The following is a 72,089-nucleotide window of genomic DNA, read 5'->3' as shown; positions in this document are numbered from 1 at the left end:
TATTGCTACCAGGTTGGTTAGCCCAATCTATATGTCGATTAAGGCCCCCCCTGATAACTGCTGTACCTTTATTTCTTGTTTCATGCTGTCCCCAACCTCACTGCTACTGTTTGGTGGTCTGTACACAACTCCCACCAGCGTTTTCTACCCTTTGATATTCCACAGCTCTACCCATACAGATTCCACATCATCCAAGCTAAAGTCCTTCCTTACTATCGTGTTAATTTCCTCTTTAACCAACAACGCTACCCCACTTCCTTTTCCTTTCTGTCTATCCTTCCTGAATGTTGAATACCCCTGGAAGTTGAGTTCGCAGCCTTGGTCACCCTGGAGTCATGTTTCCATAATCCCAATTATATCATATTTGTTAATAGTTGCCTGCACAGTTAATTCGTCCACCTTATTACGAATACTCCTCGCATTGATGCACAGAACTTTCAGGCTTGTCTTTTTAACACACTTTGTCCCTTTAGAATTTTGCTGTAATGTGGCCTTTTTTGATTTTTGCCTTGGGTGTCTCTGCCCTCCACTTTCACTTTTCTTCTTTCTATCTTTTGCTTTTGCCCACATTTTACTTCCCTCTGTCTCCCTGCATAGTTTCCTATCCCCCTGTCATATTAGTTCAACCCCTCTCCAAAAGCATGAGCAAACACTCCCCCTAGAACATTGGTTCCGGTCCTGCCCAGGTGCAGACCTTCCGGTTTGTACTGGTCCCACCTCCCCCAGAACCGGTTGCAATGTCCTAGGAATTTGAATCCCTTCCTCCTGTACCACTCCTCAAGCCACGTATTCATCTTAGCTATCCTGCCATTCCTACTCTGACTTGCACTGGTAGCAATCCTGAGATTACTACCTTTGAGGTCCTACTTTTTAGTTTAACTCCTAGCTCACTAAATACAGCTCATCCCATTGTTTACCTATGTCTTTGGTACCTATATGCACCACGACAACTGGCTGTTCACCCTCCCCCTCCAGAATTCCCTGCACTGTGTGCCAGTCCTGATCACAGTGTCTGAGGCAGAGATGTCCTCAGCGATTTCCCTCCAAATCCACTTGAAAATTGATGACCGTTGTCTAGATCCACCCCTACGATGCAACTCCTGCCACCTTCTCTCCACAGCCCCCACTAGAGTTTCATTAGCCTTGTGGCTGAATCACCCGGCATGCTGTCTGGAATTGTCTTCCTCCATCATCAAAATCCAAATGTAAAATGACTGATTCAGCCGCGGGTGTACTGCGCATGCACATGGCTGCAGTCTGGATTCGCGTTTGCGACTGTACAACTGACCAGAAGCTCAGGAAGGAAAAAAGAAAATAAATTTGCACATGCGCAGAACGGACTTTTTTTTAGCACCAGAACTTTCGGCTCCACGCACAAATTGTGTGGTGCAACTCAGGAGTTAGCGCTAACGCTACTCATGAACTTTCATTTGGCGAATGTTGCTTACTCTGGTGCTAACGTTAACCCGGCACTAAATTTTTGAATCTGCCGCTAATTGCGCCCGGAAATGGGTGAAAACGCAACAAGCTGAATATCCAGCCCCATGATTCTAACATATCTGCACATTAGCAGATTGTACACTGGGATGGACATGCTCAATGAGTTTTGTATGTAAACCTGCAATTACAATGTCTAACCACCAGAGTGCTTATCCCCTGGAGTCCCAAGGGATCCCACAATTCCTTGGGAGCACCTGTATATAAGGAGGCCTCACAGACTGGAGAGGCACTCTGAGATCTGTAATAAAGGACTTCGGTCACACCTTACTTTGAGCTTGCAGTATCTAGTCTGACTCTTTATTCAAGACATAACACCATGAGTTTATGAAACAGGTGCATCGCCCTCATTCAGTGAACTCAAGGATGTTGGGGAGGGTGCGAAGGGTTAAACATTTGCTTTGTGCAGCCTGACAACCAGCAGTCTCGTCTCTGAGTCAGAAAGTCGTGGGTTCAAGTCCCACTTGAGCCCAGAATCCAGGCTGAAGCTTCAATGCAATACTGAGGGAGCGGTGCACTGCCAGAGGTGCCGTCTTTTGGATCAAACCTTAAACTGCCCTTCCAGGTGGACGTAAAAGATCCCACGGCAGTATTTAGAAGAAGAGCAGGAAAGTTTTTTTTATATAGAAGGAAAGACCTTGCACTTTCCACAAACTCAAGATGTCCCAAACTGTTTCAAAGCCTTTGAAGTACTGATAAATTCCTGTTACTGTCATAGTGCAGGGAATACAGACACAAACCTGCGCACAGCAAGCTCCCACTAACAACAATGAGATAAATGACCAAGTTATCTGTTTCAGGTGCTGGTCGAGGAGTATATATTGCTGTGGGATCTCTGTGGGCTGACATTACCCCATTCGTTAACGTCCCTGGCTGACGGAAAACAGCGGCTGGGGCTCGTTGCGGAATGGCCGCCGATTTTTCGTGGAATATCCGCCAGTCGTGCAATTGCCCTCAAGCGTTTTTCCGGTGATGACCATTATCGACCCCGCTTCCCCCACACCTGCCCCGCTGCTGCCGAAGCCTCCGAAGTGCATCATCAGAGCGCGCAATGCCGATGTCCTGCCCCGGAAGCAAAATTCACCTACAAATGTCTTCCGGCTGCCGGCCGGTGCTGCCGACAGCTTTTTTTGTCGGTGCACTGTGCATAAAATGGTGGTATGGCTGCCATTAAAGGGGAGGGTGCACAGCCGCGGCCATCATCTTATTTCTTTTGTGTCGGGCAACCTCCAGGTCGGGCCAACAATTATGGCCCTGGGTTTGGTTGGGCCGCCAACAGCGGCTGGGCCGCTAACCCGGCCCAAACCTTTCCTGGTGGCCCGGTGGACCGAACTATAACAATCGCAGAGTTCGTAGTGGCCCGCCCCTTTAAGTGAAGGGGAGAGACGTGGTGATGCGCCAGCGCGATGATGTCACTAGCCCGGCGCTGATGACTGACAGCGGCGGACACTGCGTCCCGTCCTGTTCCGCCCCCACTCCCGCCCACATTATGACCGACTTCCGCCCCGCTCGAAAAAAAATGATAAAGAACCAAATCACACCAAAAATGGTAGGCCCGTTTCCGGCAGGGCAAGAATTTTGTCCCCACTTGTGTCCAGCTCAGAAGGCAGCTGGGGCCTGGGTTTAATGTCTGCGGCAGTGCAGCACTTTCCCAGTGCTGCACTGAAGTGGCAGCCCTGTTTATGGGCTTCAGGTCCCAGTGCGGAGTGGGGCCTGTCCTCACAACCCTCAGACCCAAAGGCGAGAGAACTACAGAGGCAGAAACAAAGAGAACGAGCTGATTCAGTGTTCACTTCCGCGCGTCGGAAAGCACATCGCGTGAAAATCACGGACTGCGTCCGGGCATTTCCCTGGGAAACATTCTCTCTCCCCGAGTGTGGATCGCTCCCCACAGGTTGTACACTGCAGCCTGAAGCTGTCTGCTTTTACCGCTCTACTTAGCTAATTCAAATATGTATTAATATCATTTATCATTTAAATGTCACTCTTTTTAAGGACATAAAAAAATAACTGCTCGAGTCTCGTACCAAAAAGATGTCATGAAGCAGAAACCAACCAGCTGATTCAGAAATGTGCAATGCATTGCGCACTTGTGTCAGCGTAAAAACACTGCAGGTAAGCACTTGCTGAAATCACTTTACTGATTCCTTCAGTTAAATTTTACAGAGACCGCTATAAGGTCACGTGTTAACCTACTCAACGCTAGTGAATTAAGATAGCAAGAAAGAACTTGCATTTCTATAGCGCCTTTCACGACCACAGGCCCTCTCAAAAGAAAATACTGTTGGAGTGCAGTCACTGTTGTAATGTAGGAAACGCGGCAGTCTATTTGTGCACAGCAAGCTCCCACAAACAGCAATGTATAATGACCAGATAATCTGTTTTAGTGATGTTGATTGATCGGCCAGGACAATTGGGGATAACTCCCCTGCTCTTCTTCCGAATAGCAGCATGGGATCTGTTACATCCACCTGAGAGGGCAGAGGGGGCCTCGGTTTAACGTCTCATCTGAAAAGGAGAAGAGTCAGCCTGGATTTTGTGCTCACATCTCTTGGTGGGCCTTGAACCCACAACCTTCTGACTTGGAAGAGGAAGCGTGCCACCTACTGAGGAACAGCTGACACAAAGGAGGAGCAGGCATGCTTCTTTGCGAGGCCTCGTGGACCTCCCCACGCCCGTCCTTGCTGCTCCCGCTTCATGCCCGCTTTGGCAGCCAAAGTGCTTGCCCAGCATTGAGGTTATGGTGAGGAGGCCCACCCCCTGTCGGTACATGGCCTCCTAATGCTCCCGACCCGATGACCCACTCCCACCCTCCGGTCCTGACTTCAGTCCTGCCGGTTTCGGGCAGGAGACTGTCCTGGAATATTGAAGTGAGGCCCGGATGTTAAAATGTTCCACGTCTCATCCTGAGCTCCCTTTGGGAGGTTTCCCTCCTGCCCCACAACCCACCCTGCTGTCCCCAATGCACCCCCTCCCCATTTAAATTCAACCCCATAACCTTTGCTACTAATTACAAAATGCAGGATTCTGAATGCATTATATTCTGCCACGATGGGTCGAATGGCCTCTTTCTGTGCCGTAAATATCTATTGGTAGGTGGAAGGTTTAGAGGAGATTTGAGGGGGGGGACTTCTTTACACAGAGGGTTGAGGGGTCCAGAACACACTGCCTGGAAGAATGGTGGATGCAGAAACACTTACCACTTTTAAGAGATGGTTGTATGGGCACTTTAGGACCGAGATGAGGAGAAACTTCTTCACTCAGAATTGTGACCTGTGGAATTCTCTACCACAGAAAGCTGTTGAGGCCAGTTCGTTAGATATATTCAAAAGGGAGTTAGATGTGGCCTGTATGGCTAAAGGGATCAAGGGGTATGGAGAGAAAGCAGGAATGGAGTACTGAAGTTGCATGATCAGCCATGATCACATTGAATCGTGGTGCAGGCTCGAAGGGCCGAATGGCCTATTCCTGCACCTATTTTCTATGTTTCTATGTTTCTATAGTGCCGTAACCTGCAGAATTATGGACCTAGAGCTGGTAATTGGGATTAGACTGGATAACCTCTTGTTGGTCGGCACAGATATAATGATAAGTACTGCAGGAAATCGAATACGACCAGGGTGATCTCCTGGATTAATTTTGATCGCCTGGATGGGTGGGAGAGGAATTTTCCCAGATTTTTTTCTCTCTAATTTGGCCTGGGTTTTTATCTGGTTTTTGCCTCTCCCAGGAGATCACATGGGTTCGGTTGGGGTGGAGTGTACAATGTTTCAGTGTAAGGGGTGTTGCAGTTGTGTGGGGCGGACTGGTTGGGCCGGGTGCTCTTTACCTTTCCGTCCTTGTTCATAGTTCATAGATTTATATTTAACCTTCAGGGCTGCTGACCGAGGGCCGTGCGGCTCTTTGTCGGCCTGCGCTGTAAATTTCTATGTTTCTATGATTCTATGTCCTTATCTACTGATACAACTACCCTTTAATGACCAGCAGATCTGCACACCAAAGTCAATCTGCTCTCTAACTCCATTCAAAATTCACGGTATCTAAATAGAAAATGCTGGAAATACTCAGCGGGTCAGGCAGCATCTGTGGAGAGAGAAACAGAGTTAACGCTTCAGGTCGATGAACTCTTATTAGAACTGCCAAAAGTTAGAGATGGAACAAGTTTTAAGCAAGTATAAAGGCAGAGAAAGGTGTGAAACGGGGAAAAAAACAAAAGAGAAGGTCTGTGCTAGGGTGGGAGGCAGGAGAGCTTAAATGATAATGCATCAGGAGATTTCTCTTTTCAACTGTGGATTGTAGCAAAGTTTTTGGAAAAAAAAACAGTGGTCTAAAGTTTAGCTGAAGCTGCTGCCAAAGAATGTCAGACTCCTGAGAGCGCAGGCCCACATTTGTGAATGCGGTCTGGAGATCGAAAGTGTTGAGAGTTGGAAATTGAAGTTTGGATTAAAAAACAGGAAGATTGGATTAAAAGAGGCTGCTAGACAATTGGAGCCACCTAGCCATTCACATGTGACGTTCTGATAGAAACATAGAAAATAGAAGGCCATTCAGCCCTTCGAACTTGCACCACCATTCAATATGATCATGGCTGATCATGCAACTTCAGTACCCTATTCCTGCCTTCTCTCCATACCCTTTGATCCCTTTAGCCATAAGGGTCACATTTAACTCCCTTTAGCTCCCTCTAACGAGCTGGCCTGAACAACTTTCTGTGGTAGAAAATTCCACAGGTTCACAATTCTCTGAGTGAAGAGGTTTCTCCTCATCTCGATCCTAAATGGCTTACCCCTTATCCTTAGACTGTGACCCCTGGTTCTGGACTTCCCCAACATCGGGAACATTCTTCCTGCATCTAACCTGTCCAATCCCATCAGAATTTTATATGTTTCTATGAGATCCCCTCTCATTCTTCTAAACTCCAGTGAACATAAGCCTAGTCGTTCCAATCTTTCTTTATACGTCAGTCCTGCCATCCCGAGAATCAGTCTGGTGAACCTTCTCTGCACTACCTCAATAGCAAGAATGTCCTTCCTCAGATTAGGAGACCAAAACTGTACATCAAAACTGTTCATCTGGATGTTTACAGTACTTTATGGTGGGAGTCGATTTATAGCAGTGAGGCTTGACTTTGGGATAATGAGTAGCTACTCATTGTCTGTATATCTGTATTTGAGTGTACCTTGTTACTATTTGATGGCATCATCTGTATGTTAAATGATGATAAGTATTTGAGTGTACATTGTTACTACGTGAGTAATAGTGATTTATGACATTGTCTGTATTTGAGTACCTTGTTACTATTTGTTGACATGTGTATGTTAAATAATCCGGTTTGTGCAAAATAATTCAGAAAGCAGTTAGCCGTGATTGTCTAAATGCAAAGAAATAAGAGTTCAAAGGCATTTTAGGTATAAAGGGATGGAACTGGCTTTTGTCACACACACTCACACACACAGACACCAGTGACACTGGAATCTCGAAACGTGTGTCACTTCTTGGAGAGCTGCCTTTGCAACAGAGAGTTGACTTGTGAAGTATACTTGGTTTGTTTAGTATGAATGTTTAAATAAAAGACCCGATCCTGCCTTTGCTACAACTGAGTGTGTGCGTAATTCGACGTTTAAAACAACGAAGTGAAAAGCGCAAGACAGCCGTTATAACACCGGTGACACAGAAAGGAATCTATTTTGAACCAGGACTATTCAGCAGGCACCTCCCAAACCCACAACCTCTACCACCTCATCATCATCATAGGCAGTCCCTTGAATCGAGGATGACTTGCTTCCATGCCAAAAAGTTTACAGGTGCTTCAATGAAGGACCTAATATTCCAGATCCCGAACTACATGTTGAAGGGTGGAAGATGCCTGTGCGTGGATTTTTTTAACGTGTGGTGGCCGTTGCACACCAGCCACTACATGGGCTTGACAGAGCTAGGTCTTGATCCAGTGGCAAGGCTTGACCAAGATGACTGGAGACCAGCTCTGCTGCACGGATCTAGTGCACACACATATCGCAGTGTGGCTGGCCCATGCTGCCCCTGGGCCATCGCCTCTTCTGGATCCCGAACTCACGACTCTACAGGATACCGATCATATCTCTTTACAATCTCTCGCCGCTCCTTCGCTCCGACCGCGCCGCTCCTGCTGTACCTGCCCACGCTCCAATCATTGACCTGGATCTTGGTAACATCCAATCCAGTCACTCTTTTGGCTGCTGTCGTTCTCCTGACACAGCACGTGCTGCTCCTTGGAGTGATATGCCGCCATGCTTCTCATCATCATAGGCAGTCCCTCGGAATTGAGGAAGACTTGCTTCCATTCCTGAAGTGAGTTCTATGGTGGCTGAACAGTGCAAGGGAGTTAGATATGGCCTTTACGGCCAAAGGAATCAAAGGGTATGGAGAGAAAGCAGGAAAGGGATACTGAGGTTGAATGATCAGCCATGATCTTATTGAATGGCGGTGAAGGCTCGGGGGGCCAAATGGCCTGCTCCTGCACCTAATTTCTATGTTTCTATGTTTCAATACAAGAGCCACAGATAAGAGTCACAGGTGGGACAGACATTGGTCGAGGGAAGGGGTGGGTGGGACTGGTTTGCCGCATGCTCATTCCGCTGCCTGCACTTGACCTCTTCACACTCTCGGCATTGAGATTCGAAGAGCTCAATGCCCTCCCGGATGCACTTTCTCCACATAGGGCGGTCTTCGGCCAGGGACTCCCAGGTGTCAGTGGTGATGTCGCACTTTATCAGGGAGGCTTTGAGGGTGTCCTTCTAACGTTTGCACTACCCACCTTTGGCACCTTTGCCGTGAAGGAGTTCTGCATAAAGCATTTGCTTAGGGAGTCTCGTGTCTGATATGCGAACTATGTGGCCTGCCCAACGAAGCTGATTGAGTGTGGTCAGTGCTTCAATGCTGGGGATGTTAGCCTGGACGAAGACACTGATGTTGGTGAGACTGTCCTCCCAGGGGATTTGCAGGATCTTGCGGCGACATCATTGGTGATATTTCTCCAGCTAGAGGGACAAGGGCAGCAGGCGCATGGGAACACCACCATCTCCATGTTCCCCTCCAAGTCACACACCATCCTGACTTGGAAATATATCGGTCATTCCTTCATTGTCACTGGGTCAAAATCCTGGAACTCCCTCCCTAACAGCACTGTGGGAGCTCCTTCACCACACGGATTGCAGCAGTTCAAGAAGGCGGCTCACCACCACCTTCTCAATGGCAACAAGGGGATGGGCAGTGATCCTGAGAATGAATGAAAAAAATACTGCAGCAGAATACTGAAGTACCTTTCTAAAGAAGCTTGACGGTAGGCTATGCTTGAAGCGCAGAGGCTGACAAAGAAATAAGGAACTCCAAAGGTGAAGCTGATTTCAAAGCTCTGGTGGGAATGCTTGAAAGCAATTACACCAACTGTAATTGTAGGAGTCTTGACTGATTGTGGCCACCATAGTTGTTGTGATTTTTTTCCTGCCACTGGGCATTTTACGATTGGACAGAGACAGACAAAGAGAAAGACAGAGGAGAGAGTGAGAGAGACACAACCAACAAGCAGCATGGTCTGCCTCCATTTTAGCTAGAACAATCTGTAACTTTTGTTAATTAGAATGGAATCTTCTGTAGTAGCAAACCTTCCGAGAAGTACAGTTATGTAAGTAACTTCTCCTCATCCAATTGCTCTGTAATTGTTGTATTGTATTTTTGATGTACAGTAAGAGATAAGTAACTTCTCTTTGTTGCTGTTTTATTCGATTATTACTGTTGTATTACAAGAATTCTAGATCTGTCTTTTTTTCTTTATCAACAGTTTCATGCTGAATTTATTAAAGGATTTGGATTCTGAAGCTCTAACCTTTAGCCATATTTCTTGGTGTAGTGTTGAAGCTAGCTGGAGAATCAGAGTTATCGTTTGCCGTACGCTACACTCTGACAGAACCCAGTGCACCAACTCATTCTGTGTTGGCCAACAAGAGCTACTTAGCCTCTGGCATTATTGCAGCACCTAACAATGGTGAAAATCACATGCATGGACCTGTTGTATTGAGAAGGCAAACAGGGCTTTAGACTTGAAAGCAACTCACCACTTAATAAATTCAATGATAGAACATTAGAAATAAAGTTGATGACCTTCACAACCTCAAGGTGGAGAAGAATTACCGCCGAAGTTGAAGGGAGACCCCAGATCAAACAGTCATCAGCAACAACAACTTGTATTTATATGGAGCCTTTAAAGTAGTAAAACATCCCAAGGCGCTTCACAAGTGTGTTATAAAACTAAATTTGACTCCGAGTCACATAAGGAGATGTTAGGAGAGGTGACCAAAAGCTTGGTCAAAGAGATAGGTATTAAGGAACTTCTTAAAGGAGGAGAGAGAAATAGAGAGTCGGAGAGGTTTAAGGAAGGAGTTCCAGAGCTTGGGGCCCAGGCAGCTGAAGGCACCAATGGTGGGGCGATTCTAGTCAGGGATGCTCAAGAAGCCAGAATTGGAGAAGCGCAGTGATCTCGGAGGGGTGTAGGACTGAAGGAGATTACAGAGATGGGGGCGGGTGGGGTGGGTGAGGCCATGGAGGGATTTGAAAACAAGAATGAGAATTTTAAAATTGAGGCATTGCTTAACCGGAAGCCAATGTAGGTCAGCGAGCACAGGGGGTGATGGATAAGCGGGACTTGGTGTGAGTTAGGACACGGGGCAGCAGAGTTTTGAATGAGTTCAAGTTTACAGAGGGTGGAAGATGGGAGAGCAGAGGTAATAAAGGCATAGAGTGTTCAACCTTTGTGTTCTTTGCTCGTTCATCACCTGTTTTGTTTTAATAAACTCTGCCCCTTCTAAAGTCGCCAAACAGAAATAACATAAGGAGAAAGGAAAGCACTTGCAGTTACATAGCACCTTTTAGCGTGATGTCTCAGAGCACTTTACAGGCAAATGAAACAATTTTTTTGAAGTGCAGTCATTATTGCCATGTGGGAAACGCGACAGCCAATGTACACACAGGAAGATCCCACAAACCATGGGATAAATGACCAGACAATCTGCTGCAGGTGTTGGTTGAAGGACAGACAAGGGTGACCATAGTTGTCTCCAGTTACAATAGCCGGGAAGCAATTGATCGGACGTGTTGGCTTAGACCTAGCATTTTGAACTTCGGAGAAATAAATGTGGATGTTGCTGATTAATTAGCGCCGAGGCTTGCTGTGGCAGGGCTTTCGACAGTTGCTGCTTGACATGAAAGGTGAAATGCTCTCCGTTCCATCACAAACTGGCATTGTGCAGCTGATGTCAGGCATACACTGCAGGTCCTCTCTTTTGAACTGATCGCAAAGCTCAGGCTGTCTCTGCTTATTAAACTTGAATCGCCGCACGCATTAGGTGACAGACCGGTTAATGAAGCAATACATCTGTAAGTCCTGAAGGGTCTATCGTTCTGATACAGTTCCGCATGTACCACAAAGAATTAGTAGAATCAGCCAAAAAAATGTCTCTGCTCGACAGCTGTTCGGTAATCTGCCTGATCAGTTAATATGCAGAACACTAACGAGTTTAAAACCACCTCTTGGTCAAAACTCGCGTCAAAAAATGCTTCATGTACAGTGATGCAGGTTTCAGCTTAAATGATATTATCGAACCATAGAATGATACAATACAAAGTGAGGCCATTCGACCCATCGAGCCTGTGCCGGCTCTTTGAAAAAGCGATCCAATTAGTCCCACTCCCCCCACCTCCATCTCCGCCCCACCCCCCCCACCCACCGCTGCCCACTCCTTCCCCATAGCCCTGCAGCTATTTCCCCTTCAAGTAGTTATCGAATGTTACTATTGAATCTGCTCCTACCGCCCTTTCAGGCAGTGCATTCCAGATCACAACAACTCGCTGTGTAAAAAGCTTCTCCTCATTGCGCCCCTCCCTCCCCCCCACTCCAAGTGATTCTTTTGCCAATGACCTTAAATCGGTGTTCTCTGATTACTGACCCTTCTGCCAGAAAAACACTTCCACATGCGGAGAAAGATACGGGTGCAGACTTCATTGGCTGAACGACCAGTTAATCAATTTTTGAATGGTGTGGGTTAAGAGATAAATGATGGTCAGGACAGACCCCTGCCCTTCTTTGCACAGTGCCACGGAATCTTTTATTCCCATCTCATTGGCCAGACAGGCTCTTGGTGTAACATTGCATTTTTGACAGCACACCTCTGACAACATTGTCCTCTCTTACAACTGCACTGATGTATCATGGAGGTCAACACTCTCAGTGCAGTACTGAGGGAGTGCTGTACTGTTGGATGCGTCATCTTTTGGATGCGATGTTCAAATGAGACTGCGTCTGCTCTCTCAGGTGGATGTAAAATATCCCACTGCACTATTTCAAAGAAGTGCAGGGGAGTTCATCCCTGAATCAACATCACCAGATGTTCTGGTCATCATCACTTTGCTGTTTGTGGAATCTTGGTGTGCTCAAATTGCCTGCCGTGTTTCCTACATTTCAGCAGTAACCACTCTTCAAAAAGTACTGAATTAGCTCTAAAGTGGTTTGGGTTATCCTGAGGTTGTGAAAGCTGATATATAAATGTACCTGCCTGGATGAGTGCAGCTCCAACAACACTCAAGAAGCGTGACACCATCCAGGACAAAGAAATCCGCTTGATTGGCACCCCATCCACCACCTCCAACATTCACTCCCTCCACCACCGGCAAGATACACTGCAGCAACTCGCCAAGGCTTCTTTGGCAGCACCTCCTAAACTCGCGACCTCTACCGCCTAGAAGGACAAAGGCAGCAGGCGCATGGGAACACCATCACCTCCACGTTCTCCTCCAAGTCACAAACCATCCTGATTTGGAAATATATCGGCCGTTCCTTCATCGTCGCTGGGTCAAAATCCTGGAACTCCCTCCCAAACAGCACTGTGGGAGCACCTTCACCACACGGACTGCAGCGGTTCAAGAAGGCGGCTCACCACCATCTTCTCAAGGGCAATAAATGCCGGCCTTGCCAGCAATGCCCACATCCCATGAATGAATTTTTTTTTAAGTTCTTTCTCTCTTTCATTTTATCTGCCAAGTTTTTGCCGATGGGCAGGGTTTATATCAACCTTTTGCTCTTGACTCCCCATATGCAACGTGATAGAAGATTGATTAGGATAATGTATAATTATAATAGTACTCATAGAATCATAGAATTTACAGCACGGTAGGAGGCCATTTCAACCCATCATGTCCTCACCGTCCGATCAAGAGCTATCCAGCCTAATCCTACTTTCCAGCTCTTGATCCGTAGCCCTGTAGGTTACGGCATTTTAAGTGCACGTCCAAAATGTTTTTAAATGTCAAAATATAGTACAATATATAACCCAGCACCAAACAGCTTAGAATAGAGTGGGAGGGCATTTTAAGATGTGTTTGAATGTAGTCCCAGATAACAACATAAGAACGTAAGAAATAGGAGCAGGAGTAGGCCATACGACACCTCGAGCCTGCTCCGCCATTTAATATCATGGCTGATCTGATCATGGACTCAGCTCCACTTCCCCACCCGCTCCCCATAACCCTTATCCCCTTATCGGTTAAGAAACTGTTTATCTCTGTCTTAAATTTATTCAATGACCCAGCTTCCACATGGATAAGTAAAAATTCAAACAACTGAACAATGACTCAATGCCCATGGCCATTTCATTTTTCATGGGAAATGTCTGTTGAATTTTGATAGTGAACCACCTATATGTGGGGCTGTGATTCATCTCGGCTTGTAGATTTCTTCCTTATCTCACAGAATGTCTCACCCAGATTTATAACTGCTCCACGGCGCCCATTGTCCTGGCCCAACACCGAGAGAGATGCCACTTCAATCCATCACTGAAACATAGTCGATTCGCTGACTTTGTCAGATCAGACTTTAAGACTTGGGAAGGACAATCTGAAGATTGCCCAATCCCCAAATGGAAATCGGCTCGGAGATCAAATCAGTTTTTCCTCAGCTTAAAACTCAAATCACCTTGGTACAGGTTAAGCTGACAATACTAAATAAACGCTCACAAACAATGAATCCACACTAAGACTGCAACTTGACATTGGAATGCATACAATAGAATAACTTTGTGCAGAAAAATGTTTCTTCTGAATCTCTCAGGTCCACACTGCAAGACATTTCTATCAGCCAAAGATCAGGTTGTGAGGATCGGGCACTGATCTGACAATATAATGGAACACCACATTTGCTTTGAAAGAAAGACAGACTTGCATTTATATAGCGCCTTTCACGACCACCAGATGCTTTACAGTCAATGAAGTACTTTTGGAGTGTAGTCACTGTTGTAATGTGGGAACCGCGGCAGCCAATTTGTGCAAAGCAAGCCCTCACAAACAGCAATGTAATAATGACCAGATAATCTGTTTCTGTGATGTTGATTGAGGGATAAATATTGGGCCAGGACACTGGGGAGAACTCCCCTGCTCTTCTTCGATATAGTGCCATGGGATCTTTTACGTCCACTTGAGAGGGTAGTCGGGGTCTCGGTTTAACGTCTCATCCAAAAGACAGCACCTCCAACAGTGCAGCACTCCCTCAGCACTGCACTGGGTTCGTCAGCCTGGATTTTCTGCTCAAGTTCCTGGAGTAGGACTTGAACCCACAACCTTCTGACTCAGAGGCGAGGGTGCTACCCACTTTAAAAAAAATGTATTTAATCTATTCAACATTAAAAACATTTACAACATTGTGATCATTCCATTGTGTCATATAGATCCTTTCCGCCCCTCTGCACAGCCTTTCCTCCAGCACGTATTAACATCAAAACCTCAAGTTTAATTTGTCTCCCGTAACATATATTAATCTATTTTACTTTAAAAATTGATCATTATCAAACCTTCCGAACTCTTTCTAGGATATCTTCATCCCAAAAGGTTTCTTGCAGACACAACAGGTCCATGCCTTTAAAACACTGCAACAACTGTTGCAATTTCTTCTCCCCCCTCAGTCCGTTCACATTAATCGAGACCGATGTAATCATGGCTCCTAATAAAGGAAGTGTGCCTGATAATCCCACCATCATTTAATCTCCGGACATTCCCTCCTCTCATGTTCCTTCCCAACTTTTCGGGCAGCTGTTGTTTTCTCCTGCAGCCACCGGCTCTTTTTCACGTTTTGTTTGAACCTTCCCTGCAGTTTCAGCCTCTTCCTTACATTAGGTTTAAGCTGCGGAGTTGCCCCTTCTCCCTCCTTCTGCCCATTACTAACCTTTCCCTTTCAACATGATGCCCCCCACCCCCCCAATTCCATGTCTCCATCCCCCTCTGACTCCTCACTCTCGAGTTCTTCTGTAATCTCCCGTCCCTGTTCCCCATCAGATACAGAATCTCCCTTAGAGAGTCCTCCTGCTAACATGGTTTCTCCAACAGTGTCACTCACTTCGGCCTCACCTCCACCGCTGTCCCTTGCTCCCTGTTTCTTCTCTCTCTGGGACAATGGCGCGTCTCCACCCATCTTGCTCCCTTTCAGCGTATTTGTCTCCCCATTCCCATCCTGCTGCCCCTGTAAGACTCCTGCCTCTTGCACCCTCTCCTTCTCTTGCCCCCGCTTGCTCCCCAAGATGTCCGACTCCCGTTTTTCTTTGGAGTACTTACACTTACCCCGCACCCCGCTTCCGCCTCCGTTCCTCCCACGGACACCCAATTCTTTAGGAAGAGGTGAGCTGTATTATGGTTTGACTATGCCCTTGACCCATGCTGACCCTCGCTGGCATTGTCCTTTTCCACCATACTTGGTGTGTTTTCCACCATCTCCATCCTGTTCTCTGCTCCGCAATTTTCTACCTCTTCTTGCGCTCTTTCCTCATTCCATTCAGCGGCTGTGTCCTCCGCCTGCTCCGGCCACTCCACTCACACCTCCTGTTCCTTCTCCCATCTCCTCGTCACTCAAGGGGCTTCCTTCTGCCTCATACTCACAGCGGGTGGGGCTTTTGTGACACACCCCACAGCTCTCTGCCTTGCAGTTCCGAGCAATATGTCCAGATTCGCCGCAGTTATAACAGTACAGGTCTGGGCAGCTTCTTACTAAATGATCATGTCCAAGTCAGTAATAGCAAACCTTCACCTGGTTATCATGCACAACCCAGAAGTACTTCACTCCTTCCATTGTCTCGAATCTCATGCTGTAGGGCAATGACTTCACCCCCTCTGGGAACCGCACCTTTACATCATGGGTTCCATCGGCTACCCACATTCCAGGATAATATCTCCCCTTTATTACTGAGCAAAGTTTAATGTCCCACAACGCCAACTTTTTTATCAGCACATCAACCGGCAGGTTTAAGAATGAGCCATCACCTCTTCAGAATAGAGCAAAGATACATCTAAGAACTTATCACCAACCTTCAAACTCAGTAAAAGTCTTTCCACCTCCTCTCGACCACTGACCGTCACCTTGAACCCAACATTCGGCTTTGGTCAGCAGGCAGAGCAACTTCCCTCACCGCAGTCCTCATGTACCGCCTGGATAATATCCCAAGCTCGCATCTCCTTATCCTGGCACTGAACCACCACAGTGTTTTCTTTACCAAACCTCCTGGGGTCCCGGCCCAAATCTTTGAGCCTTTTATTACCCCATCCCCCAACATTTTCTCCCCGGGTTAAATTCACATTGGGTGCATTGTCCTGTGAGGGGCCCGGCATTCTGGGCCCCTCAACAGCCACCTGGCTAATGTTTATGGCCCAAATCTGGCAGTAATCAGCAGCACCTGCTCACTCCTAGTCCCTCCCACCAGGAGAGTGCTGCCCCCTGAGCCACGGCTGACACAGATTGATGTTTGGAAACATCGTTGAATGGGAACACGCAATTAAAGGATATTGTAAAGGGCTCTTTTGTTGGAATCTGGACCGGATCCTACTTTCAGTCACCTGCAAACCTGTTTTTAATCTTTAAAATGTATCAAAGGAATATAGAAGCAGGAGGAAGCCATTCAGCTCTTCAAGCCTGTTCCATCATTCAATCAGATCATGGCTGATCTGCAGCACAACTCCATGTACCCAAATCCATCGATACCTTTACCCAAACAAATCTATCTATCTCAGTCTTGAAAATTTCCATTGAGTATCCTTTCATCTTGGCAGAGTGAGTTCATGAAGATGGCTCCTCTCTCTGTACTGTTTACTTTGGCTCTTGAAATACCAACAGTGGTGATAAGGGCAAACTCCCTTACCCAGGGAGCAATTGGAATGATCAAGACAAATTGGCCTTGCAGGCAGATAATGCCCGCTCCACACGGACACTTCCCACAACACCAGATTCAGTGACATCCTTTGTTCCAGCAGAAAATGATTTGCGAAAAGATCAGTTCAATCTCTGTTTTAAATCTGCTCCAAATGAAAATATAAATGCCTTCCCTTTACACAGCCCAAAGAGGATCTGAAATATCATGACGCATTCAAAGCCCAAACGTTCTCGCCCACTGTGAGATCTGATTCTGCTTTGCGAACACGTAAATCATGTTGCTCCCAGGAATACCTTGTTTCTTTCTTGTAGGACAAAGCCGAGCCTATTTCAAATAAATATTGTCTGCAAAGCAAATGAAATCTGATCACCATCCTTAGAGATTTGGACCATCTCTTCTCCAAACCAAGCAGTGGAACACAACAAAAGCAATTTGTTAAACAATGATCAACACAACATTTCTTTCATAGACTCAGCTCGATAGGAATAATATGAGCCTGAAGGAGACTGACAGGAGCCAAATGCTACTCCCTTAGTTTCCCCGGTACTGCATCCACATTTATCAAGATTATAATAGTTGTCTTCAGGCAATGTAATTGCCTCCAAGGAAATAGTAGCAGATAGTCTCACGATTCTCCCTGATGGATCAATAAACAGTTGGTTTTGGCCAGCAAATCATTCTAATATGTTTGGGAAAGAAGGAAAAGATTTGCATTTCTGCAGCACTTTTCAAGGCCGTGTGACGTCCCAAGGTGCCTTACAGCCAATGAAGTACTTTTGAGTTGCAGTCACTGTTGTAATAGAAACATAGAAACATAGAAAATAGGTGCAAGAGTAGGCCATTCGGCCCTTCGAGCCTGCACCACCATTCAATAAGATCATGGCTGATCACCCACCCCAGCAACCCCCCCCCCCCACGCCCCCTCCACACCCCCCGACCCCCCCAGCCGCAAGGACCACATCCAACTCCCTCCTGAACACATCCAATGAACTGAAATCAACAACTCTCCGTGGCAGGGAACCCCACAGGCCAACAACTCCCCGAATGAAGAAGTCTCTCCCCATCCCTGCCCCAAATAGCCCACCCCCCATCCCAAGACTGTGCCTCCCCCCCCCACCCCCCCACCCTCCCCCGCCGGCTCCGGACCCACCCAACACCGGGAACACTTCCCCCGCACCCAACCCGCCCCGCTCCGTCCCGTCAGAATCCTTCCTAAATGCCGAACACCCCCGGATGTTGAGCCCCGGCCACCCGGGAGCCATGCCCGCGTGACGTCAACCAAGGTAGGAAACGCGGCAGCCAATTTGTGCACAGCCAGCTCCCACATACAGCAATGTGATAGGCATAGAAACATAGAAATCTACAGTGCAGAAGGAGGCCATTTCGGCCCATCGTGTCCTCATAAAGATACATTATAGAAATTAAGCTGATAGAAAGGTTTGTGAAAAAAATATTTGTTTGCCAATTTTTAAAAAAAGATTTAATTATTGTTTAAAATAAAATTACCTGAGTGGGCAGGATTTTTGTCAGAAATGTGTATGTTTACATTTGTTTTAAAACTCTTACACTGGTGAAATTGGGCTATATGCCTGCTTTTACCAGGCGCAAGAAATTTAAGGACATTCGCAGGGTAAGAGTAGGTCTAATACCGCAATCTCTGCCGTGGGCATGTCCTTCTCCCCGAGATGCGTGCCATCTGTCAAGCCAGAAATTTGATAAATCGGAAAAGCCGGCGCATGCGCAATCTGCGCCGAAAACCGGCTTTTGCGATGCCTTCCCGGGTCCGTACTCACTCCGTACGGAACCGGGGAGGCTGGAATTTCAGGATCATTAATGAGAATTTGAGTCACATACAATTTAACCATTCTTCGGAAGTAATTTTAACCAAAGCCTCCTGGTGGGAGCCTGACATGATCAGGCCGTCTGCCCGATACACGCTGCTCAATTTTACTTTTCATTTATGTCAATGGAAAGTACAAATGGGTGGTGTGTAAAATTGGCTCCCCAAAGGCTCTCTAACACTTACAAGACACAAGTGTGATGGAATACTTTACACTTGCCTGGATGAGTGCATCTCCAACAACATTCAAGAAGTTGGACAACATTAGTACAAAGCAGCCCGCTTGATTGGCATCCCATCCACCACCTTCAACATTCACTCCCTCCACCACCAGCGCACCGTGGCTGCAGTGTGTATCATCTACAAGATGCACTGCAGCAACTCGCCAAGGCTTCTTTGGCAGCACCTCCCAAACCAGCGACCTCCACCTCCTAGAAGGACAAAGGCAGCAGGCGCATGTGAACACCACCACCTCCAAGTTCCCCTCCAAGTCACACACCATCCTGACTTGGAAATATATCGTCGTTCCTTCATCGTCGCTGGGTCAAAATCCTGGAACTCCCTCCCTCGCAGCATTGTGGGAGTACCTTCACCACACGGACTGCAGCCGTTCAAGAAGGTGGCTCATCACTACCTTCTCCAGGGCAATTAGTGACGGGCAATAAATGCCGGTCTTTGCCAGTGATGCCCACATCCTGAGAATGAATTTTTTTTTAAATGTATGAAGTGCTTTGAGAGACTCTGAGAGTTATGATTGAACAGTACATTAATCCAGCCACTTTCTTTCTGTTGTACAGCTACTGAAACTCACCTCCAAAATTTTTTCTATTGCATTCTTAGTTATGTTCCAGAACAGTGAACTAAACATGTGCCTCATTATAAGATGCAGAATATTAAATTGGTGTGCAACGAAGATGGAGTTTACAAACCAAATATTTTCTTTCTTTCACACTAAATATTTTGATAGTTTGAATCAATCATAGGCAATTAACTTCATCCTCTAAACTCTAATGCAAATGGCTTGCAAAATTGCCAGATGGGTGTACGCTATGCATCAGAAGTTAAATTGAAACAAATTATCTCTCGCTTTAATCATGAAACATTTTGGAGCAGGAATTGCTTGATTTTGGGCCCCAATTTGCTGGCACGAGGCTCACCTGAAATTGGTCTCACCTCAATAATGTGAGCTGTTGTATGGCTTGAAAACTTCACTTTTGAAAATCAGTAAAAACTTTCAAAAGAAAACTTCTGTATAAAGCGTCCAGTGTAAGGCTCAAGAAATCGAACTCTGTGATTAACTTTTTTAAACATTCTGTATAAAATGCTTAATGTAAAACATGAAAGCTGTAAATACTGATTTCCTGTAATCTGTAAGAACTCCTGGAGACTCCTGTTCAAAATGCTTAATGTTAATCTATTCTAAATGATGAGAAAGCCCTATCGAGAAACCCCAACACAATAGAAACAATACTGACTGTAAGAAATCTTTTGTAGAACTGTAAACACCGATACTGAGTATGTAAGAATTATAATGAGACACAATGAGGTCCATGATAGCGAAGCCTATAAACAATAGACCAGTTTTCCAAAGTGCTGAATGCATGATCGTCGATGGATCAAAGGAAGGATGCGATGATGTGGCAGGTAGCCAGAGAAAGAACAACTGAGAAAAGGCAAGGACATAAGCTCATAGACCATGAACAGCAGCCCACAGTAGTCAGTGAGGGGTGGCCTGGTCATTCATCAGAAGTTGTGCTCCATGAACCCGTCAAACCACCGGGTCAATGGTGAGTGCGCAGGAAAATTGAGGCAGAGACTCAGCAAAGACCAGTGGGAATACAATGGCCATCAAGGAAGGGTGACCCTGTCAGTCATCAGAAGACATGCATCATGACACGTCAGCGGACCACTGGGACGATCGTGAGCACGCAGGGAACTGAGGAACAGGTAACTCTAACGTAGCTTAATAGCTCAAGGGACAGACTGATAGGTGTAACGTTGATAACAGGTTGATCAGTACTCAGTAAAGACTGCCACGCACAGTGGAAACTATATTATTGGTGTCCTGTCATTATTTTCCAGTGTCGAACTCTGAGAAGTAGCTGGTAGTGTTAACTAATTGTTTTTGCCCACTACAAATTAATCCGGGATGAAACCATCGTCTTACACTGTATGCACTGGTCATGCCTCTAGAATTAGCTCGACCGTTGCCTAAGTATCAATTTCTGGCTGCTTGCCTTACATAGAATTACATAGAATGTACAGTACAGAAATAGGCCATTTGGCTCAACTGGTCCGTGCTGATGTACATGCTCCATCCGAGCCTCCCGCACTCTACTTCTTGTAACCCTATCGTCATATCCTTCGATCCTTTCTCCATCATGTGTTTATCCAGCTTCCCCTTAAATGCGTCTATGCTATTCACCTCAAATATTCACTGTGGCAGTGAGTTCCACATTCTAATTGCTCTCTGGGAATATAAGTTTTTCCTGAATTCCTTATTGGATTTATTCGTGACTATCTTATACTTATGACCCACTAGTTTGGGACTCCCCCACAACTGCAAACGTTTTATCTACGTTTACCCTATCAAACCCCTTTGTAATTTTAAAGGACTTCTGGTTCCCATGTTAGCTGACATTGTTAACGGTTCTCTCTCCTCAGGTACTGTCCCCCTCTCCCTCAAATCTGCAATCATCACCCCTCGCCTCAAAAAACCAACCATCGACCTCTCCGTCCTTCCAAACTACCGCCCCATCTCCAACCTTCCTTTCCTCTCCAAAGTCCTTGAACGTGTTGTTGCGTCTGATATCCGTACTCATCTTTCACACAATTTCACACAATTTCGCCCCTCCCCATCTCTGTAATCTCCTCCAGCCCCACACCCCCCCGAGATCTCTGTGCTCCTCAAATTCTGTCCTCTTGAGCATCCCTGATTATAATCGCTCCACCTTTGATGACCATGTCTTCTATTGCCTGGGCCCCAATTTCTGGAACTCCCTCCCTAAACCACTCCACCTCTCTACGTCTCTTTCCTCCTTCAAAAGACTCATTAAACCATACCTCTTTGACTTATATAAGAACATAAGAATTAGGAACAGGAGTAGGCCATCTAGCCCCTCGAGCCTGCTCTGCCATTCAACAAGATCATGGCTGATCTGGCCATGGACTCAGCTCCACTTACCCGCCCGCTCCCCATAACCTTTAATTCCCTTATTGGTTAAAAATCTATCTATCTGTGATTTGAATACATTCAATGAGCTAGCCTCAACTGCTTGCTTGGGCAGAGAATTCCACAGATTCACAACCCTCTGGGAGAAGAAATTCCTTCTCAATTCGGTTTTAAATTGGCTCCCCCGTATTTTGAGGCTGTGCCCCCTAGTTCTAGTCTCCCCTACCAGTGGAAACAACCTCTCTGCCTCTATCTTGTCGATCCCTTTCATTATTTTAAATGTTTCTATAAGATCATTCCTCATCCTTCTGAACTCCAAAGAGTAAAGACCCAGTCTACTCATCTATCATCATAAAGTAACCCCCTCATCTCCGGAATCAGCCTAGTGAATCGTCTCTGTGCCCCCTCCAAGGCTTGTATATTCTTCCTTAAGTAAGGTGAACAAAACTGCACGCAGTACTCCAGGTGTGGCCTCATCAATACTCTGTACAGTTGTAGCAGGACCTCCCTGCTTTTGTACTCCATCCCTCTTGCAATGAAGGCCAACATTGCATTCGACTTCCTGATTACCTGCTGCACCTGCAAACTAACTTTTTGAGATTCATGCACAAGGACCCCCAGGTCCCTCTGCACCGCATCATGTTGTAATTTCTCCCCATTCAAATAATATTCCCTTTTACTGTTTTTTTTTCCAAGGTGGATGATCTCACACTTTCCGACATTGTATTCCATCTGCCAAACCTTAGCCCATTCGCTTAACCTATCTAAATCTCTTTGCAGCCTCTCTGTGTCCTCTACACAACCCGCTTTCCCACTAATCTTTGTGTCATCTGCAAATTTTGTTACACTACACTCTGTCCCCTCTTCCAGGTCATCTATGTATATTGTAAATAGTTGTGGTCCCAGCACCGATCCCTGTGGCACACCACTAACCACCGATTTCCAACCCGAAAAGGACCCATTTATCCCAACTCTCTGCTTTCTGTTAGCCAGCCAATTCTCGATCCATGTTAATACATTTCCTCTGACTCCGCGTACCTTTATCTTCTGCAGTAACCTTTTGTGTGGCACCTTATCGAATGCCTTTTGGAAATCTAAATACACCACAGCCATCGGTACACCTCTATCCACCATGCTCGTTATATCCTCAAAGAATTCCAGTAAATTAGTTAAACATGATTTGCCCTTCATGAATCCATGTTGCGTCTGCTTGATTGCACTATTCCTATCTAGATGTCCCGTTATTTCTTCCTTAATGATAGCTTCAAGTATTTTCCCAATACAGATGTTAAATTAACTGGCCTGTAGTTACCTGTCTTTTGTCTGCCCCCTTTTTTAAACAGAGGCGTTACATTAGCTGCTTTCCAATCCGCTGGTACCTCCCCAGAATCCAGAGAATTTTGGTAGATTATAACGAATGCATCTGCTATAACTTCCGCCATCTCTTTTAATACCCTGGGATGCATTTCATCAGGACCAGGGGACTTATCTACCTTGAGTCCCATTAGCCTGTCCAGCACTACCCCCCTAGTGGCAGTGATTATCTCAAGGTCCTCCCTTCCCACATTCCCATGACCAGCAATTTTTGGCATGGGTTTTGTGTCTTCCACTGTGAAAACTGAAGCAAAATAATTGTTTAAGGTCTCAGCCATTTCCACATTTCCTATTATTAAATCCCCCTTCTCATCTTCTAAGGGACCAACCTTTACTTTAGTCACTCTTTTCCGTTTTATATATCGGTAAAAGCTTTTACTATCTGTTTTTATGTTTTTCGCAAGTTTACTTTCATAATCTATCTTTACTTTCTTTATTGCTTTCTTAGTCATTCTTTGCTGTCGGTTAAAATTTTCCCAATCTTCGATTTTCCCACTAACCTTGGCCACCTTGGTTTTTAATTTGATACTCTCCTTTATTTCATTGGTTATCCATGGCTGGTTATCCCTTCTCTTACCACCCTTCTTTTTCACTGGAATATATTTTTGTTGAGCACTATGAAAGAGTTCCTTAAAAGTCCTCCACTGTTCCTCAATTGTGCCACCGTTTAGTCTGTGTTCCCAGTCTACTTTAGCCAACTCTGCCCTCATCCCACTGTAGTCCCCTTTGTTTAAGCATAGTATGCTCGTTTGAGACACTACTTCCTCACCCTCAATCTGTATTACAAATTCAACCATACTGTGATCACTCATTCCAAGAGGATCTTTTACTAGGAGATCGTTTATTATTCCTGTCTCATTATACTGGACCAGATCTAAGATAGCTTGCTCCCTTGTAGGTTCTGTAACATACTGTTCTAAGAAACAATCCCGTATGCATTCTATGAATTCCTCCTCCGGGCTACCCGTGCGATTTGATTTGACCAATCGATATGTAGGTTAAAATCTCCCATGATTACTGCCATTCCTTTTTCACATGCCTCCATTATTCCCTTGATTATTGTCCACCCCACTATGAAGTTATTATTTGGGGGCCTATAAACTACGCCCACCAGTGACTTTTTCCCCTTACTATCTCTAATCTCCACCCACAATGATTCAACATTTTGTTCAATAGAGCCAATACCATCTCTCATAACTGCCCTGATATCAGCCTTTATTCACAGAGCTACCCCATCTCCTTTCCCTTCTTGTCTATCTTCTGAATTGTCAGATACCCCTATATATTTAATTCCCAGTCTTGACCACCCTGCAACCACGTTTCTGTAATGGCCACCAAATCATACCCATTTGTAATGATTTGTGCCGTCAACTCATTTACTTTATTTTGAATGCTGTGTGCGTTTAGGTAGAGTGTTTTAATACTAGTTTTAAACTATGATTTTTAGTTTTGACCCCTCATACATATTGCCCCTTCCTATCACCTTGTGGTTTACACTTACTTTATGTGGCTCGGTGTCAATTTTTTTTCTCATAATACACCTGTGAATAGCCTTACATTAAAATTGCTATATAAATACAAGTTGTTGTTGTTGTTGTAGGTCACCTCAATCTTCTTCTTTTGAGAGAAAAGAGCCCCGGCCTGTTCAGTCTTTGCTGATAGCTGTGACATCTCAGTTCCAGTAACATCCTTGTAAAATACAACTGCAATCACTATATAACCATAGGTACAACGTCTTAAATCCGGTGACCTCGGGACTTAGACCGTGCCGGTTTTTGGGGTTTTCCGGATTTCAGAACGGTGGCGTGGGTCAGGTTGGGTCGGTCCGGGTCGAGGATCATTCGGCAACGCTTGGCTAGGCTCGGACCAATCGCACGCCGTGTAAAACATAGCGGTGAAGCCGATAACTAGTCCGACTGGCCGGTTTTTGTACGATAACTCCGGATTTTATTTTACTGATTGTCAAATGGGATTTTCTGAAAAATGTCCGGTTTTCGGACAGCCAGATTTGAGATGTTGTACCTGTATAACTAGATGATTAAAAACATGATGCAAAATACAATTATACCTCACAAAAAACACGCCACTTCCAATTCAGAGGCAAGAGTGTGACATGACCAGGTCTGGTAGTGTAGTGGTAATGATACTCGTAATCTGCAGGCCTGGGCTAATGATCCTGCAAACAGGAGTTTGAATTCCACCCTGGGCTGTTGTGAATTTGAATTCTATTTTAAGATTGAGTAGATTGGGATTATATTCTCTGGAGTTTGGAAGAAGGAGAGGTGATCTCATTGAAAAGTATAAAATTCTGAGAGGGCTTGACAGGGTAGATGCAGGGTGGATATTTCCCTGGCTGGGGAGTCTCGAACTAAGGGGTCACAGTCTAAGGATATTTAGGACTGAGATGAGGAGAAAGCTCTTCAGTCAGAGGGTGGTGAATCTTTGGAATTTTCTACCCCAGAGGGCTGTGAATGCTGGTCATTGAATATATTTGGAGATCGACAGGTTCTTGGATTATAATGGAGTCAAGGATTATGGGAAGCGGGCGGGGAAGTGGTGTTGAGGCCAGGATCAGATCAGCCATGGTCTTATTGAATAGCGGAGCAGGCTCGAGGGGCCATATGGCCTACTGCTCCTATTTCTTATGTTCTTTTTTATTGTGAGTTGATCAGTATAATCATCAGGGATAACTACCCTGCTCTTCTTTGAATAGTGCTATGGAATTTTTTATGTCTACATGAGAGAGCAGACGGGTTTAACGCCTCATCCAAAAGATGGCAGCTCCGAAAGTGCAGCGCTCCCTCAATACTAGCCTGGGAGTGTCAGCTTGGATTATGTGCTCAAGGCTCTGGAGTGGGACGATGAACCCACAACATTCTGACTCAGAGTTGGGAGTGCTGCTACTGAACAGTATTATTAGTACACACAGAGGTTGAACTCCAGGACATAGTCGATGTATTTACTGAGGCGTACGAAAGCATGGGCCTTACGCTAAACATCAGTGAGACAAAGGTCCTCCACCAGCCTGTCCTCGCTGCACAGCACTGGCCCCCAGTCATCAAGATCCATGGCGCGGCCCTCGACAACGTGGACCACTTCCGTTATCTCTGGAGCCTCCTATCAACAAGAGCAGGCATTGAAGACGAGATCCAACACTGCCCCCAGTGCGCCAGTGCAGCCTTCGGCCGCCTGAGGAAAAGACTGTTTGAAGACCAGGCCCTCAAAACTGTTACCAAGCTCATGGCTGTAGTAATAGCCCTCCTGTATGACTCAGAAACATGGGCCATGTACAGCAGACACCTCAAGTCGCTGGAGAAATACCATCAACGATGTCGCCGCAAGATCCTACAAACCCCCTGGGAGGACAGACATACCAATGTTAGCGTCCTCATCCAGGCCAACATCCCCAGCATTGAAGCACTGACCACACTTGATCAGCTCCGCTGGGCAGGCCACCTTGTCTGCATGCCAGACACGAGACTCCCAAAGCAAGTGCTCTACTCGGTACTCCTTCACGGCAAACGAGCCAAAGGTGGGCAGCGGAAACATTACAAGGACACCCTCAAAGCCTTCCTGATAAAGTGCAACATCCCCACTGACTCCTGGGAATTCCTGGCCAAAGACCAGTCCACCCTAAGTGGAGGAAGTGCACCCGGGAGGGCGCTGAGCTCCTCAAGTCTCGTCGCCGAGAGCATGCAGAAAACAAGCACAGGCAACGGAAAGAGTGTGCGGCAAATTTGTCCCAGCCCCCCTTACCCTCAACGACTGTCTGTCCCACCTGTGACAGGGACTGTGGCTCTCGTATTGGGCTGTTCAGTCACCTAAGGATTCATTTTTAGAGTGAAAGCAAGTCTTCCTCAATTCCGAGGGACTGCCTATGATGATGATCATTAGTATATGCCTCTTGGAAACTAGAATCGCACCAGTTACAACTAACAGCGCCTTATCCCAGTGTGATGGGCGTCTGCTGTTCATTTTCTCCTTCACGCTTCAGAAACAACAGCTGCTGACACCTCATCTCTAAAAACAATGGAGCAACAGGATATTCCTCAATGGTAAATAGGTGAAAAGAACTTACGCGGGCAAATTTTTTCTTCCAGCAACTAGGGGCGAGTGTCTGGTGACACTATTTAAAACCATTTAAAACCAACCGACACCATTTAAAAAAACAGATTATCTGGGTCATTATCACATTGCTGTTTGTGGGAGCCTGCTGTACGCAAATTGCCTGCAGCGTTTCCTACATTACAAAAGTGCCTACACTTCAAAAGTACTTCATTGGCTGTAAAGTGCTTTGGGATGTCCTAAGTTCAAGAAAGGCGCTATATAAATGCAATATAAGAAATTTATTTCACACTGGTGTCAGGACTGGTACAAAAAGGATCTGGTGATCTGAATAAACAATCTGTTCCGTCAATTGTTGCACCCCCAGAAAGGCCTCCTCCTGTGTGGTATGACCTGTATGATTCTAACAGATCTGCGCATTAGCAGATTGCACAGTGGAGTGGACATGTTCAATGAGTTTATGAAACAGGTGCATCGTCCTCATTCAGTGAGTGCAGGAATGCTGGGAAGGGTGCGAAAGGTGAAACATTTGGTAAATATTTCCCAGGTCACCAGGGAGAGCTCTCCTGCTTGTCTTTGAATGGTGGCCATGGGATATTTTATGTCCATCTGGGAGAGCAGACAGGGCCACGGTTTATCATCCCACCTGAAAGACAGAACCTCTGACACTGGAAACTCCAGTGTGGGGTGGGACTTGAACCCACAACCTTCTGACCCAGAGGAGAAAGTGCTATCCATGAGCCACAGGCAAAAATTGGTAGAGTTATTGTATCGCTCGCCCAAATAGCTCAGCATATGATCAGCTAGCAATTTAAACTGGTAGGGTAAATGCATTTCATATTTCAGCCTTTTATTTTCTGTCTTCCTGAGGGTCTTCAGAGTAGGACTGGACTCAGAGGCAAGAGTGTTACTCGCTGAACCACGGCTGACCTTGTAATAGTTTATTGGTTATTCATCTTATTGCTTTTTATGGGATCTTGCTATGTTCAAAATTCCTGCTGAGTTTGATTGCATTTCAGGAGTAGGTGGAGAAGTATGAGTTTTTCTCCGAGCTATGAGCCGTGATTTTAACTCGGGGAGGGAATCGGAGATGTTTGGGGTGGGAGGGGGGCTGGTGGGGATCCGGGGACCGGGGAGTGTGAAGAAAGCGATGATCCCCCCGCCCACCTCGGAGTACGAGCACAGGGACATTTTAACTCCTGCGTCACGTTTACTCATCCTGACGCTGACTTGAAGGCCTATAGAAGATGGACAAAAAAACATCAGTAAAGCGGCTGTAGGAAACCTTGGGGGATGGGACAAGCAGTTTGGAATTCAAACAAGCAGAGGCATGTTGAAGGAAATCAGGATTGGCCAATCAACAAAAGGGATAAGTTACTTCTGGCCAAACAGAACTGGGCAGCAGGCGACCAGGAGAGCCCAGTTTGATGTGGAATATAAAAGGTGAAGACAAAGAAAAGATCTTTCTCTGGAGCCGTGGAAATTGAAGGGAGTTGTTGTAAGCCGGCCGGACAACACTCAGAAGTTTAAATTCCAGTCGAATCGATCACTCGAGGGATTATACGTTAACCAGTTGGGGCATAAATATTGTGAGAAGGATTGTGCATAACCAGTTCACTTAGGGGCATAGATATTGCGAGGTTTGAATTTGTTTTAAATTGTATGTAACTGGCTAACTTAGAGGCATACATATTGCAAAGTTTGAAATTAAAATTGGTAAGCTAGAGAATTTGTAGTTTTGTTTGATGCTTTCGAATATGCACTCAGTAGTGTTGAGCTAGGAACTTATAGGGCCCGAACTTGGTCAAAGCCAAGGCCCGTAGAAGTGCCGCCCAAAGGATCAGCGAGAGAGCTGGCGGTACTTTGTCTGGGAAATTCCTCCCAATACATCTGCAAAAAGCCCGGCTGCACAAAACCGACTTAGGCCGTGAATGTGGTGGCAGCGGGCAAGAACTCCCAATCTCGGCGGCAAATGCGATCCTCGCCAAAGTGCTGCCAAGGATTGAGTTGGGCCGAGGGAAGGGGGGGATCACGTAAAAATTAACGCAACAAAAAAAACACTGGAAAATCTTCAGGGGACCACATCCACCTGAATCGCTGTTAAAAAAAAAATAAAAAAGGAGTGGATTAAACTTTTTTTGCAGGTCTTCTTACTTACCGTTGGGGTTAGACTTGCCTCCACATGGCGGTCCTTCCCCCGGCTGCCGCTGACTCCTGCCTGGACCAAACTGGCAGCTCGGCAGGCAGGAGGTCACACGCGCCTTGCACTAGTGGACATCAGTAGGCGGTTCCCAGCGGTCCTCCCCTCCCCCCGGCTGGTGGGAGGCTTAGAGGAAACTGGCACCGAGGGGAGACCGCCCAAAAAACTTGGCGGCAGGAGGTGGCAGTGGGCAGTGAGTGCACCGAGTTCGGGGCCTGAGTCTTTTTAATCTCTTTAATAAAGCCCATTGTACTGGAATATCTCAGTGTTCTTATAAGTTTTGGTGTTTGACCCGGCAGGAAAAAGTGCGACGGACTCCCGCCCAAAGACAGCACAAGTGACAGCAACACCAAGAGTCAATGTTCGTCAGGGGGACCACACACCTTCCATGACCCATGGAAATGATCCCCAGTAAGGCCAGCATTGAATTGAGGTGGGGGGCAGGATCGGGAAGGCCGTGACCGGGGGTGGGGTGGAGGCCCAGGGTGTCCTGGTGTGAGCACTCCTGCTCCACGTGGGCTCCAAAAAGGACCTTTAGAAATTGAAACCTCACTTTTCTGAGCCTCTAGTGACCGGGACCAGGCTTTTGCTGACCTTGCCAGCTTTAGTCAGGCCCGTGGTTAAAAATACATCATCAGGTCATGACCTGGCCATTGAAATTAGGTCCCCATGACACTGGGGCAGACAGCCTTGCCATGCCTGAATTCAGGCTGTTTGAAATACTGGGGGAGTGGGGGATGCATTGGGAATGCAGCATGAACCACCACCCTCCCCCCGCCCTGCAACCCCCACCCCTGCCACTCACACCATTCCACTTGGGCCTGGTGAATATCAACCCTCTCCATCTCTAAAAATGCAAATCTCTCTGATCATTTTATTGGAATGAAAGAACTCGTGTTTATGTCGTGCCTCTCGGAAATCTCAGGTACAGTAAGTTGCTTTCACTCATTGTTGTAAGTAAAAGAAAGAAAGGCTTGCATTTATATAGTGCCTGTCATGACCAGCCGACGTCGCAAAGCATTTTACAGCCAATGAAGTACTTTTGGAGTGTAGTCACTGTTGTAATGTGTGAAACGTGGCAGCCAATTTATGCACAGCAAGCTCCCACAAACCAGATCATCTGTTTGTGTTATGTTGATTGAGGGATAAATATTGGCCAGGACACCAGGGATAAATCACCTGTTCTTCTTCAAAATAGTGCCATGGGATCTTTTATGTCCACTTGAGAGAGCAGACTGGGCCTCGGTTTAACAACTCATCTCCAGCAGTGCAGCACTCCCTCAGCACTGCACTGGGAGTGTCAGCCTAGATTTATGTGCTCAAGTCCCTGGAGTGGGATTTGAACCCACAACCTTCTGGCTCAGCGTGCTACCCACTGAGCCACAACTGACCAAGGATAATTATCCTGCTCTTCTTCGAAATAGTGACCATGCGATCTTTTACGTCCACCTGAGACGGCGGACGTGACCTCGGTTTAATATCACATCTGAAAGACGTAGAGATAGTAGGGAAACATGGCTGTCAATTCATGGGCAGCATTGTCCCATAAACTGCAGTGAGATGAACGACCAATATAATCCGCTTTATTACTTGGAAGAGAGTTTAAAAACACTACATTAAACGCTTTTAAATATCACGGGGCACATCTGCCTGTGTGGTTAGAAACATAATCACCTAGCTGTTAATGAAATGAAAGCCACAGCACAAGGATGACAGATAACACAGAAGCGCGACACAGATTGTGCGTGATATATTTCAGTTTTAAATTGTATTCGGGCAGCCCGAGGGAGTGAGGTATTAATGATGCGGCACTGTATTGTCTAATCGTTACAGAAAATGGTGACAGAAGCGAGGTAGTTAGGACAATGGCCTTGACTGCTACCATTCTGCATCTTCCCACAGAGGTGATGTACGAAGCTTTGGTCAAAGCCCAGGCCCAGTGGCTTGTTGCCCTAATTCACTAATGTCCAATTGCACCTTAAGCCTTTTCTGGAGTTAACTGACATTAAACCCAATCTTACAAAATGTCTCTCCACAGATGCTGCCTGGTCTGCTGAATATTCACAGCTATAAGATTTCTAAATCTCTGGCATTAAATTGACAGCAAGACCAATTCTTTTAAAACAATTTGGAACAATTTTATTAAACACACACACATGCAAATTGCCTATCAAACACAACAGCAATCTATTAGTATCTGATGGACTGTACTTAATTACAACAGATACAATGATGTTATAATAAAAAAGGTATAAAAAGGTATACTTTACTTCCCTCTGGCAAAGCACACGGCCTGCTCCTTTGTCTGTAGAGGGAGATCCTGCTTTGCCTTGTGCTAAAGAGAAGAGAGAGAGCAATCTTTGGCTTGAGTTGTTAAACCTCTTAAGGCCATAGTTTCTCAGAAAACCTCAGGATTGGGTCTTGGTTCCAGGGCTGTTCCTGATTGGCTTCTCCTCATACATGTGTCTATCTGGAGGGCCGGTGATATTCCTTGATTAGATTAATGGCTTTCCAATAACATCTTTTCTAGTTTGGTGAGTTTCAAAGCCATGCTTCCTTTGTAACTTGAGCTCTGCCCAGCCAGGAGACATGGACTTGGAGACGATATCCATTTTGTTTTTTTTCAACACTGCAGCCTTTCCATATAATCTACACATTTAACATTTATATGTATATATATACATAGAATCAATGTTGTCATTACATAGAAACATAGAAAATAGGTGCAGGAATAGGCCATTCGGCCCTTCTAGCCTGCACCGCCATTCAATGAGTTCATGACTGAACATGCAACTTCAGTACCCCATTTCTGCTTTCTCGCCATACAGAATAATTTTTATTCTTACATGGCATTTTGTGTTATTTTGGATTTTCAGCATCAGCAGTATTTTGCCTTTTTTAAGAACATAAGAATTGGAGCAGCACTCGGCCATTCGGCCCCTCGAGTCTGCTCCACCATTCCACCTCAACTCCATTTTCCTGCACTATCCCCATATCCCTTGATTGCCTGAATATCCAAAAATCTATTTACTCTCTTTTTCTGACACATGAAATTCTAACCCAATATAACTATATTTTTAAACATATTTAGTTCCAAGTTAAAGAAAAGAAAGAATGAACGTACAATTCTATAGGCACCTTTCACGGGCTCAGGAAACACAGCAGCCAATTTGTGCACATCAAGCACCCACAAACAGCAATGTGATAATGACCAGATAATCTGTTTCCCTGATGTTGGTTGAGGGAGAAATATTGGCTAAGACACCGGGGAGAAGATAAGAATTAGGAGCAGGATTAGGTCAGCATCCACAGCCCTTTGGGGTAGAGAATTCCAAAGATTCTCAACTCTCTGAGTGAAGAAATTTCTCCTCATCTCAGTCCTAAATGGGCAGTCCATTATCCTGAGACTACGCTGCCTGCTCTTCTTTGAATAGTACCACGGAATCCTTACAAAAGCAAAATACTGTGGATGCTGGAAACTGAAATAAAAACAGAAAATGCTTGGGATCTCAGCGGGTCAGGCAGCGTCTGTGGAGAGAGAAACAGAGTTAACGTTTCGGGTCGATGACCCTCCGTCAGAACTGGCGAATGTTCGAAATTAACAGATTCTTAAGAAGCACTGAAAGGGGGAGGGGAAGAAAGAGAAAAAGGGTGATAAGTTGGAAGACAGGAGAGATGAGAGAGACAAAAGGGATGGGCCGAATTGAAATGGGAATGGCAGAAGTTTGAAAAAAGTTAATCTAGATAGTGTGTGAATGTTGGAATACGATGGGATCCTTTACATCCACCTGAGAGAGCAGACAGTGCTTCAGTTTCATGTCTCATCTGAAACACAGCACCTCTGACAGTGCAGCACTCCCTCAGTACTAAAACTCTCAGTATTGTGTTAGTCGTGGCTCAGTGGGTAGCGCTCTCGCCTCTAAGTCAGAAGGTTGTGGGTTCAAGTGCTATTCCAGAGACTTGAGCACAAGAAAACACCAGGACTGGTTTGATGAAAATAATCAAGAGATCCAAGAACTAATAGATCGCAAGCGCAGAGCATTTCTGAGCCTCAAGCAACAACCCAACTTGGGAGCTGCAAAGCAATGTTACAGATGGCTCAAAGCTGAGGTCCAAAAAAAAAACCCGGGACCGAAGGAACAGGTGGTGGATGGAGAAAGCACAGTAGATACAACAACTGGCCGACAGCCACGATATGTGAGTATTCTTCATTGCAGTCAAGGTCATCCATGGTCCAAACTCTCAAGGCCCCACCCCACTCCTGGCCAAGAAGGGGGAAGCACTCATCAAGGACACCGAGGCTGTCAGGGCCCGATGGAAGGAGCATTTTGAAGATCTCCTCAATCGAGACTCTGCCTTTGACTCAAGTGTTCCCGACTCCATCCCGCAGCATGCAACCTGCCACCACCTCAGTGAAACCCCAATGCTGCATGAGAAAGGCAAAGCCATAAAAAAGCTCAAGAATAACAAGGCTACGGGTGCGGATGGAATTCCTGCTGAGGCGCTAAAATATGGCGGCGAGGCGCTGTTGGCGCGGATACATGACCTCATTGCTCTCATTTGGAGGGAGAAGAGCATGCCAGGAGATCTCAGAGATGCAGTGATCATGTCCATTTTTAAAAAGGGGAACAAATCCGACTGTGGCAACTACAGGGGAGTCTCTCTGCTATCAACCACTGGGAAGGTTGTCGCTAGAGTTCTCCTCAACCGTCTGCTCCCTGTGACCAAGGAGCTCCTTCTGGAGTTGCGATGCGGATTTTGTCCCCTACGGGGAACAATGGACATGATCTTTGCAGCATGACAACTGCAAGAAAAATGCAGGGAGCAGCGCCAGCCGTTATAAATGGCCTTTTTCGATCTCACAAAGGCCTTTGACACTGTCGACTTTGAGGGTCTATGGAGCATCTTCCTCCGTTTTGGATGCCCCCGAAGGTTTGACAACATCCTTCGCCTGCTCCACGACAACATGCAGGCCGTGATCCTTACCAACGGATCCATTACAGACCCATTTCACATCCGGACCGGGGTCAAACAGGGCTGCGTCATTGCTCCAACCCTCTTCTCAATCTTCCTCGCTGCCATGCTCCACCTCACTGTCGACAAGCTCCCCGCTGGAGTGGAACTAAACTACAGAACCAGTGGGAAGATGTTTAACCCATGCCGCCTCCAGGCCAAGTTCAGGGTCACCCAAACCTCTGTCATTGAGCTGCAGTACGCAGACGACGCCTGTGTCTGCGCACATTCTGAGGATGAACTCCAGGATATAGTCGATTTATTCACCGAGGCATATGAAAGCATGGACCTTACGCTTAACATCCGTAAGACAAATGTCCTCCACCAGCCTGTCCTCACCACACAGCACTGCCCCCCAGTCATCAAGATCCGTGGCACGGCCCTCGACAACGTGGACCACTTCCCATACCTCGGGAACCTCTTGTCAACACGGGCAGATATTTATGCGGCAATTCAACATCACCTCCAGTGTGCCAGTGCAGCCTTCGGCCGCCTAAGGAAAAGAGTGTTCGAAGACCAGGCCCTCAAACCTACCACCAAGCTCATGGTCTACAGGGCTGTAGTAATACCCGCCCTCCTGTATGGATCAGAGGCATGGATGATGTACAGAAGACACCTCAAGTTGCTGGAGATATATCACCAACGATGTCTCCGCAAGATCCTACAAATCCCCTGGGAGGACAGACGCATCAACATCAGTGTCCTTGCCCAGGCTAACATCCCCAGCTCTGAAGCACTGACCACACGCGATCAGCTCCGCTGGGCAGGCCACTTAGTTCGCATGCCAGACACGAGACTCCCTAAGCAATTGCTCTACGCGGAGCTCCTTCATGGCAACCGAGCCAAAGGTGGGCAGCGGAAATGTTACTAGGACACCCTCAAAGCCTCCCTGGTGAAGTGCGACATCACCACTGACACCTAGGAGTCCCTGGCTGAAGACCGCTCTAGGTGGAGGAAGTGAATCCGGGAGGGCGTTGAGCTCTTTGAATCTCAATGCTGCGAGCATGAAGAGGTCAGGCGCAGGCAGCGGAAAGAGCGTGCGACAAATCAGTCCCACCCTCCACTTCCCTCGACGAATGTCTGTCCCACCTGTGACAGGGTCTGTGGCTCTCGCGTTGAACTGTTCAGCCACCTGAGAACTCACTTTAGTAGTGGAAGCAAGTCTTCCTCGATTCCGAGTGACTGTCTATGATGCTGAGTGAGTAATACTCTTGCCTCTGAGTCAGAAGGTTGTGGGTTCAAGTCTCACTCCAGAGACTTGAGCACAAAAAGTCGAGGCTGACACACCAGTGCAGTGCTGAGGGTGCACTGCACTGCCGGACGGGCCGTCTTTCGGATGAGGTCCCGTCTGTTCTCTCAGGTAGACATAAAAGATCCCATGGCACTATTTCGAAGAAGAGCAGGGGAGTTATCCCCGGTGTCCTGGTTAATATTTATCCCTCAATCAATATAACCAAAACAGATTATCTGGTCATTATCAAATTGCTGTTTTTGGGAGCTTACTTTTGCGCAAGTTGGCTGCCACATTTTTTATATTACATAGAAACATAGGCCCCAAGTTTCCACACGATAAAAAACGGGCGCCCCTCCGAGCTGGGCGCCCGTTTTTCACGCCGAAAACGGGGCCGGAAAAAAAACGCGCGATTCTGGAGCGCCCTGCAGCTCCATGTCTGCTTGGCGCGGCGCCCAGGGGGGGCGGAGCCTACCACTCGCGCCGATTTTGTAATTGGGAGGGGGCGGGTACCATTTAAATTAGTTTTTTTCCTGCCAGCAACCATGCGCGTGCGCGTTGGAGCGTTCGCGCACGCGCAGTGTGAAGGAAACATTGGCACTCGGCCATTTTTGTCGTTCTTTGTAGCTGTTTAATTTTTGAACATTTTTTAATAAAAGCACATTGCCCTTGTTGATCAGCACTGAGGCTTCTTGCAGCAGTGAGAAGGCTGCAGGAAGCCTCAGAAAGTTGAGGCAGCCGTTTCCCGACGGCCTCACCCCGCTGCCGTCGGGAAATGGCTGCTGAACTTGTGAGGCTTCCTGCAGCCTTCTCACTGTGTCCTTCCCCCTCCGCCCACCGTCGGGAACGAACGGCTGCCTCAACGTGTGCGGCTTCCTGCAGAATTCTCCCTGGCTGAAGCACTTTCACACAGGTAGGAAGATGGTTTATTTAATCTTTTCTTTGCTTATAAATGTTTATTCAGATTGGATTTATTTGTATAATATTTGTATAAGTATAAATAAGGATTTATTATAGAATGTAATGACTTCCCTTCCCCCCCCCCCCCCACCTCGTTCTGGACGCCTAATTTGTAACCTGCGCCTGATTTTTTAATGTGTAGACAAGGTTTTTTCAGTTCTACAAAAATCTTCACTTGCTCCATTCTAAGTTAGTTTGGAGTACGTTTTCACTGTGGAAACTTTGAAATCAGGCGTCAGTGGCCGGACACGCCCCCTTTTGAAGAAAAAATTCTGTTCCAAAGTGAAACTGTTCTAACTGACTAGAACTGCAGAAAAAAATTTGGAGAATTGCGATTTCTAAGATAGTCTGTTCTCCACCAGTTGCTCCTAAAATCAGGTGCAAATCATGTGGGAACTTGGTCCCATAGAAACATAGAAAATAGGTGCAGGAGTAGGCCATTCGGCCCTTCGAGCCTGCACCACCATTCAATAAGATCATGGCTGATCATTCACCCCTTTCCTGCTTTCACTCCATATCCCTTGATCCCCTTAGCCGTAAGGGCCATATCTAAATCCCTCTTGAATATATCCAATGAACTGGCATCAACAACTAACTGCGGCAGGGAATTCCACAGGTTAACAACTCTCTGAGTGAAGACGTTTCTCCTCATCTCAGTCCTAAATGGCTTACCCCTTATCCTTAGACTGTGTGCCCTGGCTCTGGACTTCCCCAACATCGGGAACATTCTTCCTGCATCTAACCTGTGCAGAATTTTATATGTTTCTATGAGATTCCCTCTCATCCTTCTAAACTCCAGTGAATACAGGCCCAGTCGATCCAGTGTCTCCTCATATGTCAGTCCTGCCATCCGGGAATCGGTCTGGTGAACCTTCGCTGCACTCCCTCAATAGCAAGAACATCCTTCCTCAGATTAGGAGACCAAAACTGAACACAATATTCCAGGTGAGGCCTCACTAAGACCCTGCACAATTGCAGTAAGACCTCTCTGCTCCTATACTCAAATCCCCTAGCTATGAAGGCCAACATACCATTTGCCTTCCTCACTGCCTGCTGAACCTGCATGCCAACTTTCAATGACTGATGTACCATGACACCCAGGTCTTGCTGCACCTCCCCTTTTCCTAACCTGCCGCCATTCAGACAATATTTTGTCTTAGTGTTTTTGCCACCAAGTGGATAACCTCACATTTATCCACATTATATTGCATCTGCCACGCGTTTGCCCACTCACCTAACCTGTCCAATCACCCTACAGCCTTTTAGCGTCCTCCTCACAGCTCACATTGTCACCCAGCTTAGTGTCATCTGCAAACTTGGAGATATTACACTCAACTCCCTCATCCAAATCATTAATGTATATTGTAAATAGCTGGGGTTCCAGCACTGAGCCCTGCGGTACCCCACTAGTCACTGCCTACCATTCTGAAAAGGACCCGTTTATCCCGACTCTCTGCTTCCTATCTGCCAACCAGTTCTCGATCCACTTCAGTACATTACCCCCAATACCATGTGCTTTAATTTTTCACAACAATCTCTTGTGTGGGACCTTGTCAAAAGCCTTCTGAAAGTCCAAATACACCACATCGCCTGGTTCTCCCTTGTCCACTCTACCAGTTACATCCTCAAAAAATTCTAGAAGATTTGTCAAGCACGATTTCCCTTTCATAAATCCATGCTGACTTAGACCAATCCTGTCACGGCTTTCCAAATGTGCTGCTATTTCATCTTTAATAATTGATTCCAACATTTTCTCCACTACTGATGTCAGGCTAACCGATCGATAATTACCTGTTTTCTCTCTCCCTCCTTTCTTAAAAAGTGGTGTTATATTAGCTACCCTTCAGTCCATAGAAACCAATCCTGAGTCGATAGACTGTTGGAAAATGATCACCAATGCATCCACTATTTCTAGGGCTACCTCCTTTAGTACTCTGGGATGCAGAATATCAGGCCCCGGGGATTTATCGGCCTTCAATCCCATCAATTTCCCGAACATAATTTCCTGCCTAATAAGGATTTCCTTCAGTTCCTCCTTCTCACTAGATCCTCGGTCCCCGAGTATTTCCGGAAGGTTATTTGTGTCTTCATTCGCGAAGACAGAACCAAAGTATTTGTTAACTGGTCCGCCATTTCTTTTTCCCCATTATAAATTCACCTGAATCTGACTGCAAGGGATCTACGTTTGTTTTCACTACAACATTGACTGCACTCCAAAAAGTACTTAATTGGCTGTTAAACACTTTAAGACATCTGGTGGTTGTGAAAGTTGCTATATAAATCCAAGTCTTTCTTTCATTCTTTCTTTTACTGGCACTGGGAATATCAGCCTGGATTATGTGCTCATGTCTCTGGAAAGGGTTTGAATCAGAGGTGGGGATGTTCACTGAACCATGGCTGCTACTGACTGAGTATAGGAGTTTTAATCATAGTCCAGGCCCCAGTGGATAGCTGTCCTAATTCACTGATGTCGAACTGGAATTCAGTTCTCCTTACCTAAGAAAGGATATACTTGCCTTAGAGGGAGTGCAACAAAGGTTCATCAGATTGCTTCCTGGGATGGGGGAATTGTCCTATGAGAAGAGATTAAATAGACTAGGTCTATATTCTCTTGAGTTTAGAAGAATGAGAGGTGATCTCACTGAAATGTATAAAATACTTACAGGGCTCGACAGGGTAGAAGCTGGGAGGGAGGATGTTTCCCCTGGGCTGCGGAATCTAGAACAAGGGTTCATCATCTAAGTATAAGGGGTTGGCCATTTAGAACTGAGATGAGGAGAAATTTCTTCACTTAGAGGGTTGTGAATCCTTGGAATTCTCTACCCCAGAGAGCTGTGGAGGCTCAGTCATTGAGTATATTCAAGAAAGAGATAGACAGATTTTTGTGTACTAAGGAAACCAAGGGATATGCAGATCAGGCGGGAAAATAGGGTTGAGGTGGAAGATAGCCATGATCTTATTGAATGGCGGAGCAGGATAAAGGGGCCGACTGGCCTACTCCTGCTTCTATTTCTTATGTTCTCATTTTCTTCTACTCTGACTCAGTTCCAGCTATCTGTCAGGTTGCAGAAAGGATGCTATAAATTTTGTATTGCACAAAGCTTATTTTATTCTCTGCTGTATGGAGGTACAACATGACATTACCATCAAAAGAATCCCCGTCTCAGACCTGCCACTAGGGAGGGCGGATCAGACAATGAAAGGTAGAAATATCGATTTTACTAACAGTGCAGAGATATTAGCTGAGGCTCAGAGGTAGCACTCTTACCCTAAGTTCATGAAGGTTATGGGTTCAAGTCTCACTTCGGAGACATTATCTAGGCTGACACTCCGGTGTAGTACATCGTTTATTACTATCAGGAAATGATGTACAGGCTGGGTCATGAAAAAAGGAGAGTTGCATCTTGGGAGCAGTCGTCTCGATAGGTGTAACTCTTTATGTGGGGACCCACCAGTAGTTACATGCAAAAGACACAGGTTGAAGGGATCGGTCATGAGCAGAAATTGTAAGAGAAGGGCAAAATTCATGGGAAACTCCCCCACTCCCCGCCCCCTCCACCACCTCCACCCACCTCCCCAGTGTTTGGACTCATTGGAAAGGAAATTTAATTTGGAACTAGCTATCAGAAAGTTTGAAGTTCTAAAATGCTCGTGGAAGAAACTACGAACTTTAATCAAATTTGGGATTCCAGAAGACAAATTTAGTCTGTGAGCATGTCTAGAGAACTAAAGAAGCCAGATTGATTATTGAAACTGTCTGGGACATTGAGACTAAAGTAAATTGTCTGGAAAATGGATACTCGAAAACCCCTCTCCACAAGAGAAATTAACATTGCAACAATTAACTCAGAGAGGGCCAGCCATCAACCTGAACCTGGAAAGCCATTTTCAGCCTATGCATAAAAACAAAAAGCCCACTCTAGCCTGCATGCAAAAACCAAGCACAAAGAACATTGCGATTACCAAGCTAATATTTCCATCAAGAAACAGATTTAGAAGATCAACCCACCCGAGATATATTAACTTTTAATGAGCCAGCCAAAATATTACAAAGAAATATCGAGCCCACCAAAATTAAACAAAGAACTTTGGTCTGATTTGGTGCAAAGATTAGGACAGCTTCTACCGTATAACTGGCCCCTGTTTTAACAAAGGGTATGCTTGTGCTACTGCCTCGAGAGACACTGCTTGTGCTAGTGCTAGTGCCATACTAAGCCTATGCCATCAAGAAGGGAAAAAAACCAACGCAACAGTTGTAAACTAACTTCTCCAGGCTCGATGTCCTGAAATCGAAAAGGAAGGAAGAACATCACCATCGCGGCAGCAACTGACCACAGCCAATGTGGTACCACTAAAACCCACTGCGATCGACCAACCTCGAAACAAAACTCCACAAGGAAGAAACCGAAGAATCGAAAGTTTCCACTCTACAATCTAAGTTCTGACTACCAACAGGTGAAAACATTATCTAAAGAGACTTTGAGCCTGTTTCTAACGAAGGAAAGCGGGTACTTACCCCATAGATCCAAAACGCACCCTACCGCATCAGCGGACACCACGCAACTGAGGACTACGCAGTGAGAAGTCCTCTACGATGTTCGGGGTACGGCAAGCAGAACCGACAGAATACAGCGAACCCCGAAATCACAAACCACCGCTAACTAACAGTAAAGGATTGGTAAGCATAATCCCTGACTGCCCTGGAGTCTAACCTAGTTAATGTTAGGTACTGGGAGGTGGGAGATGTAATTTTCACTGCAACCTTTTTGAATGTGTGATGTACTGTTCTTTATTAGTGTAATTATAAGTGTGACATTGTATTTTCTTATCGTTAATAAAATCAAAGATTTTTTGCACCAAACCAGTGGTCTTTTGCACTTTATCACATCCCCCAAATAAATCCAGAGTCTAGAACCCAAGGAATTGGGAGCGATTCGAACCACTCAAGTAGGTCAGAGGTGAACCTGACCCCCGGGACCACCCCTTACAAAAGCCAACAATGAAAAGAAATGTTGAGCTAGTTTATCAGGGGCAGTTGTTCAAAAAGTTCCCAGTACAAGACCTAGAAGAGTTAAAGGCACAGGCACGGTACCTCCACAAGGGTCAACATGCGTCCTTCGGGGAGTTGATGGCACTTATCCAGGAGAGAGTAGATAAAGGAGAGCTAAGGCCAAAACGGGCAAACAGTCGCGTGGCATTCAACGCATTTTATTGTGCCCGGAGAGATGAGGAATTAATGAAGCAGGAGGCCAAAGTGATACAGGATTAAAAGAATTGCAAGCAAAAGAGCTTCAACTAAAAGAAAGCGAGATTGAAGGTATAAAATAACAAAAGGAAGAAGGCCTCCAACTTGTGAAGCAGTTAAATGCTAAGACAAGAAATTGGTTGATTAAACCACAGTATTTAAGCAATTAGAAAGAGGGACTGAACAGGCAGCTTCATTGCTACAACAACAAAGCCTCTCAGACTTAAATGCCACAGCAGCCATTGTTGAAGCAAATGAAAACAAATTAAAGAAAAAAAAATATAAATTGAAAAACTTGGGTCTCCAGCAAGAGATAGAAGGTGCTGGGGGTGCATTAAAGAAAGTAATTAAGAAGCCACATAGGGAGGCAGATCACTCCCAGTGCCAACTAGAAATATCGAGGCTAAAAAGTAAGTTAGGGGAGCAGCGGGCCCTGGTATCCACAGTAACACGGGGAGCCATAACAGAGACAGCAGAAGGGGACAAGGGGGAGACAGGTTGTGAAGCGGAAGGCAGTCAGTGTAGTCCCCAGGAGGGTGGTGTAGGATGGGATACCTTGGAGACACAAGAGCCAATTGTAGCCGTAGCAATCACTTCTCCACGACGTAATGCACATGGTCACATCACCAGTAACAATACCGCCTCACGGCCCATATCTGGTGCTGATGCCACGGTGTGTAGCCACGAGATGGGGCCCATTAATGATGGGGACAACCCAATAGAAGTTAATAGGTGGGCAAATTTCAGGACAAGTCACCCTGAGTTAGAAGAGAGAGACTTAACACAAATCCTCCTCTTGGCCTGTTCCACTTCCCTAAAAGATTATCTGCCAGACGCAGTCCCCCAGCCTGGCACAGTGGCCAATGCACTCATGACTGAGATCCTAAACCATTTAGGGATCCAAAACTTGAACTTAGTAGCTCTGCTTAATCAGACCAAGCAGCGCCCAGAAGAGACCCCTAGAGCCTTCAGTAATCGCCTGTATGATATCTATCAATGTACGCAGAACCAGGCACCCGCAAACGCTACAGTAGAAAAGAATCAGGAACAATTTAAATCGATGTTCCTGACTCAACTTCACCCTTTAGTTAAAACCACAATCATCAATGTGCTTTGTGAAGCGATGGTGCACTGAAGATACGGGAAGGGAAGAGCCTCTGCTGGAGATGTTATTGTACTATAGTAAATCCCCTACAATGTGGACTACACCTTATGAGGTAGAGACCGAGTCAGGCCATCCACTTTTCTCTCTCTCTCTCTCTCTAAGTTTAAAACCCATTATACAGCGGCCATCCACCTCACAGAAACATAAACAGCTGAACTATCAGAACCCTCTCAATGTTTATGATATGTGATCCCTGAGGAGATAAACCATATGAGGGGTCAATAAGGATATTTCCTCCTCAAAGTGGGGAGTTTGTAAGAATAAAAGTGTTCAGTAATAAAACTGATTCTGTATATGTATAAATGTTGAAAGTGTTGACGATATGAAAAGACAGTTTTCAAAGATTCAAAATGGAAGCTCACAGACCTCCAGCATGGTTTATATGTATTGTGTTAATTGGAAAGCCATTAACCTAATAAAGGAATGGCTGGGCCAGTCCAGCAGGCACATGAGTGAGGAGAGCCAATAAGGAACTGCCCTGGAACCAAGGTCCAATCCTGAGGCTTTCGGAGGAACAATGGACTTCATGGATATAAAAACCCAAGCACAGACTGCCCTATCTCTCCTTCTCTGCACACGGCAGACCTCCTGCTGAAGACCAGCCGAAATAGCAGGCCGTGTGCTCAGCCAGCCCGCCAGAGGAAAGTAACGTATAGTTTTTTATAAATCATTATTGTAACATTTTACCTGTTGGAACTAAGTAAGATCCATAGGATAGCCGACGACTGCTGATAAATGTACATGTGTGTGTGTGTTTTAATAAACTATTCCAAATTGATTTAAAATAATCAGTCTCACTGTCAATTTAATGCCAGAGATTTAGAAATCTTACAAAGGGAAGCTTCTTGCTGAGAGAACTCTCCTATGCTGCCAAATGTTCCCAACCCTGTTAATTGTTTAATCGCAAATATGATATTTATCGCTTTGGACCTGAGGTTATTAAACAAACACATCACGTGAGCCAATGGGCTGTTGAGGTCTCTACCATTGGTAGAAAAGGCATAACATGCTGTAACTACCTGATGAATTTAATACAATTGAGCTGTGAAGTAGACATAGAATTGTGGATTCCTGTTACATACAACTGGGATTTATTGGCATTTTAACTAATTAAATGTTGAACTCTGAAACATGTGAAACTGATTTTTAAAAATCCATTATGTGAGCAGTTATTTCTTACATTTATTTCAAATCGCTTTTTATTTCAATGCTACCCATCTATTATCATGTATTATAACAGGTCAATAAGCTTAAAGAAAGAACTCACATTTATACAATGCCTTATGAAATCCTGAGGTCATTCCGGAGTGCTCGATAGAAAGAAAGGGCTTTCTTCCTACAGCACCTTTCACGACCACATGACATCCCAAATCGCTTTACAGCCAATGAAGTAACTGCACTTCAAAAATAAAGTACCTGTTGTAATGTAGGAAATGTGGCAGCACTATTGCACACAGCCAGGTCACACAAACAGCAATGTGACAGTGACCAGATAATTTGGTTTATGTGTTGACTGAGGGATGAATATTGGCCAGGATATCAGGGAGAAGTCCTTTGCTCTTCTTTGAATAGTGCCATGTAATCTTTTACATCCAACTGAGGGAGCAGACAGGGCCTCGGTTTGCCAACTCATCTGAAAGACATCAGTATGCAGCGGAGAAGGTGAGGAAGATGGTGATGTGTGCTCCACTGGCTGAACAGGATTTAGAGAGACTGGAGGTTGTGTCTCCTGAAGAGTAAGTTGTGCTGTTGGATCTAGCAGCGAACAGCCACATTCTTGAGCCAAGCTCCAACATGGTCATGGTTAACGTGCCCTGGAATAATGATGACACTCCCTGTGTCCTGCCCTTTGTGGTTCTGGTGCTGTGTTTGTAAAGTCGTGACCCTGCAGTACAGACTTACATGAGGCACATGCTGAAGTCAAGGTCACTCTAGACCTGCACCTTTATTTCACAGCTCTCGAGTGCCACACTTGCTTGAGACCTGCCTTTATATATCTGTGTGGGACAGGTATGCAGTGTCTCCTGCAAGCGCACCCCTGGTGGTAAAGTATGCTTGAGGTTTCAGGTCATATTAATTACAGTCATGTATAGCATGGTAAACATAACATAAGAACATAAGAATTAGGAACAGGAGTAGGCCATCTAGCCCCTCGAGCCTGCTCCGCCATTCAACAAGATCATGGCTGATCTGGCCATGGACTCAACTCCACTTACCTGCCCGCTCCCCGTAACCCTTAATTCCCTTATTGGTTAAAAATCTATCTATCTGTGATTTGAATACATTCAATGAGCTAGACTCAACTGCTTCCTTGGGCAGAGAATTCCACAGATTCACAACCCTCTGGGAGAAGAAATTCCTTCTCAACTCGGTTTTAAATTGGCTCCCCCGTATTTTGAGGCTTTGCCCCCTAGTTCTAGTCTCCCCGACCAGTGGAAACAACCTTTCTGCCTCTATCTTGTCTACCCCTTTCATTATTTTAAATGTTTCTATAAGATCAACCCTCATCCTTCTGAACTCCAACGAGTAAAGACGCAGTCTACTCAATCTATCATCATATTGTAACCCCCTCATCTCTGGAATCAGCCTAGTGAATCGTCTCTGTACCCCCTCCAAAGCCAGTATATCCTTCCTTAAGTAAGGTGACCAAAACTGCACGCAGTACTCCAGGTGCGGCCTCACCAATACCCTATACAGTTGCAGCAGGACCTCCCTGCTTTTGTACTCCATCCCCCTCGCAATGAAGGCCAACATTCCATTCGCCTTCCTGATTACCTGCTGCACCTGCAAACTAACTTTTTGTGATTCATGCATAAGGACCCCCAGGTCCCTCTGCACTTCAGCATGTTGTAATTTCTCCCCATTCAAATAATATTCCCTTTTACTGTTTTTTTTCCCAAGGTGGATGACCTCACATTTTCCGACATTGTATTCCATCTGCCAACCTTAGCCCATTTGCTTAACCTATCTAAATCTCTTTGCAGCCTTTCTGTGTCCTCTACACAACCCGCTTTCCCACTAATCTTTGTGTCATCTGCAAATTTTGTTACACTACATTCTGTCTTCTCTTCCAGGTCATCTATGTATATTGTAAAGAGTTGTGGTCCCAGCGCCGATCCCTGTGGCACACCACTAACCACCGATTTCCAACCCGAAAAGGACCCATTTATCCCGACTCTCTGCTTTCTGTTAGCCAGCCAATTCTCGACCCATGCTAATACATTTCCTCTGACTCCGCGTACCTTTATCTTCTGCGTAACCTTTTGTGTGGCACCTTATCGAATGCCTTTTGGAAATCTAAATACACCACATCCATTGGTATACCTCTATCCACCATGCTCGTTATATCCTCAAAGAATTCCAGTAAATTAGTTAAACATGATTTCCCCTTCATGAATCCATGTTGCGTCTGCTTTATTGCACTATTCCCATCTAGATGACCCGCTATTTCTTCCTTAATGATAGCTTCAAGCATTTTTCCTACGACAGATGTTAAACTAACTGGCCTATAGTTACCTGCCTTTTGTATGCCCCCTTTTTTAAACAGAGGCGTTACATTAGCTGCTTTCCAATCCGCTGGTACCTCCCCAGAGTCCAGAGAATTTTGATAGATTGTAACGAATCACCTGCTATAACTTCCGCCATCTCTTTTAATACCCTGGGATGCATTTCATCAGGACCAGGGGACTTGTCTACCTTGAGTCCCATTAGCCTGTCCAGCACAACCCCTAGTGATAGTGATTATCTCAAGGTCAACATTGTCTCTCACAACTGCACTGATATCATCTTTTATTAACAGAGCTACCCTACCTCCTTTCCCTTCTTGTCTATCTTTCTGAATTGTCAGATACCCCTCCCTGTATGTTTAATTCCCAGTCTTGGCCACCCTGCAACCTCGTTTCTGTAATGGCCACCAAATCATACCCATTTGTAATGATTTGTGCCGTCAACTAATTTACTTTATTTTGAATGCTGCGAGCGTTTAGGTAGAGTGTTTTAATACTAGTTTTTAAACCATGATTTTTAGTTTTGACCCCTCTTGCAGCCCCTTTATATTCATACATATTGTCCCTTCCTATCACCTTGTGGTTTACACTTACCCCAGTGCTACTCTGCTCTGTTGCCTCCTGCCTTTTGCATTCTTTCTTGGGGTCCTGTTCATCTGAGCTCTCACCCAGATAACTAGCTCAGAGCCCTCTCCTGGGTTCAGAATACTCCTCGCATTGAGGCACCAAGCTTTCATGCTTGCCTTTTAATTACACTTTGACCCTTTAGAATTTTGCAGTACAATGGCCCTTATTGTTTTTTGCCTTGGGTTTCTCTGCCCTCCACTTTTACTCATCTCTTTTCTGTCTTTTGCTTCTGTCTCCATTTTGTCTCCCTCTATCTCCCTGCATTGATTCCCATCCCCCAGCCATATTAGTTTAACTCCTCCCCAACAGCACTAGCAAACACTCCCCCTAGAACATTGGTTCCGGTCCTGCCCAGGTGCAGACCGTCCGGTTTGTACTGGTCCCACCTCCCCCAGAACCGGTTCCAATGCCCCAGGAATTTGAATCCCTCCCTGCTGCACCACTGCTCAAGCCACGTATTCATCTGAGCTATCCTGCGATTCCTACTCTGACTAGCACTTGGCACTGGTAGCAATCTCGAGATTGCTATTTTTGAGGTCCTACTTTTTAATTTAGCTCCTAGCTCCTTAAATTCGTCTCGTAAGACCTCATCCCTTTTTTTACCTCTATTGTTGGTACCAATGTGCACCACGACAACTGGCTGTTCACCCTCCATTTTCAGAATGTCCTGCACCCGCTCCGAGACATCCTTGACCCTTGCACCAGGGAGGCAACATACCATCCTGGAGTCTCGGTTGTGGCCGCAGAAACGCCTATCTATTCCCCCTTACAATTGAATCCCCTATCACTTTTGCTCTCCCACTCTTTTTCCTGCCCTCCTGTGCAGCAGAGCCAGCCACGGTGCCATGAACTTGGCTGCTGCTGCCCTCCCCTGATGAGTCATCCCCCTCAAAAGTACTCAAAGCGGTGTATCTGTTTTGCAGGGGGATGACCGCAGGGGATCCCTGCACTACCTTCCTTGTACTGCCCTTCCTTAGATTATGTCCCCTGGTTCTGTACTTCCCCAACATCGGGAACATTCTTCCTGCATCTAACCTGTCCAGTCCCATCAGAATTTTATATGTTTCTATGAGATCCCCTCTCATCCTTCTAAACTCCAATAAATAAAGGCCCAGTTGATCCAGTCTCTCCTCATTTGTCAGTCCTGCCATCCCGGGAATCAGTCTGGTGAACCTTCGCTGCACTCCCTCAATAGCAAGAACGTCCTTCCTCAGATTAGGAGACCAAAACTGAACACAATATTCCAGGTGAGGCCTCACTAAGGCCCTGTAGTTGTTGTTAATGGCTCTATGTAGCATTATCAAAATAGTTCGAAGTTCTCTGATATGTTGCGTAGTGTTCCTGCGGGAAGCACTTGACAGTCTCTTGACAGATTGTTCACTGCAGGAAGCAGTTTTTTTTCTTGCCAATTGTATAGTTTTGTTTTTTTGGCCGGGCGGAAGGGGGCGGAGATTGTGAATAATTCTTGTGTATTAAAATGTTTGTTTCATCTTTGCCATTTGTGTCTTGTATCTCATTGCAGAATTAAGTATAGATTAGGTGGCATGGTGGCCTACAGTAGCAATTCATCGATGCAACCCCACCTTCCCCATTCAAGCAAACTGGCCATTGATGAGGTGACGATGTTTAAGGCTCTTCCTGCGGCCATATCTCCACGCAGCCTCCCCTGTGGTTGCGCTCTAACCGCTATGACTTCCTCGTCAGGTTCCACTTCCTCATCCTCCTCCTCCTCCTCCTCCTGAGGATGTCCTGCAATCCCCACTGGCAATGCCTGGCCCCTCAATGTGGCTAAGTTCTGCAGCATGCAGCACACCACAATGAATTCGGAGACCTGTTGTGGGGAGTATTATAGGCAGCCTCCAGAGTGTTCCAGGCATCGCAGGTGCTGCTTGAGCACGCCAATTGTCTGTTCGCTGATGTTGCGGATGCCTGCATGGCTCTCATTATAGCGATGCTCGGCTTCTGTGGCAGGGTTCTGGAAGGGGTCATGAGGGTGGTGGCCAGGCCATATCCTTTGTCCTCAATCAGCCAGCACTGACCTTGTCTTTGACGCTGAAACATACATGACACGACACACTGCTCTCACGCAAGATGAAAGCATCATGTGTGTGCTCTCTGGATCGAGGGCATTGACTGTGAGGATGCATTATGTGTGGTCGCAGACCAGCTGAATGTTGAGAGAGGGGTGTCCCTTTCAGTTTCTGATGACCTCTGCGTTGTGTAATGGTGCTCGCATGGCAACGTGTCTGCAGTCAATGACAACCTGCACCTCGGGGAGACCTGCAAATCATTCAAACCCAAGCGTCCTCTCATTCTGGCTGTCTCTGCTCATTGGGAACTTTATGTAATCCATTCTGCATGCGTACAGTGCCCTTGTCACCTGGTGAATGCAGCAATGTGCAGCCTGCTGCAAGGTGGAGCATATGTCCCCTGCTGCTGCCTGGAAGGAGCCAGAGGCATAGAAGGCCAGCGCCACAGTTACCTTCACCTCGACTGGCAGCGCAGTCCTGTTGGTGTTGGTAGGCTGTAGGTCTGCCTGTATGAGCTGGAACTTGAAAACCGTCACTGACAACTGCGATATAAGATCCTCCGGCCTCCGTTTAAATATGCTGCCAATACCGCCTACTATACCCTGGGACCGCCTGTTTTATTCAGGCTTTTCCTGGGGCGGGCGTTAAATGAGGCTTTCAGGCCGAAAGTTCCATCTGGTGTGCGAGCGCAGCCTTATACTGCGATTGACGTCCCCATCATGCTGAAAACTGAGGGCGGGGCGGTAAGTTTTATCGCCAGCGCAAACCAAGAGCCGAATATTCCGGCCGGGCAGTAAATCCTGGACACCTGGCATCTCGCTCAGAAACATCATTTAAAGCCCCATTGGGGCACTAAACGAGCCTCAAAATAGCCGAATATCCAGCCCTGCAAGGGTTTCAAAATTGAAGACTGCAATTTATTTTGAAGAAAAAGTTTTTTGCAACTTTTTTGGTGATTTAAAGTCGCTGTAGGTGACTGGTGCTGTCTGCTGGCTGGCTTTCTCCATGATCTGCTCAGAGTTAAACTTTAGCCTTCGGGATCACTGCCAGGAAAATCTGCATTCGCCCTCTGATCCAATGGTCTGACAGACACAGCGGTAGTCAAGCATGCAATGCTACTCTTTGCAAATTGTCTCTTTGATGCTTGTCTGACCAAAGGCACAACCCTATCTGTCAACTGGCATAATTATTTGCATGTTGGTCACAGTGGTAAACAGCTGAGTAACGTTAGTCTGAATTTCTTTCTTAATATGTCCTTAGCATCCTTCAATCTCCGAGCCATGAAGAGGTCCATGCCCTTGCTGCTCGGACCATACTTTTGCAGCCGATGATTTGCCCAAGCACTCCCTTATCTCAGCCTGTGATGCCCACGTCTCCAGCAAAGCCATTACTTTCTCCCCTTTGTTGGGTCCCCATCTTTGCTCCCTCAAGTCAAATGGGAATATATTTGAAAGAAAGAAAGAGAGACTTGCATTTATATAGCACCTTTCATGACCACCAGACGTTTCAACGTGCTTTGTAGCCAATGAAGTAGGGTAGAATGTGGGAGGCTAGCCAGGAGTGCATTGGGGTAATCAAGTCTAGAGGTACTCATCATCATAGGCAGGCCCTCGAAATGAGGATGACTTGCTTCCATGCCAAAAAGGGATGAGTTCACAGGTGTTTCAATGAAGGACCTAATATTCCAGATCCCAAACTACATGTTGAAGGGTGGAAGATGCCTGTGTGTGGATTTTTTTTAACGTGTGGTGGCCATTGCACACCAGTCACCACACGGGCTTGACAGAGCAGGTCTTGGTCCAGTGGCAAGGATTAACCAAGACGACTGGAGACTAGCTCTGCTGCACGGACCTAGTGCGCACATATATCGCAGTGTGGACTGGCCCGTGCTGCCCCTGGGCCCTCGCCTTTTCTGGTCCCCAAACTCACATCTCTCCTGGGCCCAGATCACATCCCTCTACGAACACTTGCCGCTCCTTCGCCCCGACCTCGCCGCTCTTGCTGTACCTGCCAGCACTGCAGTCAGCTGTCGCCTTCCTGGGTCACTGGGACTTTATACCCAGTCTGCCACTTCAGGGAGCAGTGCGTGCTGCTGCAGGAGGGCGATAGCTGATTGCAAGTCTAGAGGTAACAAAGGCAAGGAAGTGTAGTCACTATTGTCATGTGGGAAATGCAGCAGCCAATTTGCACACAGCTAGCTCCCATAAACAGCAAAGTGATAATGATCAGATCATCTGTTTTTTGTGATGTTGATTGAGGAATAAATATTAGCCAGGACACCGGGGATTACTCTCCTGCTCTTCTTCGAAATAGTGGAGATATCCTCACTGCTTTCCTCCCTCAGCTTCTGCACCGAGCGACTTCTCATCCTCGATGATTTCAACCTCCATCCCAATTCATCATGCTCGCTCTCTTCTGAGTTCAAACCCTCCTGTCCTCCCTTAATCTCTCCCTCCATGCGAATTCCTCAATCCATATTCACAGCCACCCCCTTGACCTTCCTCCATCCAACCCTACTTCCTTTTGCATCCGCCCCTGGAAAAAAATATGCCCCGACTCTCTCATAACTGCACTTACCAACTACAAACTGTCCAGCCTTTGGCCCTCCATTCATCATGACATTTCTGCAGCCACCGATCTGCTCAACCGCACCCTCAACACCAGCTTTGATGCCCTAGTCCCTATTAAAATGATTACTCTCTCTCACCCTGGCCGTTCCCCCTGGTACAGCCCTCATCTTCACTCCCTCAAGTCCAAGGGACGCAGACTTGAATGGATGTGGTGGGCAACCGGTTTAGCCATTCACTGCCAGATCTGGTTTGACCACATAAAGCATTATCGGGTTCTGCTCTCGTCCGCCAAATCTGTTCACTATTCCAGGATCATTCCGTAATGCAAAGATCACCCCCAGCTACTAATCTCTACTGCTAACCATCTTCTTAAACCCCTCTTCCCTGTCTCCACCACACTCACCTCCAACAACAAGTGCGAGGAGCTCATGGACTTCAGGGTCTCAAAGATTGAGACCCTCCGATCAGTCGCCTCTGCCAGTTCCCTTCTTTCCCCTAGCCCTCCGGCCAAACATCCTCTGAGCCTCCCCCCGGCCCTAGCTCTGAACTCACATCTCTCTCCAGTTCCTCTCCAATCTCCCCTTGACCTCTCCAAGCTCATCCTGTCCATGAGACCCACTTCCTGCTCCCTTGACCCTATCCCCACTAAACTGCTGATCACCCAACTTCCTTTTCTGGCTCCCCCATTAGCCGACATTGTTAATGGTTCTCTCTCCTCAGGTACTGTCCCCCTCTCCTTCAAATCTGCCTTCGTCACCCTCTCCTCAAAACATCAACACATGACCCCACTGTGCTTGCAAGTTACTGCCCCATCTCCAACCTCCCTTTCCTGTTCAAATCCTTGAACATGTTGTCACCTCCCAAATCCATGCCCATCCTTCCCGGAACTCCATGTTTGAATCCCTTCAATCTGGTTTCCGCCCCTGCTACAGTTACGAAACGGCTCTCATCAAGTGACATCCTTTATGATTATCTCTCCTCATCCTTCTCAATCTGTCTGCAGCCTTTGACACAATTGACCACTTCATCCTCCTCCAACGCCTCTCCACCATCGACCAGCTGGGTGAGACTGCACTCGACTGGTTCCACGCTTATCTACCTAATCATAGCCAAAGAATCACTGCAATGGCTTCACTTCCCACCCCCACATTGTTACCTCTGGTGTCCCCCAAGGATCTATCCTTGGCCCCCTCTTATTTCTCATCTATATGTTGCCTCTTGGCTACATCATCTGAAAACACAGCGCCAGTTTCCACGTGTACGCTGACGACACCCAGGTCTACCTCACCACCATTTCTCTCGACTCCTCCATTGTCTTTAAATTGTCAGACTGCTTGTCCAACATCCAGTACTGGATGAGCAGAAATATTGGGAAGACCGAAGCCATTATCTTTAATCCCCACCACAAACCCTGTTCCTGTGCCACAGACTCCATCCCTCTCCCTAACATCTATCTGAGGCTAAACCAGACCGATCGCAACCGAGATGACTTATTTGACCCTGAAATTACCTTCCGGCCGCATATCAGTGGCATACCTAAGACCGCCTATTTCTACCTCCATAACATTGCCCATCTCCACCCCTGCCTCACCTCATGTGCTGCTGAAGCCCTCATCCATGCCTTTGTTACCTCGAGACTTGACTATTCCAACGCACTCTTGGCTGGCCTCCCACAGTCTACCCCACGTAAACTACAGGTGATCCAAAACTCAGCAGCCCGTGTCCTAACTCGCACCAAGTCCCGCTCACCCATCACGCCTGTGCTCGCTGACCTACATTGGCTCTCTGGTTAAGCAAAGCCTCGATTTCACAATTCTCATTCTTGTTTACAAATCCCTCCATGCCTCGCCCCTCCCTTTCTTTGTAATCTCTTTCAGCCCCACAACCCCACAAGATGTCTGCACTCCTCAAAATCTGCCCTTTTGAGCATCCCTGATCATAACTGTTCAACCATCGGTGGCCGTGCCTTCAGCTGCCTGAACCCTAAGATCTAGAACTCCCTGTCTGAACCTCTCTGCCTCTCTACCTCTCTTTCCTCCTTTAAGACATTCCTTAAAACCTACCTCTTTGACCAAGCTTTTGTTAATCTGCCATAATTTCTGTTTATTTGGCTCGGTGTCAAATTGATTTGTTTTTGTCTTATAACACCGCTGTGAAGCGCCTTGGGATGTGTTACTATGTTAAAGGTGCTATATAAATAAAGGCTGCTGTTGCTATAGTGCTATGGGATCTTTTACATCTACTTGAGAGAGAAGATGGGGCCACGGTTTAACGTCTCATCTGAAAGATGTCACCTCTAACAGTGTAGCACTCTCTCAATACTGCACTGGAGTATCAGCATAGATTGTTTTGTGCTCAAGTCCCTGGCGTGGGACTTGAACCCTCAACCTTCTAACTCAGAGGTGAGAATGCTGCCCACTGAGCCACAGCTGTCACGCAGTTGCTTTAGCCAATTATTGCTAGATCTGGCTGCCGGGTTGGGCCACAGCAAGCACAATCGAGTCTCATGCTTCTCTGCCAAAGCTAACTATTATTCCACAAAAGCTAAGATAACCCCTGGCTTCTTTTTAATACTACCAATCATTTGCTTAACCTCCTTTCTCCTGCTTCCTCCACCCTCACCTCCAGCAACAAGAGCCAGGAACTCAAGAACCTCCTTGTTACTAAGATTGAGACCCTCCGTTTGGCCGCCTCTGCTGCTTCCCTCCATTCCTCTTGCTCCTGGAGTCCCCCACACGTCTCTCCCACGTCCATTCTCATGTCCCCTCCGAGCTACATCTTGTCCACGAGTCCCAGTCTCCTACTCGCTTGACCACATTCTCACTAAACTGACGACTTTGCTTCCTGGTCCCGAATGCTAGCCACCAATGTGCATCTCTCTAATGTACCCAACATTTGCTAACAGGAGATAGAGGCTGGAATTTCCCCAAAGTTGCTCCAACCCCGCACCCCCGCCCGCCGCTATAACCTCACCGGAAAGTCGACTGAATCCTCGTACACGCGAGTAAAAAGGAGCGTCAATGCCGGTGAATTTATGCCTTAATTCCCATTTCCTTTCCTAACAGCCGTTCCTGTCAGAGGATCACAGGGAAGAGAAAATCGTGGTGTTTGCCCCTCCCGCAAATAACTTCTCGCCTGGGCGTGGCACTGTTACCGACTTCTGCGAAATTCTGCGGGAGCTTAACGGTGGCAGCAACCTGTAGTACCCCGCTCCGCTGGGTCGTAGATGACAGCATCATCACCGTGCACAGTACCCCGTTTTTGCCCCGGAGCGGTAATTCGGTAGCGCCCCCTGATGCTCTGCCAGGCGAGGCCAGCGACAGCTTCAGGGGCCAACTTATCTCTGGCTGTTGGCCACTCACGGGGCGATAGTTAAAGGGGAGGGTGACGACCTTATAATTTAAAAAAATGGCAGACATACCGGTCGCGGCCTTCTTCCTCTTGGATCATGGGGTCCGTGCCGCCATCTTGCGTGCCGGGCTGCTGCCACGCCAGCCCGTTCCCCGGTGGTCCAGGGATGGCCCCGTTTCTCAGCAGCAGATTCAGCAGCTTGGCCTCTCCCTTTTTACGCGGCCCTGCTATGCATCCCACCACGTAGCGCTGCATTCCTCGCAGAGTCCTTCCGCCCCACAGAGCAAGTGGAGCGTGGTAATCTTTGCTGCACCTGCTCCTGGGGACGGTAACCCGAGTGTAGGTCGTGTTATGCAATTTCGCCCCCATAGAATGATACAGCACAGAGGGAGGTCATTCGGCCCATCGTGCCTGTGTCGGCTCTTTGAAGCAGCGATCCAATTAGTCCCACTCCCCCCATCTCTTTCCCCATAGAATTGCAAATAGTTCCTTTTCCAATTCACTTTTGCAAGTTACTATTGAATCTGCTTCCTCCGCCCTTCCAGGTAGCGCGTTCTCGATCACTCGCTGCATAAATAAAACTCTCCTCCTCCCACCTCTGGTTCTTTTGGCAAATACCTTACATCTGTGTCCTTATCTATTCTATCAAAACCTTTCATAATTATGAACATGTCGATTAAGTCTCCCCTTAATCTTCTCTGCTCGAATGAAACCAATCCCTGCTTAGTTGGGGGAAACTGCTTTGCACAGATTTCTATCATGAAATGCCTAAATTATTAGTCAGTGATTTGTTCCCCCCAAATCTAGTTATTATTAATGTGCTTGTAATGAAATAAATTAATTTAGTTATACATACTGACTGCTGCCAAAAACAGTATGAAGGAATTATTTATGTGATTTGATTGGACATTTTTTTCTTACTTGTTGATTTTGTAATGGAGGTTTTGAAAAGAAATGGTGGATTTGATTGCTTGATTATCTGCTTAATCTCTGTTGCTGGTTTTAGCTCTCAGCTGGAGTCATAACTAGCACAAAAAAAAATGGATGTGGTTGTTGGAGGCCAATTATCCCGGCCCCAGGACATCGCTGAGTTCCTCAGAGCAGTGTCCCAGGCCCAACTATTTTCAGCTGCTTCATCAATGACCTTCCCTCCATCATAAGGTCAGAAGTGCAGATGTTCGCTGAAGACTGCACAGTAATGAAGTAGTCTGTGCCCACATGCAGCATCATGACGAGAAATTTCCAAACTTCCCTCCTGCCAATAAGGGAAAAAATACTCTGGAGTATTCCTCTCCGACCCCTCAGGTGATGGAAACCAGTCCGGGAGATCACCCTGTGTTCTCTATGAAGACACTGATTTTCTCTATGATCCGATCTCTGCCCCAGTCAGGAACCGGACCAGCTCCCTCTTGAAGGCACAGGGGCCGATTTTGATTCAGGACCCGCCCGTACAAGTGCCGCCCAAAGTGACACCGATGGCCGCCGAGGTACCGGATGGTACTTTGGGCGGGAGATTCATCGCCGAGGTCCCTCGAAAGTCGGCGGGGGGCAAATGGATGACATATGCTGCCAATCTGGGCGGCAGCAGGCGGGAGGTCGCATTTTTGGTGGCAGAGGCGCTTGCCGCCCAAGTGCCGCTGAGGATAGAGTCAGGCCCACGGAGGGTCGAAGACCTGCAAATACAAATCATCAGTAAATAATCCAGGTAAGTTGCTGTGGGAAAAAAAATGTTCACTGACCTTTATTACAGGTTCTTCAGACTTATTGTCGGGTACAGACCAGCCTCCAGCCAGCGGTCCACCCCCGTTCTGCCGCCGACTCTTGCCGACTCCCGCCCGCAGGAATCTGGGAGCTCGGCGGGCGGGAACTCAGTTACGCCACTCGGCCGTCTGCTGATGTCGGTGGGTGGTTCCTGATGGCTCTACCCTCCCGCCCGCTCCAGGCCCCCTCCAAAGTGGCACTGGGCGGATCTGCAGGAGCAATGTCGGCAGCAGTGGGCAGCAGCAGGCGGTGAGGTGATCAATTTCGGCCCCAGAGTGTCAGCACCCACCACACCAGCCGGCAACACATTCCCGAGGCTCACTGCTCTCTGGGAGATGAAGAACATCACCGTCTATTTCTGCTCTCATGTAGTTTAAACTCGTGTAATTGGCCCTTCCCAAACGGGAATAATCCATCAATAGGCACGCGAACCTGCCCTTTCCTATTTTATAGGACTAAATAATTTCTCCCGGCTGCTTGTACATAAAGTGCAATGATGAACCTAAATACAGGCTCCCTATTTCTAAAAGTTCAATGAACAGCACCCAATTAAACCTTCTGGTTATATTTTGAATATGAAATTCGTAGTTTAATGACTCTGATTATTAATTGTGGACAATATCTATTAATCATTTCTATGCGCATTCACTCATCAAAATGATTGATGACAGCATTGAGTCAGGGATTTATTCTTGTGCAACAGTCAGTGTTACAGCCAATGAATTCTGGACCTAACCTGCTGTCAATCGGTTGAACTAATTTGCTTAAAGCCTATAACTATTTTGAGAATTAAAAGAAGACCTTCAATTTATGCACTGCCTTTCCCAACCTCAGCACTTTACAGCCAATGAAGCACCTTTGAAGTGCTGTCGCTGTTGCAATGTCGGAATCGCAGCAGTCAATTTGCAGCCAGCTATTTATCTGCAATAAAAATGTTTTTAGTGGTGAGGTAGAAATATGGTTCAAGACACCGAGGAGAACTCCTGTGCTCTTCGAATGGTGCCGTGGAATAGAATAGAATAGAAATTTACAGCACGGACGGAGACATTTCGGCCCATCGTGTCTGCGCCGGCCGACCAAGAGCTCTCCAGCCTATTCTCACTTTCCAGCTCTTAGTCCGTAGCCCTGTAGGTTATGTCACTTCAAGTGCACACCCAAGTATCTTTTAAATGTGGTGAGTGTTTCTGCCTCTACCACCCTTTCAGGCAGTGAGTTCCAGACCCCCACCACCCTCTGGGTAAAGAAATTTCCCCTCATATCTCCTCTAAACTTCCCCTCAATTACTTTAAATCTATGCCCCCTGGTTGTTGACCCCTCTGCTAAGGGAAATAGGTCCTTCCTAGACCCCTCATAATTTTATGCACCTCAATCAGATCTCCCCTTAGCCTCTCCTCTGTTCCAAAGAAAACAGACCCAGCATCTCCAATCTTTCCTTATAGCTAAAATTCTCCAGTCCAGGCAATCTTCTTGTAAATCTCCTCCACACCCTCTCTAATGCAATCACTTCTTTCCTGTTATGTGGTGACTAGAACTGCACGCAATACTCCAGCTGCGGCCTAACCAGTGTTTTATTCAGTTCAAGCATAAAACCCCTGCTCTTGTATTCCACGCCTCGACTTATAAAGGTAAGTATTCCATATGCCTTCTTAATCACCTTATCTACCTGGTCTGCTATCTTCAGGGATCTGTGGACCTGCACTCCAAGGTCCCTTTGTTCCTCTACATTTTTCAGTGTTGTACAATTTAATGTGTATTTCCTTGCCTTGTTAGACCTCCCCACATATATTACCTCACACTTCTATGGATTTAATTCCATTTGCCACTGTTCTGCCCACCTGACCAGTACATTGATACCTTTCTGCAGTCCACAGCTTTCTTCTTCATTATCAACTACACAGCCTATTTTAGTGCCATCTGCTAACTTCTTAATCATACCCCCAATATTTAAGACTAAGTCATTGATATATACCAAAAAAGCAAGGGACCCAGCACTGAGCCCTGCAGAACCCCACTGGATACAGCCTTCCAATCACAAAAACACCCATCCATCATTACCTTTTGCTTCCTGCCTTCAAGCCAATTTTGGATCCAACTTGTCACTTTGCCCTGGATCCCATGGGCTATTACTTTCATGACCAGTCTGCCATGTGGGACCATATCCAAAGCTTTGCAAAAATCCAAATACATTACATCATATGCACTGCCCTCATTGACCCTCCTGGTTAACTCTTCGAAAAATTCATTTAAGTTAGTCAAACACGACTTTCCCTTAACAAGTCCATGCTGACTGTCATTGATTGATCTACGTTTTTCCAAATGAAGATTTATTATGTCCCTCAGGATTTTTTCCAATTATTTTCCCAACACTGAAGTTAGGCTGACAGGCCTGTAATTACTCGGTCTATCCCTTTCTCCCTTTTTAAACAAGGATACAACATTAGCAGTCCTCCAGACCTCTGGCACTTCACCTGTAGCCAGAGAGGATTGGAAAATGATGGTCAGAGCCTCTGTTATTTGCTCCTTTGCTTCTCTAAACAGCCTGGGATACATTTCAATTGGGCCTGGGGATTTATCCATTTTTAAAGTTGCTAAGCCCCTTAATACTTCCTCTCTCACTATGTTTATCTCATCTAAATATTTCACATTTCTCCTCGTGCCTCATTGAAAAGTCGACACCACCCCTTTCTTTTGTGAAAACAGATACAAAGTATTCAATAAGAATCATACCCACATCGCCTGCCTCCACACACAGATTACCTTTCTTGTCTCTAATAGGCCCCACTCTTTCTGTAGTTATCCTCTTGCTCTTAATATACTTATAAAAGATCTTTGGGTTTTCCCTGATTTTATTTGCCAACATTTTTTCATGCTCTCTCTTTGCTTTCATGATACCTTTTATAATTGCACCCCTGTACTTCTCATACTCCTCTAGCGTTTCTGCAGTATTGGGTTCTCGATATCTGTCATAAGCTTCCCTTTTTTTCTTTGGCTTACCCTGTACATCCCTTGACATCCAGGGGGCTCGAGATTTGTTAGCCCCACCTTTTTTTTTGAGGGAACATACTTGCTCTGTATCCTCAGGATCTCCTCCTTGAATGCCTCCCACTGCTCTGACACTGATTTACCATCAAGTAGCCGTTTCCAGTCCACTTTGGCAAAATCTCATCTTAGCTCAGCAAAATTGGCTTTACCCCAATTGAGACCTTTTATTCCTGATTCTCCTTTGTCCTTTTCCATAAATACCCTAAATCTTACTGAATTATGATCACTAGTACCAAAATGCTCTCCCACTGATACCCCTTCCACCCGCCCCTCTTCATTCCCCAAAACTAAGTCCAGAACCGTCCCCTCCCTTAATGGGCTTGTTACATAATAGAAGTTCTCCTGTATGCATTTTAGGAATTCCTCACCCCATGTACCATTCACACTACCTTTTTCCCAGTTAATATTAGGGTAGTTGAAATCCCCCACTATTACAGCTCTATAGTTTTTGCACTTTGCAGCAATTTTACCACATCTTTGATCTTCTATCTCCCTCTGTTGTTTGGGGTCTATTGTACACTCCCAGTAGTGTGATCGCCCCTTTTCTGTTCTTTAATTCAACCCATATGGCCTCGTTTGATGACCCCTCTAACATATCATCACTTCTCACAGCTGTAATTGTTTCTTTAATCTATAATGCAACTCCCCCTCCTTTTTTATCCCCCTCACTATCCCGCCTGAAAACCATGTAACCAGGAATGTTGAGCTGCCATACCTGCCCTTCTTTCAGCCATGTCTCAGTAATAGCTATAATATCGTACACCCAAGTGTCTATCTATGCTCTCAGCTCATCTGCCTTATTCACTATACTCCTTGCATTGAAGTATATACCATTTAGTATTGCCAAACTCCCTTGTTGTCTATTTTCCAGCGCTTGTTTCCTCTATCTTCCAAATTCACTTTCTACTTCTACTTCTCTGCTGCCCAAATCCAGTTTTGTTTCTCTCCCCACTGAATCTATTCTCCGGTTCACATCCCCCTGCCAAGCTGTTTAAACCCGCCCCAACAGCACTAACAACCACCGCCCCCCTCCCGTGAAGATATTGGCCCAGCTCTATTGAGGTGCAACCCATCCGGCTTGTACAGGTCCCACCTCCCCCAGAAAAGATCAAATGTCTCAGGCATCGAAAGCCCTCCCGCCTGCACCATCTCTCCAGCCATGCATTCATCTTCTCTATCCTTCTATTTCTGTACTCACTTGCACGTGGCACCGGCAGTAATCCGGAGATTACTACCTTTGAAGTCCTGTTTTTTAATCTCTCTCCTAGCTCCCTAAACTCTGCCTGCAGGACCTCATCCCTTTTTCTTTCTACTTCATTGGTACCGATATGAACCACGACCTCTGGCTGTTCACCCTCTCCCCCAGAATGTCTTGCAGCTGCTCGGTGACATCCTTGACCCGGGCACCAGGGAGGTAACATACCAGCCTGGAATCATGTCTGTGGCCACAAAAACGCCTGTCTGCTCCCCTGAATATTTAATCCCCTACCACAATTGCTCTTCCATTCTTCTTCCTCCCTCCCTTGCAGCTGAGCCACCCGTGGTGCTGTGGACTTGGCTCTGGCTGCACTCCCCAGAGGCACCATCACCCTCACCGCTACTCAGATGGAGAGCGAGATAGACTCGGGGACTCCTGCACTACCTGCAAAATACTCCTCCTCTGTTTGGTCATTACCCACTTCCTCTCTGCCTGCAGATTCTTAAGCTGCGAGGTGACTATCTGTAGAAACGTGCTATCCACGAAATTCTCCATCTTACGAATGCACTGCAGTGACTCCAGCCGCCGCTCAAGCTTCGAAACGTGGAGCTCGAGTTGCTGCAGCTGGAGACACCTCCTGCACACATGGTCATCCAGGCTGCGCGAAGCGTCCAGGACTTCCCACAAGCCACAGGACATGCAGTCCACGGGACTGAGCTGCCCTGCCATGCCTCTAATTAATAGACTCGGAATCTCTTATCTCATTGAAACATACAAAATTCTTACAGGGCTTGACAGGGTAGATGCAGGGAGGATGTTTCCTCTGGCTGGGGAGCCGAGAACCAGGGTCACAGTCTCAGAATAAGGGGTCGGCCATTTAAGACTGAGATGAGGAGAAATTTCTTCACTCAGAAGGTGGTGAAATTTTGGAATTATCTGCCCCAAAGGGCTGTGGAGGCTCAGTTGTTGAATCTATTCAAGATTGTGATTGATATATTTTTGTATATTAAGAGAATCAAGGGATCTGGGGATAGTGCAGGAAAATGGAGTTGAGGTAGAAGATCAGCCATGATCTGATTGCATGGCGGAGCAGGCTCAAGGGGCCAACTGGTCTACCGCTCCTATTTCTTTTGTTCTTATGTTACGTCCACCTGAGAGGGCAGACGGGGCCTCAGTTTAAGACGGCACCTCCAACAGTACAGCACTCCCTCAGCCAAGATGATGTGCTCAAGTCTCTAGAGTGGGACTTGAATTGAATGCTGAGTACGAGAATAGTTCAGCACTACAAAATTCCTTCCCAGACAGATTAAAAGAGGTAGGGGGCGATTTTGGTGTTGGATGTATATTAGGCATTTTGTGAATGAACTTCTCATGAAAGGTCATCGACCTGAAATGTTGGTGCAGGCAACTCACGGTGTGTCCTGTTTTTTGCACAGCTAGGTTTAAAAAAATTTTTGCCTGCAAAATTTCAGCAAGTGCGATCTGTTATTGGCATGGCAAGGACAAGGGGGCATCTGGGACCTTGGTGAATAATGGGGCAAATAGTGTATCTCCTTGACTAATGAGATTAAAGGGTTGAGAAAGAAAGAGAGAAATGACAGAGAAGGAGGGTGAACTTGAATGAAATCAGGTTGGGAAAGAGAATTGAAGAGAGGGAAGGAAAGATTGTTTTAGGAGAAAGAACAGGAAGAATTTAGAGATTGAAAAATTTTTAAGCAAGTGCAGAACCAGGAGAAAAGGAGTGAAGGAGGAAAGAACCAAACAGGGTGGCAGTAAGAAGTATTTAAATGACAAAAGGGTTGATGTTGCAAATCAAAAGGAGATAGTAATGGGGCAAGTAAAGACAGAAGACTTGGTCTGGAGGAAGTGTAAATGATGACAGCAGAACCATTAACAGCACCTGCTCTCTGGGAAAATGGGAGCGGCTGTTATGATCTGAAATTGTTGAACTCACTGTTGAGTCCGGAAGGCTGAAAAATACCGAATCGAAAGATGAGGTGAGGTTCCTCGAGCCCGATTTCCCATAACTTATTGCAACTCTGGGCAGTCGCTCTCAAAGAAGGTCAGATCGTTTCACTGCTTGCTTCTAATCGGTGCAACTTGTGTAGAAACTGGATCTTTCATTAAGAATTTCAGATTGGTTTGGGTTGACTGAGTGCCGACGGAGAAATGGCCAAGAGTTTCACAAACCAAGCTGCTGAGATATTTTCCACAGTTTTTGTTTGGCTGACGGAGGGCAATGCGTCGAACACATGGGGGTAATTTGGGAATCCAGATGTGATGAATTGCATTTCTGATTAGTAAAGAAATAATGAGTAATTTGACACTGAGATCAAGCATGCAATCTTAATTTACTTTGTCGCATGGCCTGTGCATGTGTACTTTAACCTTAGTGTGTGTTTGTTTGTAAAATAGCAAGATAAGAAGCAAAGCGTACAAGTGCTAAAGTCAATAGGAGGAGGCTTGTGTGGAGCATAAACACCAGCATGGAAGAGTTAGGCCGAATGGCCTGTTTCTGTGCTGTACATTCTGTGTAACTCTACATAACAATGTAAATGTTTTTTGATTGTTTTGGCTACTTTACTTCATAGAAACATAGAAAAATAGAAAATAGGTGCAGGAGTAGGCCATTCGGCCCTTCGAGCCTGCACCACCATTCAATGAGTTCATGGCTGAACATGCAACTTCAATACCCCATTCCTGCTTTCTTGCCATACCCCTGATCCCCCTAGTAGTAAGGACTACATCTAACTCCTTTTTGAATATATTTATTGAATTGGCCTCAACAACTTTCTGTGGTAGAGAATTCCACAGGTTCACCACTCTCTGGGTGAAGAAGTTTCTCCTCATCTCGGTCCTAAATGGCTTATCCCTTATCCTTAGACTGTGACCCCTGGTTCTGGACTTCCCCAACATTGGGAACATTCTTCCTGCATCTAACATGTATAAACCCGTCAGAATTTTAAACTTTTCGATGAGATCCCTTCTCATTCTTCTGAACTCCAGTGAATACAAGCCCAATCTTTCTTGATATGTCAGTCCCGCCATCCCGGGAATCAGTCTGGTGAACCTTCGCTGCACTCCCTCAATAGCAAGAATGAACTTCCTCAAGTTAGGAGACCAAAACTGTACACAATACTCCAGGTGTGGCCTCACCAAGGCCCTGTACAACTGTAGCAACACCTCCCTGCCCCTGTACTCAAATCCTCTTGCTATGAAGGCCAACATGCCATTTGCTTTCTTAAGCGCCTGCTGTACCTGCATGCCAACCTTCAATGGCTGATGTACCATGACACACAGGTCTCGTTGCACCTCCCCTTTTCCTAATCTGTCACCATTCAGATAATAGTCTGTCTCTCTGTTTTTAACCACCAAAGTGGATAACCTCACATTTATCCACATTATACTTCATCTGCCATGCATTTGCCCACTCACCTAACCTATCCAAGTCACTCTGCAGCCTCATAGCATCCTCCTCGCAGCTCACACTGCCACCAAACTTAGTGTCATCTGCAAATTTGGAGATACTACATTTAATCCCCTCATCTAAGTCATTAATGTACAATGTAAACAGCTGGGGCCCCAGCACAGAACATTGCGGTACCCCACTAGTCACTGTCTGCCATTCTGAAAAGTACCCATTTACTCCTACTCTTTGCTTCCTGTCTGCCGACCAGTTCTCAATCCACGTCAGCACATGACCCCCAATCCCATGTGTTTTAACTTTGCACATTAATCTCTTGTGTGGAACCTTGTTGAAAGCCTTCTGAAAGTCCAAATACACCACATCAACTGGTTCTCCCTTGTCCACTCTACTGGAAACATCCTCAAAAAATTCCAGAAGATTTGTCAAGAGTGATTTCCCTTTCACAAATCTATGCTGACTTGGACCTATCATGTCACCTCTTTCCTTGGTGATTGAATGGTGGTAGATGTGTGTTAACCCATGTGAAGTAGATTTACCGATATTGTGTGTAAGGGGGTTTTCTGCCACAATTCGTGCACGTGACTAAAACAGTGTTGGCCACAGCCACATGTGTAGCTAGTCAGCGATTGCTGTCGGAACAGCACTGACAGAGGTTGTCTCCATTCTTTCATAAGGAAACATCCCTCTTAGCTCATTCCAGAGAACTGTAGACCAGGTTGAGAGTCATGAGTTATGCAACTCCAGATTTGTGCCAAGATATTGCTGGAGCTTAAGTACACAGGATTGTATCGGATATACGGCACAGAAACAGGTCATTCGGCCCAACCAGTCCATGCCAGCGTTTATGCTCCACTCGAGTCTCCTCCCGTCTTTCCTCATCTAAATCTATCAGTGTAACCCTCTATTCCCTTCTCCCTCATATGCTTATCTAACCTCCCCTTAAATACATCGATGCTATTCACTTCAACCACTCCCTGTGGTAGCGAGTGCCGCATTCTCACCACACTCTGGGTAAAGATGCTGCTTCTGAATTCCCGATTGGATTTCTTGGTTACTATCTTATATTGATGGTCTCTAGTGTTGCTCTTCCTCACAAGTGGAAACACCCTTAGGACACACTTGGGGGCTGGGGTGGGGGTGGGTGGTTAGGCATTGCCGGCTCCCGGAAAATTTCACGGGAGTTTGCAGAGGCGCTACTAGAGCAGCGCCGCACCTCATAAGAACATAAGAACATAAGAATTAGGAACAGGAGTAGGCCATCGAGCCCCTCGAGCCTGCTCCGCCATTCAACAAGATCATGGCTGATCTGGCCGTGGACTCAGCTCCACTTACCCGCCCGCTCCCCATAACCCTTAATTCCCTTATTGGTTAAAAATCTATCTATCTGTGATTTGAATACATTCAATGAGCTAGCCTCAACTGCTTCCTTGGGCAAAGAATTCCACAGATTCACAACTCTCTGGGAGAAGAAATTCCTTCTCAACTCGGTTTTAAATTGGCTCCCCCCGTATTTTGAGGCTTTGCCCCCTAGTTCTAGTCTCCCCGACCAGTGGAAACAACCTCTCTGCCTCTATCTTGTCTATCCCTTTCATTATTTTAAATGTTTCTATAAGATCACCCCTCATCCTTCTGAACTCTGACGAGTAAAGACCCAGTCTACTCAATCTATCATCATAAGGTTACCCCCTCATCTCCGGAATCAGCCTAGTGAATCGTCTCTGTACCCCCTCCAAAGCTAGTATATCTTTCCTTAAGTAAGGTGACTAAAACTGCATGCAGTACTCCAGGTGCGGCCTCACCAATACCCTATACAGTTGCAGAAGGACCTCCCTGCTTTTGTACTCCATCCCTCTCGCAATGAAGGCCAACAATCCATTCGCCTTCCTGATTACTTGCTGCACCTGCAAACTAAATTTTTGGGATTCATGCACAAGGACCCCCAGGTCCCTCTGCACCGCAGCATGTTTTAATTTCTCCCCATTCAAATAATATTCACTTTCCTGTTTTTTTTCCCAAGGTGGATGACCTCACACCTTCCGACATTGTATTCCATCTGTCAAACCTTAGCCCATTCGCTTAACCTATCTAAATCTCTTTGCAGCCTCTCTGTGTCCTCTACACAACCCGCTTTCCCACTAATCTTTGTGTCATCTGCAAATTTTGTTACACTACACTCTGTCCCCTCTTCCAGGTCATCTATGTATATTGTAAACAGTTGTGGTTCCAGCACCAATCCCTGTGGCACACCACTAACCACCGATTTCCAACCTGAAAAGGACCCATTTATCCCGACTCTCTGCTTTCTATTCGCCAGCCAATTCTCTATCCATGCTAATACATTTCCTCTGACTCCGCGTACCTTTATCTTCTGCAGTAACCTTTTGTGTGGCACCTTATCGAATGCCTTTTGGAAATCTAAATACACCACATCCATCGGTACACCTCTATCCACCATGCTCGTTATATCCTCAAAGAATTCCAGTAAATTAGTTAAGCATGATTTCCCCTTCATGAATACATGCTGCTTCTGCTTGATTGCACTATTCCTATCTAGATGTCCCGCTATTTCTTCCTTAATGATAGTTTCAAGCATTTTCCCCACTACAGATGTTAAACTAACCAGTCTATAGTTACCTGCCTTTTGTCTGCCCCATTTTTTAAACAGAGGCGCTACATTAGCTGCTTTCCAATTCGCTGGTACCTCCCCAGAGTCCAGAGAATTTTGGTAGATTATAATGAATGCATCTGCTATAACTTCCGCCATCTCTTTTAATACCCTGGGATGCATTTCATCAGGACCAGGGAACTTGTCTACCTTGAGTCCCATTAACCTGTCCAGCACTACCCGCCTAGTGATAGTGATTGTCTCAAGGTCCTCCCTTCCTACATTCCTGTAACCAGCAATTTTTGGCATGGTTTTTGTGTCTTCCACTGTGAAGACCGAAGCAAAATAATTGTTTAAGGTCTCAGCCATTTCCACATTTCCCATTATTAAATCCCCCTTCTCATCTTCTAAGTGACCAACATTTACTTTAGTCACTCTTTTCCGTTTTATATATCTGTAAATGCTTTTACTATTCGTTTTTATGTTTTGCGCAAGTTTACCTTCGTAATCTATCTTTCCTTTCTTTATTGCTTTCTTAGTCATTCTTTGCTGTCGTTTAACATTTTCCCAATCTTCTATTTTCCCACTAACATTGGCCACCTTATATGCATTGGTTTTTAATTTGAAACTCTCCTTTATTTCCTTGGTTATCCATGGCTGGTTATCCCTTCTCTTACTGCCCTTCTTTTTCACTGGAATATATTTTTGTTGAGCACTATGAAAGAGCTCTTTAAAAGTCCTCCACTGTTCCTCAATTGTGTCACCGTTTAGTCTGTGTTTCCAGTCTACTTTAGCCAACTCTGCCCTCATCCCACTGTAGTCCCCTTTGTTTAAGCATAGTACGCTCGTTTGAGACACTACTTCCTCACCCTCAATCTGTATTACAAATTCAACCATACTGTGATCACTCATTCCGAGAGGATCTTTTACTAGGAGATCTTTTATTTTTCCTGTCTCATTACACAGGACCAGATCTAAGATAGCTTGCTCCCTTGTAGCTTCTGTAAAATACTGTTCTAAGAAACAATCCCGTATGCATTCTATGAATTTCTCCGCCAGGCTACCCCGTGCGATTTGATTTGACCAATCGATATGTAGGTTAAAATCTCCCATGATTACTGCCGTTCCTTTTTCACATGCCTCCATTATTCCCTTGATTATTGCCCGCCCCACCGTGAAGTTATTATTTGGGGGCCTATAAACTATGCCCACCAGTGACCTTTTCCCCTTACTATCTCTAATCTCCACCCACAATGATTCAACATTTTGTTCATTAGAGCCAATATCGTCTCTCACAATTGCCCTGATATCATCCTTTATTAACAGAGGTATCCCACCTCCTTTCCCTTCTTGTCTATTTTTCCAAATCGTCAGATACCCCTGTATGTTTAATTCCCAGTCTTGGCCACCCTGCCACCACGTTTCTGTAATGGCCACCAAATCATACCCATTTGTAATGATTTGTGCCGTCAACTCATTTACTTTATTTCGAATGCTGCGTGCGTTTAGGTAGAGTGTTTTAATACTAGTTTTTAAACCATGATTTTTTAGTTTTGACCCCTCCTGCAGCCCCTTTATATTCAGTGGCCCTTTTTATTTATCGCCTTGAGTTTCTCTGCCCTCCACTGTTACTCATCTCCTTTCTGTCTTTTGCTTTTGTCTCCTTTTTGTTTCCTTCTGTCTCCCTGCATTGGTTCCCATCCCCCTGCCATATTAGTTTAACTCCTCCCCAACAGCACTCGCAGTATCTCGTGAGTATCGATGATGTCATTGCCGTGCACTGATCGCAGGGGAAATAAGAACATAAGAATTAGGAGCAGAAGTCAGCCATTGGGCCCCTCGAGCCTGCTTCGCCATTCAATAAGAACATGGCTGATCTTCTACCTCAACTCCACTTGCCTGCACAATCCCCATAACCCTTGGTTCCCTTAATATCCAAAAATCTATCGATCTCTGTCTTTAATATACTCAACGACTGAACATCCACAGTCATCTGGGGTAGAGAATTTCAAAGATTCACAACCCTCTTCAATTTGGCAGTTGGAGTATAATGTGGGAAAATGTGAGGTTATCCATGTTGGCAGAAAAAATAGAAAAGCAAATTATAATTTAAATGGAGAAAAATTGCAAAGTGCTGCAGTACAGAGAGACCTGGGGGTCTTTGTGCATGAAACACAAAAAGTTAGTATGCAGGTAAAGCAAGTAATCAGGAATGTTGGCCTTTATTCCAAGGGGGATAGAGTATAAAAGCAGAGAAGTCCTGCTACGACTGCACAGGGTATTGGTGAGGCCACACCTGGAGTACTGTGTACAGTTTTGGTCTCCGTATTTAAGGAACGATATATGTGCATTGGAGGCAGTTCAGAGAAGGTTCACTAGGTTGATTCCAGAGATGAGGAGGTTGACTTATGAAGAAAGGTTGAGTCGGTTGGGTCTATACTCATTGGAGTTCAGAAGAATGAGAGGTGATCTTATCGAAATGTATAAGATTATGAGGGGGTTTTACAAGGTGGATGCAGAGAGGATGTTTCCACTGATAGGGGAGACTAGAACTAGAGGGCATGATCTTAGAATAAGGGGCCGCCCATTTAAAACTGAGATGAGGAGGAATTTCTTCTGAGAGGGTTGTGAATCTATGGAATTCTCTGCCCCAGAGAGCTGTGGAGGCTGGGTCATTGAATATATTTAAGGTGGAGATAGACAGATATTTGAACAATAAGGGACTAAAGTTTTATGGGGAGCTGGCAGGGAAGTGGAGCTGAGACCATGATCACTTCAGCCATGATTTTATTAAATGGCGGAGCAGGCTCGAGGGGCCAAATGGCCTACTCCTGCTCCTATTTCTTATGTTCTGATGTTCTTATATCTCAGTCCTAAATGGCCGACCTCTTATTCTGATACTGTGACCCCTGGTTCTAGACTCCCCATCCAGAGGAAACATCCTCCCTGTATCTACCCTGTCAAGCCGTGTAAGAATTTTGATGTTTTAATGAGATCACCTCACATTCTTCGAAATTCGAGATAATATAGACCTAGTCAACTCAATCTCTCCTCATAGGGCAATCCCACCATTCCAGGAATCAGTCTGGTGAATCTTTGTTGCGCTTCCTCTATGGCAAGTATATCCTTCCTTAAGTAAGGAGACAAAAACTGTACATAATACTCCAGGTGCAGTCTCACCAAGGCCCTATATAATTGTAGTAAGACATCTTTACTCTTGTACTCAAATCCTCTAGTAATAAAGGCCAACATACCATTTGCTTTTTTCATTGCTTGCTGCATGTTACCTGCATGTTAACTTTCAGTGATTTGTTTACAAGGACACACAGGTCCCTCTGAACTCCGACATTTCCCAATCTCTCCTCATTTAAAAAATACTCTGATTTCCTATTTTTCCTACATAAATGGATAACTTCATATTTCTCCACATTATATTCCATTTGCCATGTTCTTGCTCACTCACTTGGCCTGTCTAGATCCCCTTGAAGCCTCTTTGCATCCTCCTCACAACTTACATTCCCTCCTAAATTTAGATCATCAGCAAACTTGGATATATTACACTTGGTCCCTCCATCCAAATCATTGATATAGATTGTGAATAGCTGGAACCCAAGCACCTATCCTTGAGGTACCCCACTAGTTACAGCCTGCCAACCAGAAAATGACTCATTTATTCCTCCTCTCTGTTTTCTGTCCTTTTACCAATCCTCAATTCTCCAATATTGCCCAGCGCCCCATGAGGCTGGCGCGAGCGGATGTCAACAGCAGCTTTGCGGGTCGGACGTTAAAGGGGAGGTCACCAGCGATGCGGGCCGCCATCTTTAAACCTTTGCCAACTCTGTGATCGGTTCCCACGATGGCTCGCCAGCGTGGGCCGGGCCGCCATCGTGCAGCCCTGCGCTCTGTTTTGGGTGCCAGGCAGCAGGCCCGGTCCCACGCTGCCCTGGTGGCCTAGTGGAGGCCATCAGAGGCCCTGTAGAGCACACAGCGGCCCTCCCCTTTAAGCGAAGGGATGGATCGTTGAAGCACATCAGCGCCATGTGGTGTATCTGCGTAGTGCTGCACTACTCGCACCGTTAGCGTCGCTGGTCCCGCCCCTGAAGAAAATGAAGCGCACAGGGGCGGTAACGCCAATTCAGTGTTGGGGACGGGACTTCTGACTTGGCGCAAGAAGTCACGGCCCCAGCAGGTTACCGACCCCAATCGGGCACAGGGTCTTTTCACCCCCTTTCTCTGTAATCACTCTATCAAAACTTTTCATGATTGTAAAGACCTCTATTAGTCACCCCTCAGATTTATTTTTTGAAGCGAAAAGAGACCTAGCTTGTTCTTCCTTTCTTGATAGGTATACCCTCGCATTTCTGGTATCATCCTTGTAAATCTTCTCTGCATCCTCCCCAGTGCCTCTATGTCCTTTTTATAATATGGCGATCAGAACTGTACGCAGTACTCCAGGTGTGGTCTAACCAAGGTTCAATAAAAGTTTAGCATATCTTAATTACTTTTCAATTCTATCCCTCTATAAATAAACCCTAATGCTGGGTTTGCTGTTGTTAACCTGTGTCGATACTTTTAGTGATTGGTGTATTTGTACTTCCAGATCCCTTTGCTCCTCTACCCGATTTATATTCGTAATTTCCAAGTAATATATAACCTCCCTATTTTTCTTACGAAAATGTAATGCCTCACCTGTTGAATTCATTTTCCAATTCTGCAAGTTTATTAATGTCCTCCTGTAATGTGTTGCAGTCCTCCTCAGTATTGACTATCCCCCAATTTTGTGTCGTCCGCAAATTTAGAAATTGTGTTTTTGATTCCAAAATCTAAATTGTTGATATAAATTGTGAACAGCAGTGGTCACAGCACTGATCCTATGGAACACCTCTACCCACCTTCTGCCACTGTGAATAGTGGCCTTTTACCCCTACTCTCTGCTTTCTGTCTTGAAGCCAGCTCGCTATCCGTTTTGCTACTTGTCCACTGACTCTGCATTTTATG

The sequence above is a fragment of the Pristiophorus japonicus genome, chromosome 6 (genome assembly GCF_044704955.1).
Source record: "Pristiophorus japonicus isolate sPriJap1 chromosome 6, sPriJap1.hap1, whole genome shotgun sequence".
NCBI classification, from domain to species: Eukaryota; Metazoa; Chordata; class Chondrichthyes; family Pristiophoridae; genus Pristiophorus; species Pristiophorus japonicus.
The sequence above is the reverse complement of the archived record's forward strand: the minus strand, read 5'-3'. Positions refer to the sequence as shown.